Source organism: Bos mutus, chromosome 1 (genome assembly GCF_027580195.1).
Source record: "Bos mutus isolate GX-2022 chromosome 1, NWIPB_WYAK_1.1, whole genome shotgun sequence".
Classification (NCBI taxonomy): domain Eukaryota; kingdom Metazoa; phylum Chordata; class Mammalia; order Artiodactyla; family Bovidae; genus Bos; species Bos mutus.
Genome location: NC_091617.1, coordinates 34,846,951 through 34,919,039, shown reverse-complemented (window position 1 = coordinate 34,919,039; position 72,089 = coordinate 34,846,951). Strand labels below are relative to the sequence as shown.

The window sequence follows — 72,089 nt, the reverse complement described above, 5'->3', positions numbered from 1 at the left end:
CCATGATCTTAGCTTTCTGATTGTTGAGTATTAAGCCAACTTTTCACTCTCCTCTTTCACATCAAGAGGCTCTTTAGTTCCTCTTTGCTTTCTACCATAAGGGTGGTGGTCATCCGTATATCTGAGGTTAGTGTTATTTCTCCCAGTAAACTTGATTCCAGCCTGTGCTTCATCCATCCTGGCATTTCGCATGATGTAGTCTGGATATAAGTTAAATGAGCAGGGAGACAATATACAGCCTTGACGTACTCCTTTCCCAATTTGGAACCAGTCCGTTGTTCCATGTCCGGTTCTAACTGTTGCTTCTTGACCTGCATACAGGTTTCTCAGGAGGCAAGCAAGATGGTCTGATATTCCCATTTCTTTAAGAATGTTTGTTGTGACCCACACAGTCAAAGGCTTTGGCGTAGTCAATAAAACAAGAGTAGATGATTTTCTGGAATTCTCCTGCTTTTTCTATGTTCCAGTGGATGTTGGCAATTTGATGTCTGGTTCCCTTGCCTTTTCTAAATCAGCTTGAACATCTGGAAGTTGGCTTATGCACTGTTGAAGCCTAGCTTGGAGAATTTTGAGCACTGCTTTGCTACCGTGTGAGATGAGTGCAACTGTGCGATAGTTTGAACATTCTTTGGTATTGTCTTTCTTCGGGACTGGAATGAAAACTGACCTTTTCCAGTCCAGTGGCCACTGCTGAGTTTTCCAAATTTGCTGGCATATTGAGTGCAGCACTTTCACACCATCATCTTTTAGGATTTGAAACAGCTCAGCTGGAATTCCATCACCTCCATTAGCTTTGTTTGTAGTGATGCTTACTAAGGCCCACTTGACTTTATATTACAGGATGTCTGGCTCTCGGTGAGTGATCACACCATCATGGCCACCTGGGTCATGAAGATCTTTTTTGTATAGTCTTCTGTGTGTTTTTGCCACCTCTTCTTAGTATCTTCTGCTTCTGTTAGGTCCATACCATTTTTGTCCTTTATTGAGCCCATCTTTGCCTGAAATGGTCCTTTGGTATCTCTAATTTTCTTGATGAGATCTCTAGTCTTTCCTACTCTGCTGTTTTCCTTTATTTCTTTGCACTGATCAATGAGGAAGTCTTTCTTATCTCTCCTTGCTAGTCTTTGGAACTCTGCATTCAGATGGCTGTATCTTTCCTTTTCTCCTTTGCCTTTCACTTCTTTTCTCAGCTATTGTACAGCCCCCTCAGACAACCATTTAGGCTTTTTAAATTTCTTTTTCTTGGGATGGCTTTGATCACTGCCTCCTGCACAATGTCGTGAACCTCCATCCATAGTTCTTCAGGCACTCTGTCTGTCAGATCTAATCCCTTGAATGTGCTTGTCACTTTGACTGTATAATCGTTAAAGGATTTGATTTAGGTCATACCTGAATGCCCTGTGGTTTTCCTTTCTTTCTTCAATTTAAGTCTGAATTTTGCAATAAGGAGTTCATGATCTGAGCCACAGTCATCTCCTGGTCTTGTTTTTGCTGACTGTATAGAGCTTCTCTATCTTTGGCAGCAAAGAATATAATCACTCTTATTTCAGTATTGACCATCTGGTGATGTCCATGTGTAGAGTTGTCTCTTGTGTTGCTGGAAGAGGGTTGTTTGCTATGATCAGTGCGTTCTATTGGCAAAACTCTGTTAGCCTGCACACCAGGTTTCCCTGTCCTTCATCATCTTCCAGAGCTTGCTCAAACTCAGTCCATTGAGTTTGTGATGCTATCCAACCAGCTCATCCTCTGTCATCCCCTTCTCCTGCCCTCAAGCTTTCCCAGGATCAGGGTCTTTTCCAGTGAGTCAGCTCTTCACATCAGGTGGCCAAAGTATTGTAGCTTGAACTTCAGCAGCATGCATCCTTTCAATGAATATTCAGGGTTTATTTCCTTTAGGATTGACTGGTTTGATCTTCTTGCTATACAAGAGACTCTCAAGAGTTTTCTCCAGCACCACAGTTTGAAAGCATCAGTTCTTCAGCATTCAGTCTTCTTATGGTCCAATTCTCACATTCATACGTGACTACTGGAAAAACCATAGCTTTCACTACATGGACCTTTGTTGCCAAAGTGATGTCTCTGCTTTTTAATATACTGGCTAGATTTGTCATAGAAATCAGAATGTTTAATTTTGTTACATGGTCTTCTTGCTTGGCTTTTACAGTTCTTTACGTTGAGACACAGTGAGCATTTAAAAGCATGACTAGATAATTTTATTCTGCTCTTCAGAATTCAATGACTTTTCATCATACTTACAATAAATTTTTGGAGAAGGCAAAGGCACCCCACTCCAGCACTCTTGCCTGGAAAATCCCATGGACAGAGGAGCCTGGTAGGCTGCAGTCTATGGGGTCGCTAAGAGTCAGATAGTTTTGCTACTTCTTAAATTCAAACTCCCTTCTAAATTAGGGCCTTTGCACTGGCTGATCCCTTTGCTTGAAAGATTCTCTCCTAGAGAACTTGCTCTTGTTTTCATTAAAGTTTCAGACTCTATCATACTATTTTTCTTCATAGTATTTATCACTACTGGAAATTCTTATATTTCCTGCTTGTATGTGATGTTTCCCCCACTAGAATTTAAGGTTCATAAAGTAAGGATTTAGACTTTTTGACTCAATGTGGTAACTTCAGCACCAGGAACAATATCTAATATGTAAGTTTTCAATAAATACTTTGACATTTTATTGCATGCTTCCCAGGTGCCAGGCTGTATATCAGTAGCACAATATTAATTAAAAATTTAGTCTCTGCCTTTAAGAAACTTTCAGAGTATGAAAAACAAGAAAAAGAGCCAAATTTTCATAGTTGTAAGCATATAAGAGCAAAGTGTAAGAGCTTCTATGGGCTATACAGTAGGTCCTTGTTTACCTATTTTATATATAGTAATTTGTATATATCAATCCCAAACTTCATTACTTGTACTGTTTATAGGAGTTTTCAACATCAATAAATTATGTAGATAATCTGAAAGCAAACATCACAAAATAATAAAATGTATAGGAATTATTGTATTTGAAAGGTTTTCTAAGCCCTGTCAAATCAGAGTCATCATTTTATGAGTTTTAAAAAGCACTAACATAATCTAATTAATCAATAACTATTTTATTCTTAGTAACTAATGAAATTGGTTTTTTTTGCCATTTGGGTTGAGTCAGTTGAGTCATCAACTTAAAATTAAGGCATTTACCACTTTTTGTCAGATGTCACTTGTCAATACAATGATAAAATTACATTGCAAAAGATGTCCATGTGACAGACCATTATTTTTCTATCAAAGCTTAAGTTTAACATGCAGTAGAAATCAAACACCATATTTAGCAATCAATCTTCTCCTTTAGAAGGAAAGAGCTCACAAAAGTGGAAGAAAGATTGATTTAGGAGTTAATTATGCAACAGTTCTGATAACTGTCTTGGTGTTCTACTCTGTTTAGGAAAGGGAAAGACATAATATGAAGTCCCTAAAAGGTATTTTAGTAAAGAAGGTGTAAGGTCATCTGAGATGCAGAGGAACTAACAGGGCTTTAACCTGGGTAGGGAAAGACTTAAGTCATTAACCTTTTGGCACTAACTTTAATAACAACTCATGGACACATGGATATTCGTTGCTTTGATCTCTCCTGGCTAATTTTCTATTGCACAAGTCATCTAAAATAACTGTTTTGTCAGTATAGTCCTTGACATTTGTGTTAATTCTGTGCTTGTCATATCCTCAAAATGCTTGCTTTTCTTATATTACTCATAGGGAATGTTGCCACTTATTCTCCTAAAGATAGCATTATTATCTGGTATGCTTAGAATATGTCTATTGACTTTACTTTTAAGAAGGCAGCACATGATCAAAATGTGTTTTTATCTTATACAGAAGGTCCAGAATGAAATGGCAGCCTCTCCTAAGTCTTCCTTTGGTTTTATAAGATCCAGTTCAATCTTACCATTTTCACTCTCCTATGTAATGATTTGACATTACTCCTTTGGGCTGAAGTTCATTTTATATATATATATATATATATATATATATATATATATATATATATGAACAAATAAGTGAATAGTTCCAAAAATAATAGGAAATATCTATTAAACAGCTTTTGGAACATCTTTTTAAAGATCATATAATGTAGCATATTATTTGCATAGAAACAGATGCCACTAATTCAAAGAGTTCATGCAAATTCATGTTAACTGGAGTAATCTTAATTTATGAAGGACATGTCCATTTACTAAAAAAAAAAAAAAGAAAGAAATTGAAATAAGCCAGCTTAATGAAAGGGGACCATTAGTACAAGTGACTTTATTCCACATGAGGGCTACTCAGGGAAATGGAGAGCAATGTGGAAAGGAGATTCTCTTACTTTTTTTCCAGATTTAAGCAGTCTGTCACATCGGCATTTTTCTTTGCTCTTTCCTGTCTCTGCTTGCATGTCAACCAACATGAGATCCTGGCTACAGTTCTGGATAACCTTTTCATACAAGTCCTGCTTCACCCAGCAGTTAATGGACTCAGTATCTCCCTGCCCTATTGATAAATTCTGAGGACTTTGGATCAATTTCAGAGCAAGGTGTTTGGGTGACTAAGTTGCCAGAACTGGCACCAGATCCTTGCTGAAAATCCACTAATCCCCACCTCTATTGAAAGTGAAAATGAGCGTCACTCATTTGTGTCTGACTCTTTGCGACTCCATGGACTATAAGTTCAGTTCAGTTTACTCGCTCAGTCGTGTCCAACTCTTCGAGACCCCATGGACCATAGCATGCCAGGCCTCGCAGTCCATCACCAACTCCCAGCCTCTACTCAATCTCATCTCCATTGAGTCAATGATGCCATCTAACCATCTCATCCTCTGTTATCACCTTCTCCTCCCACCTTCAATCTTTCCCAGGATCAGGTCTTTTCAACTGAGTCGCGTCTTCCCATCAGGTGGCCAAAGTACTGGAGTTTCAGCTTTAGCATCGTTCCTTCCAAAGAACACCCAGGACTGATCTCCTTTAAGATGGATTGATTGGGTCTCCTTGCAGTCCAAGGGACTCTCAAGAGTCTTCTCCAACACCACAGTTCAAAAGCATCAATTCTTCAGCACTCAGCTTTCTTTATACTCCAACTGTATAGTCCAAACATGACTACTGAAAAAACGATAGCATTGACGAGACTGACCGTTGTTGGCAAAGTAATGTCTCTGCTTTTTAATACGCTGTCTAGGTGGGTCATACCTTTCCTCCCATGATTAAGCGTCTTTTAATTTCATGGCTGCAATCACCATCTGCAGTGATTTTGGAGCCCCCCAAAATAAAGTCAGCCACTGTTTTCAGTTTCCCTATCTATTTGCCATAAACTGATGGGACCAGATGCCATGATCTTAGTTTTCTGAATGTTGAGCCTTAAGCCAACTTTTTCCCTCTCCTCTTTCATTTTCATCGAGAGGCTCTTTAGTACTTCTTCACTTTCTGCTATAAGGGTGGTGTCATCTGCATATCTGAGATATTGATATTTCTCCCAGCAATCTTGATTGCAGCTTGTGCTTCAGCATTTCTCATGATGTACTCTGCATATAAGTTAAATAAGCAGGGTGACAATATACAGCCTTGACTTACTCCTTTTCCTATTTGGAACTGATCTCTTGTTCCATGTCCAGTTCTAACTGTTGCTTCTTGATCTGCATATAGATTTCTCAAGAATTATGTCAGATGGTCTGGTACTCCCATCTCTTGAAGAATTTTCCACAGTTTATTGATATCCACACAGTTAAAGGCTTTGGCATAGTCAATAAAGCAGAAATAGATGTTTTACTGGAACTCTCTTGCTTTTTGGATGATCCAGCAAATGTTGGCAATTTGATCTCTGGTTCTTCTGCCATTTCTAAAACCAGCTTGAGCATCTGGAAATTCATGGTTCACGTATTGCTGAAGCCTTGGTTGGAGAATATTGAGCATTACTTTACTAGCGTGTGAGATGAGTGCAATTGTGCAGTAGTTTGAGCATTCTTTGGCATTGCCTTTCTTTGGGATTGGAATGAAAACTGACCTTTTCCAGTCCTGTGGCCACTGCTGGGTTTTCCAAAATTGCTAGCATATTGAGTGAAGCACTTTCACAGCATCATCTTTCAGGATTTGAAATAGCTCAACTGGAATTCCATCACCTCCACTAGCTTTGTTCATAGTGATGCTTACTAAGGCCCACTTGACTTTATAGTCCAGGATGTCTGGCTCTAGGTGAGTAATCACACCATCACAATTACCTGGGTCGTGAAGATCTTTTTTGTACAGTGCTTCTGTGTATTCTTGCCACCTCTTATTAATATCTTCTGCTTCTGTTAGGTCCATACCATTTCAGTCCTTTATTGAGCTCATTTTTGCATGAAATGTTCCCTTGGTATCTCTAATTTTCTTGAAGAAATCTCTGGTCTTTCCCACTCTATTGTTTTCCTCTATTTCTTTGATCACTGAGGAAGCCTTTCTTACCTCTCCTTACTATTCTTTGGAGCTCTGCATTCAAATGGGTATATCTTTCCTTTTCTCCTTTGCTTTTCACTTCTCTTCTTTTCACAGCTATTTGTAAAGCCTCCTCAGACAGCCATTTTGCTTTTTTGCATTTCTTTTTCTTGGGGATGGTCTGACCCCTGTCTCTTGTACAAAGTCATGAACCTCCGTCCATAGTTCATCAGGCACTCTGTCTATCAGATCTAGTCCCTTAAATCTATTTCTCACTTCCACTGTATAATTGTAAGGGATTTGATTTGGGTCATATCTGAATGGGTGAGAGTTGGACTGTGAAGAAAGCTGAGCGCCAAAGAATTGATGCTTTTGAACTGTGGTGTTGGAGAAGACTCTTGAGAGTCCCTTGGACTGCAAGGAGATCCAACCAGTCCATTCTGAGGGAGATCACCCCTGGGTGTCCTTTGGAAGGAATGATGCTAAAGCTGAAACTCCAGTACTTTGGCCACCTCATGTGAAGAGTTGACTCATTGGAAAAGACTCTGATGCTGAGAGGGATTAGGGGCAGGAGGAGAAGGGGACAACAGAGGATGAGATGGCTGGATGGCATCACTGACTCGATGGACGTGAGTCTGAGTGAACTCCGGGAGTTGGTGATGGACAGGGAGGCCTTGCGTGCTGTTATTCATGGGGTCACAAAGAGTCGAACATGACTGAGCGACTGAACTGAACTGAACTGAATGGTCTAGTGGTTTTCCTTCCTTTCTTCAATTTAAGTCTGAAATAACCATGGACTACAGTGTATGGAATGCGGCCAGAATACTGGCGTGGGTAGTCGTTTGCTTCTCCGGGGGATCTTCCCAACTCAGGGTTTGAACCCATGTCTCCCGCATTGCAGGTGGATTCTTTACCAGCTGAGCCACCAGGGAAGCCCTCTATCAGGAGTTAACATAAATCTTTATCCTAGTCCCAAAGTCCAGAGATAAGAAGGGAAGACAGAGGAAGAGAAAAACGAAAGCCAGAGAGAACTACATGGAACTAAATTGGTGAAAAATATAACCTCCAAGAGACACAGGGTATCATTATTCACTGATTTTATCACATTAGTGCTTTAATGACATACCCACAGAAGTTATGACTGGAAGTCAAGGACCAAAAACGGGTAACAAGAGAGTGCCACCCCACTCCCTGGAAAGCCTTGGCCCTTCCCCAGTAGACTAAAGCCTATGTCTCCTATCTCCCTTTCATTAGCCCTATTCCTCCTCTCTCTGTCTTCACTCTTTTAAAATCAAATTCCTCTTGCTATGTGGGCCAGAAGTTAATGTGTGAACTAAGCTATGGCTTCTCCACTCTTTGGCCATTAAGTAAAGCTTGCACTGCACTGATCTCAGCTTTGATTTTGTTATTTGGCTACAGAAACCTTAAAGTAAAAACATCTTTTTCTTCTGAGGCGGTGGACCTTGGCTAAGGCTAGGGGCTGAGCCGAGGTCAATATAACATAGTCAATTAATCCTGAAGAATTATATATTACTCCATGTTAATGATATTTGCTGATATGTTTATGTCAGGATAAAGAAATGACATCAGAACTTTAGGAGTGACTTTGATCTGAGGTATACTCAGTTGAAGATGAGTGAATTGTGTATGTGTAAGAAGTATCAATATACTGCATTTTTATACTCTCATGAAAGTGAAAATTGTTAGTCACACAGTCGTGTCTAACTCTTCGTGACCCCATGAACTGTAGCCCCTCAGGCTCCTCCCTCCATGGAATTTTCCAGACAAGAATACTGGAGTGGGTTGCCATTTGCTTCTCCAAGGGTCTTCCTGACCCAGGGATCCAACCTGGTTCTCCCACATTGCAGGCAGATTCTTTACCATCTGAGCCATCAGGGAAGCCCTTTATACTCTAATAGTTGTGGACAATTTTATGGCATATTAATTCCTACTTGTTATTAGAAGATCCTTGAAAGAGACTGAATACCTGGGCATTCTTCTTAGGCAGGGTGAAAACTAGATTAGATGAGTGTACCTGATGGGTGTATTTTGGGCAAGTGGTACAGATGCTGCTCCAATCTTTTTGAAATGTAGTTAATTTTTCCTTTCTAGGTCACCTTGTATTTGTAGGACTGTATCAAGGCAGTTCCAGAGGAAATAACTCTAATTAAATGGCTTTTTTATAGTGCCTGGCGTTTTGCCTGCCCTTCCTCTTGCTCCTTTCAAAAAAATTAGTCTACTGATAAATCTTCAAGCAGAAGTGGGTAAGTTAGTAGAAGTTCTACTGTACAGTCTGTTTTAGGGGAAAAGAACCTCAAAGGGCTTGTGTGGGTTTTGGGGGGAAAGAAACTGGTTTGAGTTTTGGATCCTGCTGCAAAGAGGAAAAGGAAGGCCCAGAAACTGGCCTGGACTGGAGAAAGGTCATTTCACTAAGCAGAAGAAAGATGCATTTAATTCCTTAGTATTAATCTCTGGATGTTTAAGGAGCTTCTGGAAGTGAAAGTGTTAGTCACTCAGTCGTGTCCAAATCTTTGGGACCCCATGGACTGTAGCTCACCCAGGCTCCTCTGTCCAAGGAATTCTCCAGGCAAGAATACTGCAGTGGGTTGCCATTCCATTCTGCAGGGGATCTTCCCAACCCAGGGATTGAACCCAGGTCTCCTGCACTGCAGGCAGATTCTTTACCATCTGAGCCACTAGGGAAGCCCATACCAAGCCCATACATGAGCTCCTATCAAGTATGAAGTCCAGTGCTCTGGTCTATGAAAAGAACTAATTGCTTTCAAAGAGTTTACAACTCAGCTGGAATAAAACAGCACACATATTGCTAGATAGGTTTGGATAAGATAGACCATGAGTTTATATGGGATTAAGATCACAACAAACTGCAGAAAATGCTTAAAGAGATGGGAATACCAGATCACCTTACCTGCCTCCTGAGAAATCTGTATGCAGATCAAGAAGCAACCAGACATGGAACAATGGATTGATTCCAAATTGGGAAAGGAGTATGACAAGAACGTATATTGTCACCCAGCTTATTTAACTTATATACAGAGCACATCATGAGAAACCCTGGGCTGGGTGAAACACAAGCTGGAATTAAGACTGCTGGGAGAAATATCAATGACCTCAGATATGCAGATGACACCACCCTTATTGCAAAAAGCAAAGAGGAACTAAAGAGCCTCTTGATGAAAGTGAAAGAGGAGAGTGAAAAAGCGGACTTAAAACTCAACATTCAAAAAACTAAGATCATGGCATCCAGTCCCATCACTTCATGGTAAATAGATGAGGAAACAATGGAAACAGTGACAGACTTTATTTCCTTGGGCTCCAAAATCACTGGAGACGGTGACTGCAGCTATGAAATTAAAAGACACTTGCTCCTTGGAAGGAAAGGTATGACCCACCTAAACAGCATATTAAAAAGCAGACATTACTTTGCCAACAAAGGTTCATCTAGTCTAAGCTATGGTTTTTCCAGTAGTCATGTATGGATGTGAGAGTTGGACCATAAAGCAGAGTGCTGAAGAATTGATGTTTTTGAACTGTGAACTCTTGAGAGTCCCTTGGACAGCAAGGAGATCAAACCAGTCAATCCTAAAGGATATCAGTCCTGAATATTCATTGGAAGGACTGATGCTGAAGCTGAAGCTCCAATACTTTGGCTACCTGATGAGAAGAACTAACTCACTGGGAAAAGACACTGATGTTGGGAAAGACTAAAGGCAGGAGAAGAAGGGGACGACAGAGGATGAGATGGTTGGATGGCATCACAGACTCGATGGACATGAGTCTGAGCAAACTCCAGGGGTTGGTGAAGGATAGGGAAGCCTGGCGTGCTGCAGTTCTTAGGGTCACAAAGAGTTGAACACAACTGAGTGACTGAACAGAACTAAAGATCTCTGGTCCTGAGATGCAAGCATAGATACTTTCTCCTGAAACCTTTCAACATAATGGATTTTGAGGAGTCACAAGCCAGAAATTGTTACAAAACTGAAATACAAAATTACAGATTTTCTGTACAGGAACCGATGTTGCAGGTTAACACTTTAAGGCCAACAGACATATCAAGAGAGGCAGTTGCAAGGTTTGCACCTTACAGGTGAAAGGTGAGAGTGTTGTAGTGTCACAGTGGAGTATGATACACAACCAGTGGCTCATTGTTTTCCTCTCTGTAGGCTTCATTTTAAGGACAAATAAGATCTAGTGAGCTCATCTCTGGGTTTCTTAAGTTCATCATATTTAGGTAATTTGGAAGATCAGGACAATAGCCCAGAACCTCCTTCCTACCTAATATTCTTGTATATTATAAGAAGCTTTCCTAGAGACAGTCGTAGCAGAAACTTTTTCTATAATGTGATACTTTTCCATAAATGTAGTATAACTTTCTGACTATTGTCCGAGTGCAAAATTTATTGAGGAGTCACTGCATGTTAGTTCTATACACATTCCAAATGTTTGAAGCAAATTAAAACTTTCTTAACTGTGGTGGATTCTTCTTCTTTTTTTTTTTTAATGTCTGAGCCACCAGGGAAGCCTGCAAATTTGCCTTATCTATTAAATAATCAGGTATGAAAAATAAATCCAGAAAACAAGGATGTCTCAAAGGATAAGAAGACCAATAATTCACACTTGGTAGATTTATTTGGTTTGAAAGTTTAAATGTGTTACAACCTTTGCCAGTAGTAGTCTTACTACTATTTTTTCCTATTTGTTAAAAAGTTCAGTAAAATATCATTGTTTCAATCAGAGTATAAAATCACTGTTTTAATTAACTTTGAGGAAATTACTGAAAAGTACAAAGTAACATAATTTTTTGATCTATCAGGAATTTGTGAAGAAAGTAAAAAAAACAAACTGGTTTTTGGTGTTATTAAAGTGACTATTTATTGCATGCAATGTTAAACTGAAGTATTAAAGAGAGAATATTTGGTTTGATGGTGGAGTGAGCAGTTATCTGCATTTAAGAACTATCTGGAAGCAATCTAATTTTAATTATTTGTAAATGCTTGTTCCAAGTAAGAGCAAAGCAAAGTGTCACTTGTATTCTCTTTTTCTGTTTTTTTCCTCATTAGTTACATACTACAGAGATATAAATCTGAGAAGTATTGAATATAACGAAATAAGATGCCAATCAATGCAATTAACATAACTGTTTTTGAAAGAATCTGATTATTTCATATATTTAAATATGAAAGAAAAAATCTATTATGTTTGTAATGAATTAATTCATAATACAGATATTCATTTAGCTTACTTTATTTTTAGAAATAGCTCTCTGACAGTACAATTCTCCTACGTTGACTTAAGTATAATTAAGTTCATGCTTCCTCTTTGCATAAGAATTTCTCATTTGTCTTATCTTTAGTTTTATGATGAAGGAATGTTATATTTATCAAATAAAAGCTGTTTTGGAGTGTGTGAGTTAAAAAATCTGCATTTTAAAATAGCTTTTGTGGCTGTTTCTCACACTATCAATCTCTATTTCCCAAAGCAGTTTCTGCAAAATTTAATTAAATTTCCTTTTTTTCCATTTTATTCTCCTTAAATACTGCTGTCCTAAATACTTGCCAAACTAACAATTCTGAATTCCTATTCAGGTCTAGTCTGTATTATCTGTTTGCAAAAAATTGAAATTCTCTTTTTCATTGTGGTATGTCAGTATTTGAAAGCTAAAAAATGCTTTTCATCATTTGTAGTCTCTGTGTGCTTTGTTTGATGCTATTTAGATATTTAGCACATTTAGGTTGCCAGACAGACTTAACAAACAAGAAAGCAGAGAATATTCAGTTAAATTTGAATATTAAACAATGAATATTTTTAGTACATCTGGAATGCTTATATTGACAAAAATATTCATTGTTTACCTGAAATTCAAATTTAACTTGGTGTCTTTTACTTTATCTGGCAACCTTAACACACTTCATATTTCATAGGATTTGTGTAAACATTCAATTTCTTTTTAGATCCTATTTCTTCTCTTTTATACTATCTTCATTATTTCCCATTTTTCAGATTACAAAATGAGAAAGAGTGAATTCAGTTCCATAATTGTTGCATACAGAGAAGCTGTCTTGCTGGGTAAAATACTAAATACTATGCTTGTAGTCAATACATTAAAATTATTAGAAAAAAATCAAAAGCACAAGTTGTCATAACCCTGACCACATTTTCAACTCTAAATCTCTAGTCTAACTTTTCATTTCAGAATTTACTTTTAACCTCTCCCTCTCACCCCCACCTCCCATTTGCAAACACACACACAGCTTTTAGGCTTCCTCTCTTGATCAGATTTGGCTGGGATGGGCTCTCTTCCAATGACAAGGAGGGATACATTATTGACATTAGTTTTCTGGCTTTTGGCTAGTCATCAAAAAAACCATTCAACAGTATTCTCAGCTTTGCTCCTTAGAGCTGGCTCACTAAAACTATTAATGGGTGTCCCTATGGGGTTCAGTTCAGTTCAGTCGCTCAGTCGTGTCCAACTTTTTCCGACCCCATGAATCTCAGCACGCCAGGCCTCCATGTCCATCACCAACTCTCGGAGTTCACCCAAACTCATGTCCATCAAGTTGGTGATGCCATCTGGCCATCTCATCCTCTGTCGTCCCCTTCTCCTCCTGCCCCAATCCCTCCCAGCATCAGAGTCTTTTCCAATGAGTCAACTCTTCACATGAGGTGGCCAAAGTACTGGAGTTTCAGCTTTAGCATCGTTCCTTCCAAAGAACACCCAGGACTGATCTCCTTTAAGATGGATTGGTTGGGTCTCCTTGCAGTCCAAGGGACTCTCAAGAGTCTTCTCCAACACCACAGTTCAAAAGCATCAATTCTTCAGCGCTCAGCTTTCTTCACAGTCCAACTCTCACATCCATACATGACCACTGGAAAAACCATAGCCTTGACTAGATGGACCTCTGTTGGCAAAGTAATGTCTCTGCTTTTGAATATGCTATCTAGGTTGGTGGTCAAATAAAATTGGGACATTCTGGATTAAAGGCATATATCTACTGTAGAACTTCTCTGAAGCTTAAGTATGCTTCTTTTTACTACAAATCCGTAAGAGGAGGGCAGAGTGAGACAGGCTGGGACCTGGGACCATTTGCCGAGGTGCTTGCACTTGAACAAACATCTCCAGCAACAGAACACAAAGAAAAGATAAGGGACTAAAAATAACTTTATACATGAGAAGTGGGTCAAATTAGGAGCAAGATACAAAAAGAGCGAAAACCCAACTGCTGCTTCTGAGGTGTTGGGAGCAAAAGAAGGGTATCGTACATGCACCCTGCACATAGCACTACCTAGAGGGTGGGTAGACCACTTAAGCCACCCTTCCAGCCTGACACATGAACTTACCCTTAACCACTTAAGAAACCAGTTTGCACCCCCTCAGGGAGCAAACAAGGATTTGTTGTTGTTCCCTTGTGCTCTAGCATGAGTCCCAATAAAGCCTTGACTGAATTTCTCATCTGCTCTCTGATCAATTTCTATTGATTAGAGTCCAAGAAACCTAGTTTATAACAACAATACACTGATTTTCCCTATTTTTTTCATATAGTCAAAGTTATGGTTTTTCCAGTAGTCACCTATGGATGTGAGAATTGGATCATTAAGAAGGCTGAGCACTGAAGAATCGATGCTTTCCAACTGTGGTGCCAGAGAAGACTCTTGAGAGTCCCTTGGGCATGAGGAGATAAAACCAGTGAATCCTAAAGGAAATCAACCTTGAATACTCATTGAAATGACTAATGCTGAAAATGAAGGTCCAGTACCTTGGCCAACTTGATGCAAAGAGCTGACTCATTGGAAAAGACCCCGATGCTGGGAAAGACTGAGGGCAGGAGAAGGAGATGACAGAGGATGAGATAGTTGGATGACATTATCGAATGGATGGACATGAGTTTGAGCAAACTCTGGGAGATAGTGAAGGGCAGGGAGGCCTGGAGTGCTGCAGTCTATGGGGTCGCAAAGAGTCCAATATGACTGAGCAACTGAATGACAACAGACCTTTTTGTGTGTATGGCACTGCAAGTACTTTTTTGTGAGACACTGAGTTTTGGGAAACACAGTTTGAGAATTCTGAATACGGTTACAGCTCATTTTCATCTGACTTCAGTATCTCAGGGCTTCCCTTGTGGCTCAGTTGGTAAAGAATCCACCTGTAATTCAGGAGACCTGGGTTCAATCCCTGGTTGGGAAGATCCCCTCAAGAAGGGAAAGGATACCCACTCCAGTATTCTGGCCTGGAGAATTCCACAGAATGTATTGTCCATGGGGTTGAAAAGAGTCAAACATGACTGAGTGACTTTCACTCAATATCTGAGGTGGTTTGAGAACTAGAATAGTGTGACAATTCAGTCTGCTGCAGTATCAGTCAGGTTGCATCAACAGAGAAGATTTCAAATGGCCCACTCAGAGCATTGCTGGATTAATTTAAATTAAATAAACTCATATTAATAAAAAACAGGGACTAGGGAATCACTGATACAATGGACATGAACTTGGGCAAACTCCAGGTTAGGGACGCCTGATGTGCTGCAGGCCATGGGGTGGCAAAGACTAGGATACGACTGGGCAACTGAACAACAGGGAACAGGGAAGGTACAGAGATCAGAGTGAGGGAAACCTGGAAATAACCTTTGTTGAGCATCTACATAATCCTAGAAACTCAGTAAATGTGCTGCACTCAATATGCCAGCAAATTTGGAAAACTCAGCAGTGGCCACAGGACTGGAAAAGGGCAGTTTTCATTCCAATCCCAAAGAAAGGCAATGCCAAAGAATGCTCAAACTACTGCATAATTGCATTCATCTCACACGCTAGTAAAGTAATGCTCAAAATTCTCCAAGCCAGGCTTCAGCAATATGTGAACCATGAACTTCCATATGTTCAAGCTGGTTTTAGAAAAGGCAGAGGAACCAGACATCAAATTGCCAACATCCACTGGATCATAGAAAAAGCAAGAGAGTTCCAGAAAAACATCTATTTCTGCTTTATTGTGCGGGGAGCTGCCCGTGAGAACGGGGTCCTTTGTCCGAAGGACACAGCTCTGGGAGCTGCCTCAGTCCTTGAGGGTTTGCTTGCAAACATAGCTCTCTGTCCCGCCACCCCAGAGATTAGGCGCTTATTTACTGCAGGCACCTGGAGTTCTGTGCAAACTTCTCACGCACAGAGAAATGTTATCTGGTGTAAGAAATAATAACAGGGAGCCATTCCCATGCTCTCAAGATTTCTTGTGACTGTTTGTAAGATGTATAGGCTAACCAAGAAAAAATGTCAACTGTTTTGTCTCTCTCACGCTTTTCTGTATAAATATGAGATGTTGAATAAAGTTGGTGTCAGACTGCGTCCCTTCGTGGTGACGTGTCTGAACCTCTCGACCCCATCTTTGTAGTCTCTTGCTTTAGTTTCTTTCTTAGCCCCGCCGTGCACGTTCTCGGGACCTGATCGACTTTGCCGGCTGGCTCCGGCATTATTGACTATGCCAAAGCCTTTGACTGTGTGGGTCACAATAAACTATGGAAAATTCTGAAAGAGATGGGAATACCAGACTACCTGACCTGCCTGTTGAGAAATTTGTATACAGGTCAGGAAGCAACAGTTAGAACTGGACATGGAACAACAGACTGGTTCCAAATAGGAAAAGGAGTACGTCAAGGCTGTATATTGTCACTCAGCTTGTTTAACTTATATGCAGAGTACATCATGAGAAACGCTGGGCTGGAAGAAGCACAAGCTGGAATCAAGATTGCTGGGAGAAATATCAGTAACTTCAGATATGCAGATGACACCACCCTTATGGCAGAAAGTGAAGAGGAACTAAAAAGCCTGTTGATGAAAGTGAAAGAGGAGAGTGAAAAAGTTGGCTTAAAGCTCAACATTCAGAAAATTAAGATCATGGCATCTGGTCCCATCACTTTATGGGAAATAGATGGGGAAACAGTGGAAACAGTGTCAGACTTTATTTTTTAGGGCTCCAAAATCACTGCAGATGGTGATTACAGCCATGAAATCGGAAGAAAAGTTATGACAAACTTAGATAGCATATTAAAAAGCAGAGACATTACTTTGCCAACAAAGGTCCATCTAGTCAAGGCTATGGTTTTTCCAGTGGTCATGTATGGATGTGAGAGTTGGACTGTGAAGAAGGCTGAGCACCGAAGAATTTATATTTTCGAACTGTGGTACTGGAGAAGACTCTTGTGAATCCCCTGGAATGCAAGGAGATCCAAGCAGTCCATCCTAAAGGAGATCAGTCCTGGGTGTTCATTGGAAGGACTGATGCTGAGACTGAAACTCCAATACTTTGGCCACCTCATGCAAAGAGTTGACTCATTGGAAAAGACCCTGATGCTGGGAGGGATTAGGGACAGGAGGAGAAGGGGACAACAGAGGATGAGATGTCTGGATGGCATCATTGACTCGATGGACATGAGTTTGGGTGAACTCCGGGAGTTGGTGATGGACAGGGAAGCCTGGCATTCTGTGATTCATGGGGTTGCAGAGTTGGACATGACTGAGCAACTGTACTGAAAGTTCACTGAGCAAAAAAAACTATCAATAATTTCCTCTTAGACTTAAAATTGTAATAGTCGGAGAGGATGAATTTATTTTTATTAAAATTTTGTTAAAGAGAGAATTATTCTAATGTTCCCCATACAAGCAATTTATCTTATATCCCCAAGTCACCTTTTTTTCTGTACTTTATCTAACTTAATGACAATTTGAAAGCAAAATACATCTATTTTTAAGCAATATAGTTTTTTTCTTTCAAATTTTTTTTGGCTGCACTGCACAGTATGTTTCAAATTAGTTCCAAAGCAGAAATTGAACCCTTGCATTGGTAGCATTGAGTTTTAGCCACTGAACTGCCAGGGAAGTCCCAAGATACCTATTTTTAGCACAGTCCTTCCAGTAATGAAAATTTCAAATTACTCTGAATAACAAGAAGACAATATTGTTATAGCATTAATATTATTTTGGTAACAAAAGTAATTGTATTAAATAATACAACTGCTGATCTTAAAATACAAGTTTCAGCTCAATCTTAGCTGTACAAGTCACTGAATTTTTACATACGTTTAGTGGGTTACAGTCCATGGGGTTAAAAAAGAGTCAGACACGACTTACTTGGGGCTTCTCTGGTGGCTCAGTGGTAAAGAATCCGCCTACCAATGCAGGAGACACGAATTCAATTTCTGGGTCAGGAAGACACACTGGAGAAGAAAATGGCAACTCACTCCAGTATTCTTGCCTGGGAAATCCCATGGAGAGGAGGCTGGTGAGCTACAGTCCATGGGATCACAAAGAGTCAGACATGACTTAGCGACTAAACAAACAAAAAACCATATCTGTGTAACCACATCCCAGGCAAGATGTACATAGAAGACTCCAGCACCCTAGAAGTGTCCTTCTCAGTCCATAATTCCTTCAAGGATAACCACTGTTTTTTGAATTCTGTCACCATTATTTGACTTTGTTCTTGAACTTCATAAAAATGGAATTAAGCAGAATATACGCTTCTGTATGGTATCTATCACTTAGCATGTCTGTGAGACTCATCCATTCATTAGTGTATCAGTAATTCTTTTTTTAAATTGCTCTGTGGAGTCCATTATATACTGTATGACTAATTTACCCTTTTAAATGTTGAAGAACATTTGGGATATTCTAGATTTGGTTGTTGTAAATAAAGCTGTTACGAACATTCTGTCAGCTTCAATTGGCACTCTCCATCTAGTAATACCTTCAAGGATTAAATCATGCACTGCTGCACTGCTGGTTTTCAACACCCCTTGAAAAGAGTTCAGAGTGGAGAGCAGAAATGAAGCGCTTGGTGTTTTGGGCAAAAGCTGGCAGGACAGGTTTGAGACAGTTACATATTTTCAGGAGTTGATTTTATAAGCCCAATTCTTGTATCTCCTCCTATCTAGACAAGCACTAAAATTGTTCATGGTGACAGCTGTTTCTTATGACTAGCAGAAAGCTTCACCAGACTAGCAGAAATCTTCTGGAAAAATATGTGCTTGACTGCATGTAAATCACATATATACCGACCTCCCCCACTGCCTCTTTGGAGCAGTTCCTCAGAGTTATCTGAGGTGCTGTCTCCCAGGCTGCAGTCCTCATTTTGCCTCAAATAAAACTTAGCTTGCAACTTTCATGCTGTGCATTTTTTAAGTTAACAATTAAAAAAATTAGAATAAAAATAAAATACATATTTCATTTTAAAAGGGGTTTAAAGACACTCATTGAAAGAAATACTTGAAAAAAAGCCCAAAGATGTCCCCAGACATCCAAAATATCTATGACTTTTTAAATACAACCATTAAATTATAAAATTAATGAATCAGAATACTTTGGGACAGAATAATATTGTTTCTCTCCTTTTACTCTTTCTCTATGAGTATACATGTGAATATATGTATTTATATATATTCATACATACATATATATATATACATATATACATACATACATATATATATGTATGTATTTCTCTCCTTTTTACTCTTTCTCTTTATCAGTATACATGTGAATTATCTCTATCCTTTTATCCATATTTATCAGAAGCATTCAACTTTCAGTGTAAATAAGTAATTTTAGAAAAGTTAGAAAAATTGTATTCATTTTATTCTTTTCAAAAACAATCAACTACATACATTCAATTACTATAGTGTACAGACTCTCTTATTTGATTATATTTTTTCAATAGTTTTCAAAATCTTAGGATTTAAACTAAGAACAAAATAAATCAATGGACTAGGAAAAAGAAATTAAAGTGGGCCCTGCAGTTTTAGCTTCATCTCTCTCTCATTTTTTTTTTTACTTTCTGTATCTATGAAAGTGAAAAAGTTAAAGTGAAAGTCTCTCAGTCGTGTCCAACTCTTTGTGACCCCATGGACTACACAGCCCATGGGATTCTCCAGGCCAGAATACGGGAGTGGGTAGCCTTTCCCTTCTCCAGGGCATCTTCCCAACCCAGGGATCAAACCCAGGTCTCCCTCATTGCAGGTGTATTCTTTACCAGCTGAGCCACAAGGGAATACTGGAGTAGGTAGCCTATCCCTTCTCCAGGGGATCTTCCTGACCCAGGAATCAAAACAGAGTCTCCTGCATTGCAGGCGGATTCTTTACCAACTGAGCTATGAGGGAAGCCCTGTATCTACAGAAAAATACAATAATAATTGACTTTTACAATAACTTTGAGACATTTCCAAATTCTACATAGTCTGTTAGAACAGAGTATTTATTATGGAAGTTCAAGTAAAATCCTTTAAACCTACTGGTGCTAATGTTCAATATTTTCAAGTTCCATTTCTTTGCTTCTTGCTCAAATACTATGAAGAGGCCAATATTTACATAGTTTAAATGAATGAAAAAGATATGCCAGTGTTTCCCCAAATATGAATAAATTAAGATTTGTCAAATATGAATAAATTAAGATTCCATAAGTGTTTTTAACTTTGTGAATCACTTAATCATACTTCACATTTTTTAGAAGATTTTTTTCTGGTTATTAAAGACACATTACAAAAAGTATGAAAACTACATATTAGGATAAAGGAAGTGGGGCTTCCCTGGTAGCTCAGCTGGTAAAGAATGTGCCTGCAATGCAGGAGACCTCACTTTGATTTCTGGGTGGAGAAGATCCCTGGGAGAAGGGATAGGCTGCCCACTCCAGTATTCTTGGGCTTCCCTGGTGGCTCAGACTGTAAAGAATCTGCCCACAATGTGGGAGACCTGGGTTGGATCCCTGGGTTGGGAAGATTACCTGGAGGAGAGCATGGCAACCCACTCCAGTATTCTTGCCTGGAGAATCTCCACGGACAGAGGAGCCTGGCGGGCCACAGTCTGTGGGGTGGAAAAGAGTTGGCCATGACTGAGTGACAAAGCACTGCACAGGGGAAAGGAAAATTAAATGTCCCATAATCAATATTGATTTTCCACTATAGACTGTAATATTTACTTTTTTAAGGTAATTAAGTACATGACTTAAAAAATTTAGTAATTTTTCCTTCTTAAAACACTCTAGTTTAAGACTGACCATGGAATTGGGAGGCAAAATCTGATGATTTTAACCAAATGTTGCAGCAGAACTTCTGAAAGGCAGTAAGTTATAAAATATAAAACAAAAGATAGCTGGAGTGAACTTCGAAGCACAAAAAATACATAATTTAAAATTGATTTCATACATGAAATCATGGAACAGAAACAACTAAAAAATTTTTGCTTGGGGTTCATAGGCTCCAATGATCTTAATAGCAAACCTGCTTTACATGAGGATGTGTAAACATACAAATCTGTTTGATTAAGATGCTAATTTTATCTTGAAAATTCTCCATTGTGTAAAACTTGTCAGAGTATTAATACATTATTTAGAATGTGTGACAGACGGGGGAGATTGGCAAAAACTCACAAACCCTAAAGATGTGAGGAAAATGTTATTAAGCCTAAACTTCTCAAAGATATTAATTTCTTTGCCTAAATCGTTTAATTTGTAGCCATTAAATGAATATATAACATGGAGATATTTAATGAAACTCTCACAATTTTATAATTTTAGGACATTTTTTAACAAAACAAAATTAATGAAATACCAAAATGTTTTATTTCCATATTATTTCATAATTTCTAAATTTTAATTGGAGTACTTTTGGGAGAATATCTGGAAGCAAGCAGAACCCTCCAGTCCACCTCCCCCCAGTATAAAATGGATCAACTCATGATTACGACAGTAGAGTCACAGACTCAGTGTCTGATACACATTCCTGAGCTGTTTCACAGATACTGTAACTGCCACCAGAGTACATGACATAGGCTGTTCCATCTTGAGTAGTGGTAAATCTATAGCTAACACAATTCTAACACAATTCTAAGAACTGCCCTCAAGAGAATGGGATTAACATTACCACTCAGAATGATCTATATAACTTTCTGGGCATCAAAATAATTGCAGCTTGCTCTGTCCATATATGTAACTGGGCAACTAAAATTGTCAGCAAAGATATGCTACAGACCCATGTTGACATCTTCCACTCTGAGAGTATACACCGTATGTCAGCGTGAAGACATTATAGAAGATGGACCTTCAACTCCTAATCCCATAGAAACAGAACGAGATTTGACAGTGGGAAATTTAAAGCAGCTTTCTTGCCTCTTTCCTGTTTGCCCACTTCTGTCCCCTCTAACCTCAAAAGAACCTAATTAACCTCTTTCCTTTACAAAAAGAAGTAAGAATGAAGTAGTTAAAAAATGACTAGCTCTCTACCTCCAACACCTCCCTTAGCAATTCTGTATGTAGATCATGCAGGCAAATAACATATGAAGAGTCAGCCAGCCTGTATGTAGTGGAGAATGATGCAGAACCCAACCTCCTGCCTCAGTGAATGATTCACTGAGATTCTTCCCCACTTTTCTCCTTTAAAAACTGTCATGGTAGAGCAGAATCTTCAGGATTGGTCTCTGGGCATTAGTTTACCTTCCTTCCAGATTGAAAACTTTTCTGATTAGAGCACCTTTCCTTTCTACTGACACTCTCAAATAATTGGCTTTTGAGTGGTGAGTGGAAGAACCTGAGTTCAGTAACATATATAATCCAGTTTGAAATTTTCAACTTGTAAGTTTCCAATTTGGGAGTAGGCCTTATGACTGAATAAAGCAATTTGATTTAGTAAGAAAGCCTTAGTGAGTTCAGGAAGTTGTAGGAGCCTCACACTGGTAGAATTATTTAGCTGAAAACTGGGACAAGTTGCCTGCCCTCTTATCTTCTGGGAGAGGAAAGGGGATGAAAGTGAAAATGTGAAAGTGAAAGTCACTTAGTCATGTCCAGCTCTTTGAGACCCCAGGGACTATACAATCGATGGAATTCTCCAGGCCAGAATACTATAGTGCCTAGCCTTTCCCTTCTTCAGGGGATCTTCCCAACCCAGTGATCGAACCCAGGTCTCCTGCATTGTGGGCAGATTCTTTACCAGCTGAGCCACAAGAGAAGCCCAAGAATACTGGGCTGGGTAGCCTATCCCTTCTCCAGGGAATCTTCCTGACCCAGGAATCAAACCAGGGTATCTTGCATTGCAGGTGGATTCTTTACCAACTGAGCTATCAGGGAAGCCTTAAGAAGAAACGGAAGCCCTAAGGAGAACATCTCACTGACTTAAGAACAGTCAGTGAAATGCCAAGCTACCAAGAGATGGAGCCTGGTGGCAAGGAGCTGTGACATGAGTATGGAGGACATCAGGTGCTACCCACACTCCAGGTCTTTTTTCTTGATGGTTTTTGGCTCCTAGTCAGTATTCTTCACATTGCTGTGCTTTTTGTTTTTGTTTTGTATTTTAATTTGTGCTAGCTCTTCTAGTGTCATTCAACACAAGTGTTGATTTTTGTGGATACCAGAGATAATCACTCAAGACCCATATAATTAAACTCAAAATCTACCAGATGGTTTACAGACAAGCAGTCAATTTTAAGGTAGAATTATTAAGTGAAAGAACTTTTAATAAGTGATATTAATATAGTGCTTTTCAGTTTACAATGGTCTTTCATGTTATCTCATTTGAATTTCAGCAGAGTTCTAAAAATCCTTCTCATTTACAGAGGAATAAACTGAAGCTCAACAGAGGTAAATAAATTGCTGAGGGTATTAATTACAGTTAGTAGGAGCAACTTCCTCAGCCTGTAATGAGCATATAGTAAATAGTTGCCTAAATCTTAATAAAAGTGGGGAAATATTTCTGATATTTCTGACAAGATTTCTGATTCCAAATCTTTACTATTACATTTGGTTTCATTTTTAGAAAAATATTTACACTTCTTTAATTTCTAAGACTGAACTTTACTGTTGGTGCACCAATAAAACTTTCTAATTCTTGTGATAAGATAGTTTCTAAAATTTTATGCTCAGATGCAACCTTAATATTATCATCTGAAGATTACAGCTTATTTTGGATTTCAGATCAGTCTTTAAGGTCTGTAGAGGGCACACCTACCCAGTGTTCAGTAAGGATGAGCTCTCAGCAATTCAGATTAGCTGAATTGTCCAGAGACAGAACTATGCCCAGAGCTGGACCAATCAGACACTCTTCTCCGGGACCCTTGAATATTTGAAATGAGAGATACAGACACCAGAAAAGTTGGCGGCTGAGGCCTGTTGATGGCAGTGGTCTAGGGAGCAGATTCCTGAGGATCTCAGAGCTGCCTTAGTTTCTGATGTGGTCATTCTTTCTTGGTTTTTGTGAGATATCCCAGTATCCAAACATGCTTTCTGGCCAAATTGCTATAATTAATTTCTGTTGATTGAAACCCAAAGAATCTGAATCAACAGAATATGGTAGAAAGTGCATTGAGTGTGTAGGGTATCTGGGCTGAAGTATAGAATATCATTTCATATATGAAAGATGTTAAGAGTTGGGAAAGACTAACAAAATGGTCAGGCTTCAGCAATACGTGAATGGTGAACTTCCAGATGTTCAAGGCTGTATATTGTCACCCAGCTTGTTTAACTTATATGCAGAGTACATCATGAGAAACACTGGACTGAAAGAAGCACAAGCTGGAATCAAGATTGCCAGGAGAAATATCAATAACCTCAGATATGCAGATGACACCACCCTCATGGCAGAAAGTGAAGAGGAACTAAAAAGCCTCTTGATGAAAGTGAAAGTGGAGAGTCAAAAAGTTGGCTTAAAGCTCAACATATAGAAAACGAAGATCATGGCATCTGGTCCCATCACTTCATGGCAAATAGATGGGGAAACAGTGGAAACAGTGTCACACTTTATTTCTGGGGGCTCCAAAAAAGCTGCAGATGGTGATTGCAGCCATGAAATTAAAAGACGCTTATTCCTTGGAAGGAAAGTTATGACCAACCTAGATAGCATATTCAAAAGCAGAGACGTTACTTTGCCAACAAAGGTTCGTCTAGTCAAGGCTATGGTTTTTCCAGTAGTTATGTATGGATGTGAGAGTTGGACTGTGAAGACAGCTGAGCGCCCCAAAATTGATGCTTTTGAACTGTGGTGTTGGAGAAGACTCTTGAGAGTCCCTTGGACTGCAAGGAGATCCAACCAGTCCATTCTAAAGGAGATCAGTCCTGGGGGTTCTTTGGAAGGAACGATGCTAAAGCTGAAACTCCAGTACTTTGGCCACCTCATGCAAAGAGTTGACTCATTGCAAAAGACTCTGATGCTGGGAGGGATTGGGGACAGGAGGAGAAGGGGACGACAGAGGATGAAATGGCTGGATGGCATCACTGACTCTATGGACGTGAGTCTGAGTGAACACCGGGAGTTGGTGATGGACAGGGAGGCCTGGCATGCTGCAATTCATGGGGTCGCAAAGAGTCGGACACGACTGAGCGACTGAACTGAACTGAACAATAGGCAACCAGGGAGACTCTTCCCTGCCCTCTCTGACACCACGTTGTCATTGACACATCAAAGTCAGAAACGGGAAGTCGCTCTGCCCTGATGCAAGACCACTGCATTTTCTCTACCAGTAAAGTACCAGGTGCCACACACTTTCTGTTCATGGCCATTGTTTACTGTTGTACTCACCACAGCCACCAACACTGTATGAATGGGAACCACCTGAACCATTGAACCTGCTTCTAGACCATAGCTGATTCCTGTTAGACTTGAGTTCTCACTCATCAAATCTAAATCCATCATGCCTCACATCCCTGTTCATCCCCAGTTGACAAGGCAATATAAAAAGTTAAGATATTTAGTTTCTCTGAACTCACACACTGCATCTTGCCAATAAAAATGGATGTGTTATCACATTATCACCAATAGAGCTGCTCTGAGAAGCTGTTGGACTCAGTTCTTTTTCACTCATTGCTTTCTCAGCAACAGGATTACATGGAAACTGATATGTTGCTTCACACACAAAATATATACTTCCTCTTGCTCTTTACAAAGTGAAAGTGAAGTCGCTCAGTCGTGTCCAACTCTTTGCGACCCCATGGACTGTAGCCTACCAGACTTCTCCATCCATGGAATTTTCTAGGCAAGAGTACTGGAGTGGGTTGCCATTTCCTTCTCCAGGGGATCTTCCTAACCCAGGGATTGAACCTGGGTCTCCCGAATTGCAGGTAGATGCTTTACCATCTGAGCTACCAGGGAATCACTCGCTCTTTACAATTTAGTGTTATCTTTTTCTTCTCCTGTTGAGTAGTGGTCTTGCCTGGTTTATATGTTTATTATCTTTCAGGAGAGATGGTAAGCTGATAAAAGCCAAAGGGCATAGACAGAAGAATAAATGGACTCAAATGGAAACAGTGAGGAGAATCAAAACCTATGGAAAACAGTTCATTTTAACAATGCTTCTAGTCAGTAGTAAGATTACATATGCACCCTGGCAAACAGCAGGATTTGTTTCTTGTATATGGATTGACTCCATACAAGTGAGTGGTATTCCTACAAGTGAAAATATTACTTTAGGGATACAAAAAATTAGATTTAATCATGAAATGTAAAAAAGTATATGAACAAGTGATCTTAAATCACTTAAAGTGTTACTTAGAACTGCTGCTGCTGCTGCTAAGTCACTTCAGTCGTGTCCGACTCTGTGCGACCCCATAGACAGCAGCCCACCAGGCTCCCCCGTCCCTGGGATTCTCCAGGCAAGAACACTGGAGTGGGTTGCCATTTCCTTCTCCAATGCATGAAAGTGAAAAGTGAAAGTGAAGTCGCTCAGTCGTATTCGACTCTTAGCGACCCCATGGACTGCAGCCCACCAGGCTCCTCCGTTCATAGGATTTTCCCGGCAAGAGTGCTAGAACTGCTAGAGCCATTCAAATACAGCATATTCAATTCACAAATTTCATTATGTAGCCACCCTCCCACATATGTATAATTAATTAGAAGTAAATGAGGATTATATGAACTACTTATATATGTGCATGCTCAGTCAATCTGTCATGTCCGACTCTTTGTGACCCCTATGGACTGTAACCTGGCAAGCACCTCTGTCTGTGGGATTATCCAGGCAAGAATACTGGAGTGGGTTGCCATTTCCTCCTCCAGGGAACTACTGATATAAGTACTACTAATATAAACACAATTTGTGGCATAAAAAGTGATTTTACAAAATAATTTATTAAGAAACTAGTAGAGATTATATATTTCATGATTACCTTTGATTCAAAGTTTTTAAAACATGCTTTAAAATTAATGCAGTATAGAATGACCATCTGTAAAATTCTTTATATTAATGATATATTAACGTGCTGTCAGTTCACTGAAGACCTATTTGCTATTCACTGTTCCCTGTCTTAAATACTTGTGTATGCAGTATCTAGCACTGTGCTTTATACAGGGTAGGCATCAGTGAACTTCTGTTGCATAATAAATTAGCAAATACAGTAATCCAGTCAAAATGTTTGCAAATCCCAATTTGTATTTGTACAAATAGCACAAATGGTTGGAAAGGAGAAATCATAAAAAAAATTGCAGAAAAAAGGTTCATATTTGTTCTTGCCTTTTCTTATTTTTCTGGGCTCCAAAATCACTGCAGATGGTGACTGCAACCATGAAATTAAAAGACGCTTACTCCTTGGAAGGAAAGTTATGACCAACCTAGATAGCATGTTCAAAAGCAGAGACATTACTTTGCCAACAAAGGTCCGTCTAGTCAAGGCTATGGTTTTTCCTGTGGTCATGTATGGATGTGGGAGTTGGACTGTGAAGAAGGCTGAGCGCCAAAGGATTGATGCTTTTGAACTGTGGTGTTGGAGAAGACTCTTGAGAGTCCCTTGGACTGCAAGGAGATCCAAGCAGTCCATTCTGAAGGAGATCAGCCCTGGGATTTCTTTGGAAGGAATGATGCTAAAGCTGAAACTCCAGTACTTTGGCCACCTGATGCGAAGAGTTGACTCAATGGAAAAGACTCTGATGCTGGGAGGGATTGGGGGCAGGAGGAGAAGGGGACAACAGAGGATGAGATGGCTGGATGCCATCACTAACTCGATGGACGGGAGTCTGAGTGAACTCTGGGAGTTGGTGATGGACAGGGAGGCCTGGCATGCTGCGATTCATGGGGTCGCAAAGAGTCGGACACGACTGAACGACTGATCTGATCTGATACGATTCAAAGAACAATTACTTTTATAAAATGTGGCATTTGGGAGCCTGATTTTTCTATGAAACATTGTCTGGGTCTACTTTACATGCAATTCTTTTCACTGGTGACATTCAAAATATAAACTGCTAAGTGGATTTTTTAAATTTCAACAAACCATTTTCACAAGAGGAAGACGGATAAATATGTCCTGTAATAGATGAGAAGGATCTTGTGTTCCCTTTGTTTCATAGTCTTTTCTTACCCATACTAAGAAATTATTGTCTTTTTATCATTCAGCTGTATTTTAGGCACTTTTTTTAACTATTAATTTATTTCCTTTGCAGGCCCACCAGTGATAATTTGCTCTTTTAAGAGTTTTAAAATATACCCATGGTACCCATTTTCTGCTTGACAGGACAGAACCCTTGCATCTGGGTAAGACTTCTAACTGTCATTTTTCTCTTTTATCTTTTAGTAAAAGCAATGACCAAATCTACTATTGCCCTCCTGGCTGTCACTTCACCCAGTTGTTGAATTTAACTCTAGGCCATTTAAACTAGCTTGCTTCATAGTAGATCCTGCAGGAAAATAATTAACTGAGTAATCTTCAGAATAGGAGACAGTAGTGCTAGGAAAATACATCTCTGGGAATTCCTTGGTGGTACAGTTGTTAAACTCAGCACAGGGCCTGGGTTCAATGCAATGTGGCAAAAAAAAAAAAAAAAGAGGAAAAGTCTTTTGTTAGACAGCTATGGGTAATAACACTTTTCCTATGTGACACAAGATTTTTTTCCATTTCATAAAAGTGAGTAATATGAACCCCAAGTGAACATAGTCACAATGCATATTACTGGAGAGGTCAATGAATCTTCTCTATTTTAAAGATCTTTCACAGTATAAAATCAACTGGAAAATATGTGAGCAATATTTAAGTTGGGAGAATAAGAGAAAATAAATTAATGTTACCTCATTAATGACTTCCCTGGTGGCTCAGATGGTAAAGCGTCTGCCTACAATGCGGAAGACTGGGGTTCAATCCCTGGGTCTGGAAGATCTCCTGGAGAAGGAAATGGCAACCCACTCCAGTATTCTTGCCTGGAAAATTTCATGTATGGAGGAGTGTGGGAGGCTACAGTCCATGGGGTCCCAAAGAGTCAGACACGACTAAGCGACTTCAGTTCACCTTTAATAATATATGTTCCATAATCTCTTTGAAATGTAATATGTAATAGGTGTTGTTATTGTTGTTGTTTAGTTGCTAACTCATGTCTGACTTTTTGTGACTCCATGGACTATAGACTATGTGACTACCAGGCTCCTGTGTCTATAAGATTTCCCAGGCAAGAATACTGGAGTGGGCTGCCATTTCCTTCTCCAGGGGATCTTCTCGACCCAGGGATCAAACCCGCATCACCTCCATTGCAGGCAGATTCTTTACCACTGAGCCACCAGGGAAGCGGCAGTCTAAAATACAAGAGTTAATGAGAAATATTTTATGAAAGGAGGTCCATAGAATAGGGAACATGTAAATAAACTAATAATTAGAATGCTATCAGTGTTTTTCGATAAAGAGGAAAATAAAGGCTATTGCAGCATATAGGAGAGGCACCTACCTGAAGCTGTGCTGGTAAGTGTGAGGCAAGAAAAAGATATTGTTCTCTGAAAAGTTTCGCCTATATACATATCCTACTTTTATCTGCTGGCTGAGGTCAAGTATCTGGTTAATCTGAAGTTCCTGTTGAATTTGAGAGTCAGCAATGAGTTACCTATAGGGAGGACCTTTTAAGGGAATTGTGTACATACCATCCAGAGCTCAACTACACACAGAAGATCTATCAATGCCAATTTAATCCACTTAGATACTCTCATTTCAGTAATGTCAAAGGAGTATGAATATGAATATCTGAAAGACTGTATTGTTGTATAATGCACTCATAAAAGCTCATGACTTAAAATGTAAAATGAATGTATGTGGTTTTTGAGAAATCAAAGAATATGTATTTCAAGTTAAAATTTTCACAACCTTCTGGAACTCGCCTTGCATACAAATTACATAAATATTAGTTACACATATTGCATTTGCTTTGTGTCAAATTACCAGCAAAAACTCAATTCTTATGATAAATTATAATCTCTTTACATGAAAGAGTATAAGTTAAAACCAATCAATATATACTTAAACACTAGGTATTCTGTCATTTTCTATTTTGATAGCAGCTGTTAACATAACAAAAAGAATTATGTCCTGATATGTTATACCGACTTAAACCTAGCGTTAGATACCTTCTATTGGTAGGGCAATGGCACCCCACACCAGTACTCTTGCCTGGAAAATCCCATGGACGGAGGAGCCCGGTGGGCTGCAGTCCATGGGGTCGCTAAGAGTCGAATACGACTGAGCCACTTCACTTTCACTTTTCACTTTCATGCATTGGAGAAGGAAATGGCAACCCACTCCAGTGTTCTTGCCTGGAGAATCCCAGGGACGGGGGAGCCCAGTGGGCTGCTGTCTATGGGGTGGCACAGGGTCGGACACGACTGAAGTGACTTAGCAGCAGTAGCAGCAGCATGTCATACCGACTTAAACCTAGCATTAGATACCTTCTATTGGTGGGGTACCTTCAAACACGAAAGATAAACTTTTTTCAGAATAATAATGAAAAACTCAGTTGTGTACTTAATGCAAGATTTCCTCAAAGATCAAGTATTGAGCTATGGAAAATACTGTGTAAGATAGTAAATTAAAACCTAAGGAAATGTATAATCAGAAAACAAAGATGAGAAGCAGGAGGGAATGGTATCATTTCAATATGGAAGTGCCAAAAGGATTTGGAATCAAAAAAGGATCATTGAAGTATTGAGAAAAGAGAAAAATGTGTAACATTTAAGACAATAGTATTAATATGCATATGAAGGATGAGCAGGAATAGAAGTTAGATTTTAAGAAGTTAAAAATATTTATATAGAAAATTATTATAGCCAACATAGACTAGAATCTTTGGCAAGGAGTGTGGCACAGATCATAGTAGCCACAAAACATTCATCTCCCTCCTAATTCTACCTAAAAGATTGTACTTCCAGGCTGCATTTGCAGGTCAGTAAATTCACAGGACCAAGTTCTGGCCAATGAGATATAACAGTGTTGTGAGGGATTTCCTGGATAAACCATGAAGGCTGACTGAAGAAAGCTGGTTGGGCTTTCTTTTGTCATTTTTCCTTTTTCTCCAACTACAGGTCTGGGTGCCAGTGCAATGACTAAAGTTATAGTAGCTATCCTAGGCCAACATGGTGACCTTGAAGATAAAACCTTAAACTGAGAAAGGCAGAACAGAACAGACTCGAACCAGGATTCCTGAAGACACTATGAATCTTCCACACTGGACCTAGATTTCAAGCTCAGCTTTTTTACATAAAAAAATAAACTCCTCCATGCTTAGGGAAATCTTTTTTTTTTTTTTTTTAATTTCTGTTTCATGCAGCTGAACGTAACCCTTTTGACAGAGACTGATTCTGTATCTCCAGGGCTCTTGAATTTCCTTTTATTTTTACTTTAGAAAAAAAAAATTTTTGGTTATGCCATGTAACATATAGGATCTTAATTTCCTGACCAGAGATTGGGAAATCCCCAGAGATCTTGAATTTCTATAGTGTCTACCACTAGTAGGCTTCTACAGGGAAAAAGAAAAGGAAAATATAATTTGATGCAATGAATCCTTTAAATATATCATATCAGTAAACTGTTCCACTTTTAAGTCAAGCAGATGAAGCATATCATGAATACCAATCTACTTGTTTTTTTTCCCCCTGTTAGTGAATGTACACATGGTCTTGAAGAAAGTTCCTATATCTACAGACTGACCAGTAGTATTTTGAAGCAAACAAGCTAGGTTGCACTGTGGCTATGCATAAATGACAAAATTCCCATGTCTTAAAATAAAATTTATTGCTCTCTGTACATGGCTCATGTACAGGTTCATGATGGGCCCTTTTCCATGTAGTCACTCTACACTATATGAAAAGTTTGGTTTTTTGCAAGAAGCAAAGAATGAGTTGGATAGTTGGGCACCAGTATTTACTGCTGATGATACACATCTCCCTTCATATTTAATTGGTCAGAACTAGTTATATGACCATGATTAATTTCAAAGGTAGGGAAGTATAGACTTCCTCAAATCTAGAAACAGAAGAGAACCAAATATTGGGAAACATGAATGGTATTTAATACGCTACTAAAATGTAAAAGAATCTATGTGAAAACTTTTAATGCACAATAATAATGTTTTTACCTTTTGGTCCAAAATTTCACTATAATTAATTCAATTTCTTTAGAAAGATTTTCCACCAGAAAGAAAAAATAAAAGAGTTTCAGATGATAATGTCTATAAGACTAATCTCTCTTTGGCAGGTGTGAGGCAATTTGACTGGGATACAATTCTCTTTGCTTGAGAAGATGAGACTAAATCTTAAAGATTAGCAAACACCCACATGTTCATTCATCCATTTATTTAACAGACACAGATGGAGCATCTGTTAAGCACATTTCAGATAAAACCTTCTAAAATGAGGGCATAGTGAGAAAAGTTTGAGAAGGGAAATGGGCATGATTCTAAATATTTTTAGAATTCTCTCTCAAAATATAATTTTTTTAGGAATATAGCAACTACATTATAGCCTCCAAATACTTTTAAGTTTTCAGATACCTCTTGGAAATTTATTATATCATCATGATTAAAATACTTCTGTGACATTTATTCCAACTGGGGAATTTTAAAAAAGAATACATCTGAGTAAACAAATAAGATTTTTCCACGGATAAACTCTGAAGAAGACTTTCCTGACCAGCTGACACTAGCTAGCTGCATAAACATTTTGAAATAATATAATTATGTGGCTATTTTTCACCAGATTCAAGCATTTTAATTCGAATCATCAAATTTATTTCCTTAAAATGGTATATATTGAGCTGCTCTAAATATTACTGAACCAGAATCTCTTATAAAATTTCATAGCAATATAAGGCAACATTTTTAAATAACTTGAGAAAAAAATCTATGATGGGAAGTATCTCAATAAGGAAGTTGCCAATTACGCGTTTTTGTTCTCAATGTGTTGGTGCAACATTTTTGGATTTATTTTAAAAAGCATTTTCCCAAATTCTGGTTATTTATTTAGGATAGATGGCCCAAAATAAAAATATTAGTTCAAAATGTATAAACACAAATTTAAAAGAGTAAATTCAACATAGTTTCAAGCTGCTTCCAGAAACATACTAATTTACACTCCAATATACCACCAGTATATTAATAGCTCTCATTTTAGTTTTAAAATCTTATAAAAATTATTCTATTTCTTTGTTATTTTCCCACTGCTTTTATGCTGAAAAACTCTCTCTTCAGAAATCACAGTATTTATTTATATTATATTCTAGTGATTATAATTTTGTTTTACTCTATTACTTTTCATCTATTAATAATTTACTATTTACTTTATCCATTCCTTCTTTCCTGCACAGCTTTAAATCTAGAATAGACCTTTCTCACAGTAGATATGATATAAATGTTTCTATTATAAATGATCAATACATTTGTTTTTACCTTTAAACATGAATGTGGTATGGCTTAACAGGATCTTCCAAATCAATTTTGTTTTAGACAACTGATTATTTTTTATTATAAAGCACAGTTACATTTTTTTATTTGTGTTCAAACCATTTGATTAAGAATGTCATTAACTCTTCATCCTACTAATTAAAACTGTTAACAGTCCAGTTTGTCAAGTAATATTATCAGTAGACTGTCAACAGAAAAACATTTTTATTTCAAAACTGAATGTGAGAAAACAACTTTAGCATAGCATTCCTACAATGACTTGTTCAATAGCTATTATTTCTAGTTCCTGGAAAGTAGTTGCTTTTTAGAAAGCATACAGTTTGATATCAATACAGACACCAAAGGTCAGGTAAGTTTCATAAGACCCTATAAATAGACAGTTTCAATGAATGCTAGTGCTACCAAAAAAAATGCTTTTATGCAAAGGCCCATTTTATACTGTGCTTCCCTTCTCTTTCAATGAAGTGTTGGTCCCAGACCCAGTTCTTGGATGTCTTTTCTCTATGTGTGTATTCATCCCTTGGTGATTCATTTTGTGTCTTTTTTTTTTCACCCTGCATGTATATGTCCTGATGACTTAAGTTTTTATCTCCAGATTTTTTCCTCAGGATTTCATACTTATACATAATTATTCACTCAATATCTCTCTGTGGATGTCTGATATACATCTCAAATTTAACATGTCCAAGTTCAAATTCCTATTTTTCTTTCTCCCCAAACTTGCTTGTCTTGTTGTCTTCTGTGTCTTAGTTAGTGGCAACTCTGTCCTTCTAGCTGCTCTAGATAAAACCCTAAGGCTCTCCTCAGCTCCTTGTGCTTTGTACTTACTACATCAGCAAATTCTATCGGTTCTAACTTTAAGATACATTCAGAAATGAACCCTCACTACATCCTCCATAACCTCTCCAGTCCACACCTCCATTATCTCCTGACCAGGTCAATGTTATAGTCTCATTGCTTTCCTTGCTTCAGCCCTTGTCACACTCATCAATCCAGGAGAGTGAGCCTGCTGCAACGTAAGTCCATCATCCCCCAATGATGCCCCTCCATCATTGCACCCTCCAATGACTCTCTACCTTAAGCAAAAGCTGAAGCCAGAACAATGTCAAAAAACCTGTCTATGTAGCCTAGTCTCTGACAACTCTCCCCACTCTCACCTACTTGGCACAAGCTACATGGGCCCCTTTGCTATTTTCTGGGCAGAGACAGGGAATACACCGCTTGCTTGCCCTGCCTTTAAGAATCCTTTCCCATACGTCTGCATAACTTAATTTCCATTGCCTCCTTCCAGTTTTGTTCAGATGGCATCCTCTAGGTGAGGCATTCCCTGACTCTGCTAAACTTAGGCTACTCCCCATCTTCCTTCTTTTTTTCTTTATACCATTTTTATCACCACTAAAATACTACACAATGAAGTTATTTATTTTGCTTTATACATGCCTTTTTTGCATGCACATGTAAGACAGATGTGGACAGGAATTTTCATTTATTTGATTCAACAATGGATTCCACGCATCTATCTATAAATGACATGTGTGTGTGCTTGTGCCAAGTTGCTTCAGTCACGTCTGACTCTTTGTGATCCTTTGGACTGTAGCCCACCAGGCTTGTCTGTTCAGGGGATTCTCCAGGCAAGAATATTGGAGTGGTTGGCCATGTACTCTCTTCAAGGCGACCTTCCCCACCCAGGGATGGAACCCATGTCTCTTATGTCTCCTGCATTGGCAGGCAGGTTCTTTACCACTAGTGTCGCCTGGGAAATTCATAAATGGTATACTAATTCTTAATCCAAATATTTGTATTAGGCTATTTAAACTGTTTAAAAATTATAAAACAATTTACTTTTTCTCTATGAGCTTTCATTTTTATAAACAGTCAACCAAGTCCTTTGTAAATTAATAGGTAGTCAGCTGGTTTCCATTTTATTACAAGTAAAATAAAAACTAAGAAACTGGCTACCAACAACAGATAAGTGTAAACATTTTTTAAAAGCTGTGTTAATAAAAGAATTTTGGTAGTATTTGTAGTGATCAAAGAAAAGTACACCTAAAATATACCATGGTATATTAATGATATTGATGACATAAGAACTTGGGGCATTTCCTCCTTTATATCTGAGACTAGAAAATAAATTGTTTTGATTTTCTTAGTACATTACTTGGCTTGGCTAGCACTGTTAAATGGCAATGTTTACTTGTGATATTTATTAATTTTGATGAATGAAAAATTTATAAGGTTAAAGAGGACCATTCTGTCACAGAAAACTTAATGTCAGTACTTACTTTGGGGCATATTAAGTATATTCCATGTCTTGTTTCTTACAGCAAATCTTTTTACAATTTCAGATCAAGGGGCATAGTTCTCTTGTAAGAGACTGACCAGTTACCTTAGTAGGTAAAACAATGCAGAGTAAGCAAATATCTTGTCTGAGAAATAGCTGTTAAATCAAGCTTTCAAATATCCAAAGTTCATTTTTAAAAGTATAATTTGAATTTCCCTGAGTTATTAGTAAGCAACATTACTTATATGAATAACTTCAACAGGCAAATAATTATAACTCAGAAGAATGAATAAAAATATTTATTTATATAAATCAAAAGCACTTTTAAAAAAGGTAAATGGAAATAGTCTTCAAGAAAAAAAGAAGGTGATAAGCTATCATATCTTAGTAGTAATACCAGCCAGCCTAGCACATGATAGGTAGTGATTTCATATTTTTAAATTAAAAATAAATTCATCTTCCTTATTAGATTAATTTTTTTCTAGTAAAAACTAAAGGAGTAGGAAATGGTTACCCACTCCAGTATTCTTGCCTCGAGAATTCCATGGACAGAGAAGTCTAGCAGGCTACAGTCCATGGGGCTGCAAAGAGTCGGACATGACTGAGTGACTAACACCTTCACTTTCTTCAGCGAAAACGGAAGTGTTACCCAAGAAATGAACCGTGCTGCAATAACGTACTACCTTAATCTTACTACTAATTATTAGTAAACTAGTGATTTAGCTTTATGACATGTGCCAATTTATTCCTACCCATTCTCTCTGTGTCTATAGGAAAAGCATCAGTATGAGTTAAAACCTCCAAAGGCTAAGCGACTTACCCAAGGCCTCAAGAGATTTCATATATCTGGGCCTCATTTTCTATATTTTAAAATGACAGTCTAGGACGAGAAGACGTAAGATGAATTTCAGGCTTCACCATTCCACAATTCTAACAGTCGACAATTATCCCATCTGATAAAGATCTGTATTCATCTTTCTCGGAGTTCTTTTTGCACTGTATTGTAATTTGGATTCTTTCACTTATATTATTTTTAGCTCATCTTGTTTTAATTTACTTTGTCTGAATTCTCCTTGTGACTGTGAGCACCTGGAAGTTAAGCACCATACCTGATGTGTTTATGTCCCCAGTGCTTGACACCTTACCTAGTACATGAGAGGTGTTAGTCAATGATCCACACTTGTAGAAAAGTGTGTTGGTTATGCTCTTACATTCTTTATGCTTTTTTTTTTCTGATCTTAAGTATACAAAATTCCATTAGAAAATTCTATTTTACTAGACATTTTAAGGAAGATGTCATCACTGCCCTAACACTCAGAGTAATAAAAGGAGTATGCTAAATGCAAGGCTCTTGATATTTTAAGTCTCTGGATTGGCTAAAGATCATTACTAATTCTAAAAACCCAAGTATCCCATTAAGGAGAATGTAAGGAATATTCACCAATAATAATAATAACATAATATAATACAGTGATAACATAGTGGAAAATTTAAGTACTAGGCACACAAATATGTTGTCTTTAATTCTAGTAAATATACAAAACAATTAATTTAACACATAATAATGATGCATATAATAATTTTTTTCATGAATGATACTTATACACAAGTATAAACAGTTCATATGACTATAATAATTTTTTCTTCTTTAAAAATTTTTTTCCAGTGCATAAAATCAGTATCAGTGTTGATCATTTCTCTGATATTAAATATTTGGCTATGATGGATATTTCTGCATATTCCTCTCATTTAGAGAGCATAATCTTTGGTTTTACTTTAGAATAAACAGAGTTCCTTTTTCTCCAAGAGTCCCACTCTGTCTTGCTTACACCCATTCAACTATGCATCCAGTCTATATTCATCAACTTTTTTCATCCATCTATTCTACCACTCATCATTCATACACTGATCTATCCATTCATTCATTCATTCATCAGCTAATTGTAGAGCACTTAATCTGTGCAGGGCTTACAATTGTGAGGGGGACAGACATTTAATCCAATTGTAACATACCAGGTAAGTATAATAAACAGTTTGCAAAAAAGTATATGCATCAGAAAGTTGATTTGGAATAGACAGCAAAAATTTCCAGGAAAAGGTACTAATAAGAGTTTTGGGATGGTGTGGGAAGATAGATTGGAAGAGAAGAAATGAGATGTGCAGGAGTTTAAAAGAATATGAAGACTGCATAAAGCAAACTTGCTTCTGCAAGAGGCTGTAAGTATGTATTTGGTGCTGAGGTGCTGGGGGTGGGGGCAAGAAACAGGAGGTAACAGGAATTGAGGCTTGAAAAATGGGCACCATCAGATCACGAGGGGTTCCATAGGCCATATTAAGTACTACTGAGTTAAGGTATCTTCACAGGGCTGGTAAGAGTGAATGAGCTCAAAAAGACTAATATTTTCATGTGGTCACTATATCCACTAAGAAATTAAAAATTGTTTTTGGTTTTTACTTTCAAACAAAACTGAATCAGCATTTCTATCTGACAACTGAACAGATATGTGATCTCTTAATTGAAAAAGTTATTTAAAATGATGTGATCTCTTAATTGAAAAAGTTATTTAAAACGGAAGAGCTATAAAAAAAGTTATCCTCAAATAGTTCACATATTAAATGAAGGGATTTAACTAGTAAAAATAAATCACCTAAACACAAAGCCAGTAAGACTGATTAACAATGGTTATTTGTCTGGAGGTGGATTATAGAGGACTTCTGTATTCTTGTTTATACATCCCATGGCTTCCTTGATGGCCCAGTGGTAAAGAATCCATCTGCCAACACAGCAGATGTGAGTTTGATTCCTGGGTCAGGAAGATCCCGTGGAGAAGGAAATGGCAACCCACTCCAGTATTCTTGCCTGGGAAATCCTATAGACAGAGGAGCCTGGTGGGCTACAGTCCACATGGTTGCAAACGGTTGGACACAACTTAGTGCCTAAACAACAACAACAGTATTCATAACTTTATGTCAATAATAGTACATTCATTTATTTAATCAGAAAAAGCAAAATTGTTTTCAATTTGAGGAAAAGTTTGAAAAAAATATTAATGACTTATAAAAATAAAATATTAAATTTTTAAAAGTTGAAACTTCAGCTTAATTAAATTTTAGAGAATTTAAATTTTCTTTATTGGACAAAAACATGTAGCCTTCCTTCATCAATTTCAGCAGCACTGCAAACACAAGGTCTCCTCTTATAGCTGAGCTATGATGCACTTAAACAGTTTTAATTAAATTTCACCTTAGCAACCATTCAATATTATTTGCTATAGAAATAAGAACTCAGAAATTTAAAGACACAAAATAAATCCTTTGCTTAATTAAAATGGTAGTAAACATTCACAAATAATATGAACCGGTGCAGACAAACTAATTTAGACATAACTCTTATTAATTGGATCAATCAAAACTACTGTTAAGATTCCTTTCAGATGAAGACACTGTTTTTACAACATCTTTTCTAAAATAAATGTATAACAGACTGGAGAACAGATCAAATTTTAAAATTATAATTTTTATGCCAAAAATATTTTTAATGTCATTTATAGAGTCTTAAAATCAAAGTTAGGTAGATGCAGTTTTAAATTTAAATCATTTAGTGTTCTTTCAGCTAAGGACTGAATAAAAACACAAAGAATGGCCTATCTTGGGTAATTTAACATAGTGATGTCTAGAACTGTGCCTGGCACATAAAAGGCAACCAGACAAAATGGTAGATGGCTGGTAAACCCCTTCCCTGAAGCCTGATTAGGTTCCAGTTCCCTTCCCATGCTTCACAAGGATTTCCAGGCTGCTGCTATGACTACTAGCATAGGTATTATAGTTAATGGCTCTGGGGTGAAATACACTGGCGGGTAAAGACAGGTCGTAGTTTAGTAGCACTGGCAGAAAGCATTCAGAGACCAAGAGGCCATCTGGTGTTCTCTAGCAATGTCCCAAAGTAGAGAAAATTAAAGATTTACAACAGTTTCTCTTTCCCATTTTAATTTAAGTATTTATTATTTAGCAACACAGGTGACATTTAAACAACTCTTCTAGTATATACATCTTTTGGAAGACATTCAATTCATCACGACTATAAATCATTACTCATCACACCACCTCCCAGTGTTTCTCTCCCCCCACCTCTCTTTTTTGGTGTCAGTGCTATTAACCCATATCTTATCTGTACCACATTTTATGAACTGTTAGAAATTTTTAAAAATTATCAATGTCTCAAAATCATTCTAAGGAATTTTTTAAAATGATGAGTGAGTGAGTGAAAGTCACCGAGTCGTGTCCAACTCTTTGTGACCCCATGGACTATACAGTCCATGAAATTCTCCAGGCCAGAATACTGGAATAGGCAGCCATTCCCCTCTCCAGGGGAATCTTCCCAACCCAGGGATCAAACCCAGGTCTCCCACACTACAGGGAGATTCTTTATCAGCTGAGCCACAAGAGAAGCCCTTAAAATGATGAATGTTCACTAAATAAAACTTTTTATCTATAAGCACAATATGATATATTCACTCACTTAATCTGGAAAATAACAGGCAATTTGAAGATGATAGTTGAAAACTACAAAAAGAAGAAAACACATACTGGACTTTAATTCCATTTCTCCTATAAGCTGAATTTGTTATTAAGTTGATAAAATTCAAAGATGTATTTTGTATGGTAGGGAAATCAGTGCCAACAGTCAAAAAATGTTTTAACAGGAAAGGGTAGGAAATGACATTGTTGAAGTACCTACTCTCTGCTAGAGAAACAAACCTTGTTGCTTCTGTTTTATATATAGTAGTGTGTATATATTATTTCCAACCTCCTCTTGCTGGTAAGTCCCTTCAGTCATGTCCGACTCTGTGTGACCCCAGAGACAGCAGCCCACCAGGCTCCCCGGTCCCTGGGATTCTCCAGGCAAGAACACTGGAGTGGGTTGCCATTTCCTTCTCCAGTGCATGAAAGTGAAAAGTGAAAGTGAAGTCGCTCAGTGGTATTCGACTCGTATCAACCCCATGGACTGTAGCCTACCAGGCTCCTCCGTCCATAGGATTTTCCAGGCAGGAGTACTGGAGTGGGGTGCCATTGCCTTCTCCGAATCTCCTCTTGCTGCTGCTGCTAAGTCACGTCAGTTGTGCCCGACTCTGGGGCGACCCCATAGACGGCAGCCAACCAGGCTCCCCCGTCCCTGGGATTCTCCAGGCAAGAACACTGGAGTGGGTTGCCATTTCCTTCTCCAATGCATGAAAGTGAAAAGTGAAAGTGAAATCACTCAGTCGTGTCCGACTCTTAGCCACCCCATGGACTGTAGCCTACCAGGCTCCTCCATCCATGGGATTCTCCAGGCAAGAGTACTGGAGTGAGGTGCCATTGCCTTCTCCTCTTGCTGCTGCTACTGCTCCTAAGTCGCTTCAGTCCTGTCCGACTCTGTGCGACCCCACAGATGGCAGCCCACCAGGCTTCCCCGTCCCTGGGATTCTCCAGGCAAGAACACTGGAGTGGGTTGCCATTTCCTTCTCCAATACATGAAAGTGAAAAGTGAAAGTGAAGTCGCTCAGTCGTGTCCGACTCTAGCGACCCCATGGACTGCAGCCTACCAGACTCCTCGGTCCATGGGATTTTCCAGGCAAGAGTACTGGAGTGGGTTGCCATTTCCTTCTCCAGCCTTCTCCTCTTACTCAACCATAAAAAAAGAAATAATGGCATCTGTATAAACATGGATGGACCTAAACATTATCATACTAAGTGAAGTAAGCAAAACATAGAAAGACAAATATTATATGATATCACATATATGTGAAATCTAAGAAATGATATAAATAAACTTATTTACAAAATGAAAACAGACTCACAGTTAGAGGAAACAAACTTATGGTTACCAGAGGGGATAATGGGGGTGGGAGAGGGTGAAAAGAGAGATAGTTTAGATGTTTTTAACTTCTGGTTACCTATAAAGAAATCATTGCTAGCAAAGCCAAACCCCATATCTATTTAATATTGAGTCTGTGCCCTTTTCACCACTGCTGCGTCCAAGCAGACAATCCCTTAGACTAAATACCTAATTCATCATTTTAAATCCATAGTAGTGAATAACGTATTAGTTCTATTAATTGATCCTTAATTATGAGCCATGAACCAGGCAACATGCTAACAGGTGCTATTCACACTCTTCTATTCTCTTCTCTCAAAAATTCATAGTTGTTGTTGTCCAACTCTCTGCACCAACCATGAACACGTGTGTAGCCCTTCTAATGTGTTCCTGACTATTCTCAGCACTTCACACATATTCATCCAATCCCAGGTGGCAGTGATTACTTTATCCTCATTTTAGGGTTGAGTAAACTGAGGCAGAGGAGATTAAATTTCTTGGTAAACATAACCCAGCTAGCAAATGCAGAGAAGACACTCACAATCCAGAAAGTCTGATTTCAAAGTCTTTTCTCTTTATTTTCTTATGTTGAAGATGAGCAAACAACTCAGAAAAGTTAAGTAACCAGAAGATTATTCAGGGGTAAGTGGTCAAGGAAGGCCTGTAAGATAATGTATATATGAGACTATGATTTCAAGGAACTTTACAAACCTTTGTTTATCCAACTTCATAATGAAATTAATGAGACAACTTGTAATCATTTAGAATGAATACAATCTTTGTCTTGTTAGATACTATGCAGAGCATAATGTTCTCTAAATAATGTCCTGAAATGACTCAGAATGAGTGTCTTGAAAGTGTACTGGTTACTATCATGTACTGCAAAGCACTGATCCTAAAGGGTCATTGCAAGTGTCAGTTTTTGTATTAACATACAATTTGTGTTAATAGGCTAAATGGTTCCAGGTCACTGTACTTGATAACTTCTTCCTGGTATAAAGTATTTTATGAGCCTCTGTGTGCTGTGCTGTGCTTAGTCGCACAGTTGTGTCCGACTCTTTGAACCCCAAGGACTGTAGCCCGCCAGGCTTCTCTATGCATGTAATCCTCCACATAAGAATATGGAAGAGGACAGCCATTCCCTTCTCCAAGAGATCTTGACACCGCACTTAAACCTAGCAGTCTTCTAATTTCGTATGCTGGAGTGAAGGGTCAAAAAATAGACAATTGGTTGGCATTTCTCAAAGCTACAAAACTCTGGTGTCTAAGGATGTATTAGGATTCTTTGAGGATTTTTTTTTTTAAAGGAGATCTGATGGTGTGATCAATCACTGAGAGCCAGACATCCTGGAATGTGAAATCAAGTCAGCCTTAGGAATCATCACTATGAACAAAGCTAGTGGAGGTAATGGGATTCGAGTTGAGCTATTTCAAATCCTAAAAGATGATGCTGTATAAGTGCTGCACTCAATATGTCAGCAAATGGAAAACTCAGCAGTGGCTGTAGGACTGTAAAAGGTAAGTTTTCATCCCAGTCCCAAGAAAGACAATGCCAAAGAATGTTCAAACTATTGCACAATTGCACTCATTTCACACGCTACCAAAGTAATTCTCAAAATCCTTAAAGATATGCTTCAACAGTATGTGAACCGAGAACTTCCAGATGCTCAAGCTGGATTTAGACAAGACAGAGGAATCAGAAATCAAATTACCAACAACCACTGGATTATAGAAAAACCAAGAGAATTGCAGAAAAACATCTATTTCTGCCTCATTTACTATGTTAAAGCCTTTGTGTGGATCACAGCAAACTGTGGAAAATTCTTCAAGAGATGGGAATACCAAACCATGTTACCTGTCTCCTGAGAAATCTGTATGCAGGTCAAGAACCAACAGTTAGAACCAGACATGGAACAATGGACTGGTTCCAAATTGGGAAAGGAGTAAGTCAAGGCTGTATATATGTCACCCTGCTTATATGCAAAGTACATCATGTGAAATGCTGGGCTGGAAGAAGCACAAGCTGGAATCAAGACTGCCAGGAGAAATATCAATAACCTCAGATATGCAGATGACACCACCTGTATGGTAAAAAGCGAAGAGGAACCAAAGAGCCTCTTGATGAGGATGAAATAGAGTGAAAAAGCCGGCTTAAAACTCAACATTCAGAAAACTAAGATCATGCCATCCAGTTCCATCACTTCATGACAAACATGCTGAAACAATGAAAACAGTGACAGACTATTTTGGGGGCTCCAAAATCTCTGCAGATGGTGACTGCAGCCATGAAATTAAAAGATACTTGCTCCTTGGAAGGAAAGCTATGAGCAACCTAGACAGTGGATTAAAAAGCAGAGACATTACTTTGCCAACAAAGGTCCATCTAGTCAAAGCTATGGTTTTTCCAGTAGTCATGTATGCACGTGAGAGCTGGACTATAAAGAAAGCTGAGCACCAAAGACTTGATGCTTTTGAACTGTGGTGTTGGAGAAGATTTCTGAGAGTCCCTTGGACAGCAAGGAGACCAAATCAGTCAATTGTAAAGAAAATCAACTCTGAATATTCATTGGAAGGACTGATGCTAAAGCTGAAGCTCCAATATTTGGCTGCCTGATGCAAAGACTTATGTTTGGAAAAGACCGTGATGCTGGGAAAGATTGAAGGCAAGAGGAGAAGAGGATGACAGAGATGGTTGGATGGCATCACCGACTCAATGGACATCAGTTTGAGCAAGTTCTGGGAGTTGGGTGATGGACAGGGAAGCCTGGCGTGCTGCATTCGATGGGATCACAAAGAATCGGACATGACCGAGCAACTGAACTGACTGAACTGAACTAAGCAACTGAAAAACAACAACAAAATGAATTGCTCAAATTTATGCACTATGATTTCTGGGTATTATTATACATGAAATCTTTTTTTGAATGTGAACAGATACATGCATATACTAGAGTTAATGCTTGTGCTTCCTTGGTACCAACAATTTTGATTGTTTAGAAGTCTTTTTATCTTTCAATTATGCTTGGTAGGTTTTGGGTTCCAAATAAGTGACTTCCAGGCAAAAACATTATTAATGTTATACTGATAAATACATCACGGACTCCCTAGGTACATTGTTACTGGACTAGAAATAAAAGAGCATCTGGACCAAATCCTTTTATATTTTCAGCACTGTCTTTTACCAGTTAAGAAAATTTATCAGCTGTTTTTACAAATGTTTTTAATTCATACCATAAATATTCTTCTATATTTATAATCAATCATACTTAATATGGTCAAGAATTTCCAAGTTCATCAATGCTCCTGAATGTCTGGCATTGCCTAAATATGTTTTATAAATAATCTTAGTCAACCTGCTCAATTTATTTTTATACATTTTGATGACTTACTAGAATGTTATATAAAAGAGATTTAGATAATAATCTATTCAAATATATGGACTTTTCCTAGGTGGCATAGTAAAGAATCCACCTGCCAATGCAGGGATGCAAGTAGATGTGGGTTCAATCCCTGGGTTGGGAAGATCCCCTGGAGTAGGAAATGGCAACTGACTTCAGCATTCTTATCTGGAAAATTCCATGGATAGAGGAGCCTGGTAGACTATATAGTCCAGGGGGCCACAGCGTCAGACATGACTGAGCCCACAGCAGACACTGCTGCTGCTAAGTCGCTTCAATCATGTCCGACTCTGTGTGACCCCATAGACAGCAGCCCACCAGGCTCCTCCGTCCCTGGGATTCTCCAGGCAAGAACACTGGAGTGGGTTGCCATTTCCTTCTCCAATGCATGAAAGTGAAAGTGAAGTCGCTCAGTCGTGTCCAACTCGCAGCGACCCCATGGACTGCAGCCCACCAGGCTCCTCCGTCCATGGGATTTTCCAGGCAAGAGTACTGGAGTGGGGTGCCATTACCTTCTCCAACAGCAGACACACACACATTCAAATATGCAATGCCTGGACTGAAAATGTTTTTAATATTTAGTCCTATGCCATAAAATTTTTATATCACTGACACTGATCAACTAAAGGTTAGATTACTGTTTAGACAATATGTTAGTCACAAGTTTATACAAGCAAGATGTCAATAAAACTATGTACCTCTACATTCAAGTGAAAAGAGTAAACTATTTTAAAAAGTTTTACAACTCTTTTATCAATTCTTTTTGCTTCAGTTCAGTTCAGTTCAGTCGCTCAGTCGTGTCCAACTCTTTGTGACCCCATGAATTGCAGCACGCCAGGCCTCCCTGTCCATCACCAACTCCCGGTGTTCACTCAAACTCACGTCCATCGAGTCGGTGATGCCATCCAGCCATCTCATCCTCTGTCGTCCCCTTTTCCTCCTGCCCCCAATCCCTCCCAGCATCAGAGTCTTTTCCAATGAGTCAACTCTTTGCATGAGGTGGCCAAAGTACTGGGGTTTCAGCTTTAGCATCGTTCCTTCCAAAGAACACCCAGGACTGATCTCCTTCAGAATGGACTGGTTGGATCTCCTTGCAGTCCAAGGGACTCTCAAGAGGTCCAGATGAGTACTAACTGCTCTTCATTGGAGGGCAAATGAAAACCAAATAAAGTCCCCAAAATGTGCACAATAATACAATTTTGCTTTATTTTTAAAATGTTACATTTGAGTATGTGTTGAGATGGTAGCTCAACAGGAAGATGATGTTGATTTAAAATGTCTGTTTTCCCCACCTCCTGGCATTCTACAGTAGCCAAAAAAGATGAATAACAAACAATGCTAATTGTAGTGTTGATAACTGAGTTTAAAATTCCCCAAAATAATTATGTCTTGATGAACAGAACAAAGAACTTGAGACACATGGCATAATGATTAATTGGAGTCTGGAACAGGTAATTTTATGGGCATTCCTCCATGGAAAAAAAAGCTAAATGGGTGACATATATTGAGAAGCAGCAATGGATTAGTAAAAATGACCTTAAGTGATGATGAGTCTGACTGGTAAGCAAGTAAAACATATAGAGGGTTCAGAAATCAACCAGGTAACAAGCAGATTATTTTCAGTTTGCATAGGGATACCAAGTCTCAACTCTTTTAGACATTGAAATGCTATGTTTTTATAAGAAAGGACCATTATTAAAAATATGCTAACTAAATCATCCTGAAAGATGAACCCAGATTCCCATATGCTGGTATCTTTGCTTACTAACATCATAAATCCAGCCTGTTTTGCATTCTTCCCTGTAGTCAGCAAATGACTCTCTATGTCATTCATAGCAGTAGAAATGTTACATATTATTGAGAAAATAAGGAAGTAAGACATGTATTTATGTTAAATTTAGGAATAGGTTTTATAATCTGCATGGTAACTTGTGTGTGTTTTGTTCATTAACTGTGTAAATGTTGAAGATAATTGAACATTAGAGAATCTGTCATGTTGAATTTGTCATCTTAATGTAAATGTTTAAGAAAATGTGATTGATATTAAACTTATGGGTTTTAATTTGGGATTTTCAGGATTATTTATTTGGTATTAGAATTTTGATTTTAAGATGAAATAATAAAAGGTACACATTTTGTTCTTATGATTTTAAATTCATAACTGTAAGATAAGTTGTTTGTATACAATATATGTTTAACTATTTGATAGTTTAATATTCTAGAAATTTAGACTTCTTCTGTTAGTTGAACTGTTAGTTGCTTAGTCGTGTTCAACTCTTGCGACCCGATGAACTGTAACCCACCAAGCTCCTCTATCCATGGGATTGTTCAGGCAAGAATACTTGAGTGAGTCACCATTTCCTTCTCCAGGGGATCTTCCCAACCCAGGAATCGAACACACAACTCTTCTGTCTCCTGCAATGGCAGGCGGGTTCATTACCACGAGTGCCGCCTGGGAAGCCCTCTTACATTTAAAGTGGTTAAATGTTAAATGTTTTAAAGATTCATAAACCTTTCTTGTTAGGTGTTTGAAATGATGGAGGGATTTGGATGAGTTAAAATTTGTAATAACAATCTAAAATGTCTAAGGAAACTGAATTAATCAGATTTATAAGTGATGCCAAATATTTAGGGGAAATTAATCTGTCAAACTTACAAGTCAATTGAGCATTGATTAAAGAATAAGGAAAAATTGCATGTTTTTCATTTTAACAAAAATATTAGAATTATAAGTGCGTTTATCAGAATTTCTCTTTGCAGATTTAAGACCTGATTTAAACTGTAATTTTAATAAGTTGAATGCAAATTAAAATATGAAGAACTACAACCATTTTTTCTCTGCGTGAAGACACTCAGTCATGTTTGACTCCTTGTGAGCCTATGGCCTGTAGCCCGCCAGGCTCCTCTGCCCATTGGGATTCTCCAGACAAGAATACTGGAATGGGTTGTCACTTCTTCTCCAGGGGATTTTCCCACTGAGAGATCAAACCCGGGTCTCCCACATTGGAGGCAGACTCCTTACCCCTCTGAACTACCAGGGAAGCCCCAGTGTATGTATGCACACATATTTTTCCTGGGCATTAAGAAATAATTGCGTTGAGGTATAGTGGGGGGAATACTTTCAGTAGGAACTCAGCTTAGTCCTAACACCGGCATTAGTACGTGAGAACTTTTTTTTTTAAAAAAAGTTCATTTTGGAGTAATTAGAAATAGTGAGAAGTGCTCTTCTCATCCCATATCATGTATTCATCTTTTCAGAGGATATATGATATCTATTATGGTTTTTCTAGTAGTAATGTATGGATGTGAGAGTTGGACCATGAAGAAGGCTTAGCATCAAAGCATTGATGCTTTCAAACTGCTGTGTTGGAGAAGACTCTTGAGAGTCCCTTGGACTGCAAGGAGATCAAACCAGTCAATCCTAAAGGAAATCAATCCTGAATATTCATTGGAAAGACTGATGCTGAAGCTGAAGCTCCAATACTTTGGCCACCTGATACCAAGAGCCAACTCATTAGAAAATACCCTGATGCTGGGAAAGATTGAAGGCAGGAGGAGAAGGGGACGACAAAGGACAAGATGGTTGGATGGCATCACCAATTCAATGGACATGAGTTTGGGCAGTCTCCAGGAGATAGTGAGGGACAAGGAGACCTGGCATGCTGTGGTCCATGGTGTCACCAAGAGTCGGACACATCTGAGCGACTAAACAACATCAAATGATATTTCTGGTAATATTAATTTTAATCACTAAGTTAAATAGTCTTTCTAAGTATGTCCACTGTGAAGTTACTATTTTTCCCTTTTGATATTGTATTCTAAATCCAGCCCTCACTCAACAGAAAGGGTGGCGACTAAGCTTCACCTCCTAGATTGAGTAGTTATCTACATATACAATTTGGAATCCTATAAAGATTTGTCTCTTCTCTTGCAGTTACTTATTAACTTCCGGAAAACTGCAACCTCCAAAATTATCTATACTTGTTCCTTTAAAGGATTGCTAAGAAGACTTACAAGACCTTTTAGAACTAACATCCCCAAAAGATGTCCTTTTCATTATAGGGGACTGGAATGCAAAAGTAGGAAGTCAAGAAACACCTGCAGTAACAGGCAAATTTGGCCTTGGAGTACAGAACGAAGCAAGTCAAAGGCTAATAGAGTTTTGCCAAGAGAATGCACTGGTCATAGCAAACACCCGCTTCCAAAAACATAAGAGAAGACTCTACACATGGACATAACCAGATGGCCAACACCAAAATCAGACTGATTATATTCTTTGCAGCCAAAGATGGAGAAGCTCTATACAGTCAGCAAAAACGAGACTGGGAGCGGACTGTGGCTCAGATCATAAACTCCTTATTGCCAAATTCAGACTTAAATTGAAGAAAGTAGGGAAAACCACTAGACCACTCAGGTATGACCTAAATCAAATCCCTCACGATTATACAGTGGAAGTGAGAAACAGATTTAAGGGACTAGATCTGATAGACAGAGTGCCTGATGAACTATGGACAGAGGTTCATGACATTGTACAGGAGACAGTGATCAAGACCATCCCCAAGAAAAAGAAATGCAAAAAGGCAAAACAGCTGTCTGAGGAGGCCTTACAAATACCTGAGAAAAGAAGAGAAGTGAAATGCAAAGGAGAAAAGGAAATTATACCCATTTGAATGCAGAGTTCCCAAGAATAGCAAGGAGAGATAAGAAAGCGTTCCTTAGTGATCAGTGCAAAGAAATAGAGGAAAAAAAACAGAATGGGAAAGACTAGAGATCTCTTCAAGAAAATTAGAGATACCAAGGGAATATTTAATGGAAAGATGGGCTCAATAAAGGACAAAAATGGTATGGACCAAACAGAAGCAGAAGATATTAAGAAGAGGTGGCAAGAACACACAGAAGAACTGTACAGAAAAGATCTTCACGACCCAGATAATCACGATGGTGTGATCACTCACCTAGAGCCAGACATCCTGGAATATGAAGTCAAGTGGGCTTTAGGAAGCATCACTACATACAAAGCTAGTGGAGGTGATGGAATTCCAGTTGAGCTATTTCAAATCTTAAAAGATGATGCTGTGAAAGTGTTGCACTCAATATGCCAGAAAATTTGGAAAACTCGGCAGTGGCCACAGGACTGGAAACGGTCAGTTTTCATTCCAATCCCAAAGAAAGGCAATGCCAAAGAATGCTCAAACTACCACACAATTGCCCTCATCTCACACGCCAGTAAAGTAATGCTCAAAATTCTCCAAGCCAGGCTTCAGCAATACATGAACCGTGAACTTCCAGTTGTTCAAGCTGGTTTTAGAAAAAGCAGAGGAACCAGAGATCAAATTGCCAACATCTGCTGGATCATCAAGAAAGCAAGAGAGTTCTAGAAAAACATCTATTTCTGCTTTATTGACTATGTTAAAGCCTTCGACTGTGTGGATCACAACAAACTGTGGAAAATTCTTCAGGAGAGGGGAATACCAGACCACCTGCCTGCCTCCTGATAAATCTGTATTCAGGTCAGGAAGCAACAGTTAGAACTGGACATGGAACAATAGACTGGTTCCAAATAGGAAAAGGAGTACGTCAAGGCTGTATATTCTCACCCTGCTTATTTAACTTATATGCAGTGTACATCATGAGAAACGCATAAGCTGGAATCAAGATTGCCAGGAGAAATATCAGTAACCTCAGATATGCAGATGACATCATCCTTATGGCAGAAAATGAAAAATAACTAACAGCTTCTTGATGAAAGTGAAAGAGGAGAGTGAAAAAGTTGGCTTAAAGCTCAACATTCAGAAAACTTAGATAATGGCATCTGGTCGTATCACTTCATGGCAAATAGATGGGGAAACAGTAGAAACAGTGACAGACTTTATTTTAGGGGGCTCCAAAATCACTGCAGATGGTGACTGCAGCCATGAAATTAAAAGACGCTTACTCCTTGGAAGGAAAGTTATGACCAACCTAGATAGCATATTAAAAAGCAGAGACATTACTTTGCCAACAAAGGTCCGTCTTGTCAAGGCTATGGTTTTTCCAGTAGTCATGTATGGATGTGAGAGGTGGACTATGAAGAAAGCTGATCGCTGAATAATTGATGCTTTTGAACTGTGGTGTTGGAGAAGACTCTTGAGAGTCCCTTGGACTGCAAAGAGATCCATCCAATCCATCCTAAAGGAGATCAGTCCTGGGTGTTCATTGGAAGGACTTATGTTGAAGTTGAAACTCCAATACTTTGGCCACCTGATGTGAAGAACTGACTCATTTGAAAAGACCCTGATGCTGGGAAAGATTGAAGGTAGGAGGAGAAGGGGACCACAGAGGGTGAGATGGTTGGATGGCATCACCGACTCAATGGACATGAGTTTGAATAAACTCCGGGAGTTGGTGATGGACAGGGAGCCCTGGCGTGTTGCGGTCCATGGAGTCGCAAAGAGTCAGACAGGACTGAGCAACTGAACTGAACTGAAGAGTATCCAAAATGGATATAAGTAGTAATGAGTTTTATGAAGATTGAAAATTTTAATCAATTATTTGCCCTCAGGTATGTTTGAGGTTGTTTTAAAGTATATATTTAAAATTAGGAATAAATCTTATTTAACTGTCTTAATATACTAAGTACCATCTTTAATTATTTTTGCTTCTGAGATGTCACAGAGACCAAACTCCTCATCAACTAAGACAGGATTTGCCTTATTGATTGGATAACACAAACTCTTTAAAAGGAGCATACTGGGTGTTATTTATGATTACATTATATTACCTGGGTCTCTGCCTGACAGTTCAGGATATAGGGTTCATAAAATGTAAGAACTACATATTCTTTTTTTTTTTTTTAATGGAGGAGAAAGAAAGAGTGGTTTTATTACTTTGCCTGGTAAAGGGGGAACACAGGAGGCTAGACACTCAAGAACTGTGCACCGCCCCTGGCAGTGAATAGGGAGAGGTTACATAGTCAGGCAGGTTTGTGTGATAAGGATCAAAGCAGTAACAATCTTCATTCCTTCTGCAAAGTTTCAAAAGGGTGGGGTTGCCAACAAGATTAAGGTGTGTACAGAGTCTTAGGTGGTCCTCTCCTAAACTTGAGACTACATATATTCTAAATCTACCATTAAAATCACAAGATCATCTTTGCCATAATTGTCTTTTGATAATTTGATACAAGGAAATGTTAAGGAGACTTTAAACTATTTTATTATTTCAATGAAATCCAAGTTCTGTTTTTAACAGAGGTCCCTGGTATAAGACATGTGATCTAAATTCAAAGCTTATAATGTCTAAATCACAGTTAAATTATTAATCTCATTTTCATATCAGAAATTCACTTATCAGACTCAGCAGGCTGGCAATTACTCAGCACAATAGGTTTCCATTTATTAAATAATCAAATGGTAATTGTCAAACATCAAACATGGGCTCATTTAAAGGAAATAACCAATTTTGCTGTAGTATGGATTATTAAACAGGATAGCCTCATTTTTGAAGAACTTTTCAACTAACATTTTCCTTGTAGCATCTCAAGCCCAGATATATTTGATTTTTTTCACCTTCTACTCAATAAAAACTTGAACTACTTTGGAGGAAAAAAGACAATTTTCTCTACTTAAAATGATAACATTATATCTTTTATGTTTTAGAAATGCCAAAGTCTTTTTGGAACAACCTAAAATCTAAAAATGAAATAGTCTTCCATTACAATTGGGGAATAACATATTTTAGGATGAAAAATATGAATTTTTTTATACTGTAAATTTAGTCATTCTATCTCCTTTAGTTCCTTCTAAAATAATAGTAACTGTAGATGCTAATATTTCCTGAGTGCTTATTTTGTACTAAGTACTGTGTTAAACACTTTAAGCTCATTATCTCATTTAATCTTTAAAACATCCCTGAAGATTAACTACTTTTATTCTCCCATTTTATGTATGAAGACACTGAGTTTTAAGGAATTTAAGAAACCAAGAAGGAACAGACTGCAGAGTCTATGCTCATAGCTGGATAATGGCCTCTCAAGGATGTCCATATCCCAATCTTTGGAAACTATGAATATGTTTAAGTTATATGACAAAAGGGAACTAAGGTACCATACAGAAGTAAAGTTGCTAGTCATCTGACCTTAAAAAAGGAAAATTTTTCTGGATTATATGGATGGGTCCAATGTAGTCACAGGGTCCCAAAATGCAGAAGAAGGAACCAGTAGAGTCAGTTTCAGATGATGCATTATGAGAAGGACTAGACCAGCCATGGCTGGCTTTGAAAACAGAAATGGGCCATGAGCCAAAGAAAATCAGATTGGTTTCAAGATAATAAGAAAAAAGAAAAAAAAAGATGGGGTTGCTTGTATATTTTTGAGATTAATTCTTTGTCAGGCACAGGGATGAACCTGAGGGATGGGATGGTGAGGGAGGTGGGAGGGAAGTTCAGGATGGGGAACACATGTACACCCATGGCTGATTCATGTGAATGTATGGCAAAAACCACCAAAATATTGTAAAGTAATTAGCATCCAATTAAAATAAATAAATAAATAAATAAAAAGATGGGGGAGGGGGCTCCAGAAAGGAATGCAGTTTTGCTAACACCTCTGTTTTATGTCACTGAGAACCATTTCGGACTTCTGATGTCCAGAACTGTAAGACAAATGTGCATTGTTTAGCTCACTAGGCTTGTAGTCATGTTTTATACAAGGCATAGAAATCTAATATAGATTTTGGTACTGGAAGTATAGTGGTGCTGTAATAAATCCTTAAAATGTAGAAGTGACCTTGGATTTGGGCAATGGATTAAGCCTGGAAAAATTTTCAGGAAATGTCTAGATTACCTTGACAGCTGGTTAGTAAAAATATGGATGTTAATCACCTTGCTAAGACTCAGAAGGAAATAAGCAACATGTTATTGGAAACTGGAAAAAAAAGGGGATTACAGTGGCAGAAAACGTAAGTAGAATTGTGTTCTACAGTTATATAGAGAATAGAACTTGTAAATAATGAATTCAAATATTGAGTTGAGAAGATTTCCAGTCAAATGACCAAAGCTGTGGCCTGATTTCTTTTTGCTTCTTAGAGTAAAATGTGAGAGAACAGAGACACAACAATGACAAACTGTCATACAACAAGGATCAGGATTTGACGACTTGGGATATTCTCCATCCATCCAGATTGCAACAGACACCAAAATTAAGACATTCACTGTCAGGAAAATGTGTTCTAGTAAAAAGAAAACAAGTGAGAGTGTAGCTAGACAATCTTTTGCTAATGCTTCCAGAAAGATTTAAAGGTCATGGAATTCATTCATGTAAAAGGTTCTTTAAAGAGATTGTGTATGATTCAGATCCTTTCAGCCCCTCATGCACGTGTGCATGCTTAATCATGTCCAACTCTTTGAGATCCCACCGACTGTAGCCCGTCAGGCTTCTCTGTCTGTGGGATTTTTTTCAGGAAGAATACTGGAGTGGGTTGCCATTTTCTCCTCCCGGGGATCTTCCTGACCCAGGGATTGAACCCATGTCCCTTGTCTCCTGCACTGGCAAGCAGATTCTTTACCACTGAGTCACTTGGGAATCCCTTTAGCCATCTCAGCAGAAGATAAAGTTAGAGGAAGATGACATGTAGAGAAGTCAGAAAAAACTGACATATTATGTATGAAAGAGTAACTTTCAATGATTCAGTTTACATCACAGATAATGAAAGCAAGAAGACAGTAGATCACCTTTGAAGTGATGGTTTCTAGGTAAGATATGTGGAGGAGCCTCTTGTCTTATGCAGTAAATTTGTGTGACACATAGGAGATCCATATGCACGCTAAGTTGCTTCAGTCATGTCCTTCTCTTTAGTGACCCTATGGAATCTAGCCCACCAGGTTCCTTTGTCCATGCGATTCTCCAGGCAAGAATACTGGAGTGGGTTGCCATGCCCTCCTCCAGGGAATCTTCCCCACCCAGGGATCCAATCTGTGTCTCTTAAGTCTCCTCCTGCAGGAGGGTTCTTTACCAATAGCGCCAACCATAACGTCCTTGGAAATTTTATAACAGCAGAAACACTAGCAGTTTGAATTTTAAAACAACAGAGAGAGTACAAAATGTAAAAAATAAAGGAAGGCTATTGGACTTCCAAAACTCTATAGGCAAGATACAGGATGATAACACTACTCAGTTGCAAATACATACCTTTACAAAAGGAAGGATTACTCAGAGGATGGCACATTGATTCCAAAGGGTGCTGCTCTGTATCACAAAGGACCATCCCCCAGCATTGAAAACAAACAGAGCTTGCTTGTTTGGATTTCAAAATTGCCTGTGACTGGTGGTGTGCAGACCAAGAATGTTTTATCTATTGAAAATATTCTTAAAGAACAAAGTCAAGTTAAAGACATTTTCAGATAAAAGAAAACCAATAAAATTCATTGTAAGTAAACATGTACTACAGAAAAATGCTATAGGACATTCTTCTGGCAAATGGTAAAGTGAAGTCGCTCAGTCATGTCCGACTCTTTGTTGACCCCATGGACTGTAGCCTACCAGGCTCCTCCATCCATGGGATTTTCCAGACAAGAATACTTGAGTGGGTTGCCATTTCCTTCTCTAGAGGATCTTCCCCACCCAGGGATTGAACTTGGGTCTCCTGCATTTTAGGCAGACGCTTCACCTCCTGAGCCACCAAGGCAGTCTTAATGATACTTTTATCCTCTAGAAGGAATAAGGCATATCAGAAATGGTAAATTTGCTGGTAAATATAAAAAGCTTGCCCTTCCCTTCCTAATTTATTTAAAATATACAATAGTTGATTAAAAGAAATTATAGCAATGAATTGTGGCAATGAATTATAGCAATGAATTTATAGCATATATAAATGTAATACATATGAAACACATAAAGGATGGAGGAGTAAATGAACCAACATGGTTATATGGCTTTGATGTTTTATGTTCAAAGATACTACATTAACTCCAAGAAGTATGTGAAAAGTTAAGGATGTAATTCCTAGAGCATTCATCTAAAAATAATTCAGAGGAAAAAAAAGTCAAAGTGTGCCTAAAAATACAGCAGATAAAAATGAAAATCAACAAAGGAAAACACAAATTTATTTAACTGGAAGAGCTATGGAAAGGAATTCACCATCTAATTTTCACAGTGCAATAGCAAAGAGTTATTTTTGTGTTTTCTAAAATATTTATTAGCTCTATGGCCTTAAACTTTAGCAAGAGAAATTTAAACCTGGTATAATAAAGACTGTAAGGCATGTTGAATATTGTTACCCTATATAAGGGCAGAAAATGGTTTGTGTACCTATACAGGTTAAAGTTAGTAATGGCTGCTGCTGCCGCTGCTGCTGCTAAGTTGCTTCAGTCATGTCCGACTCTGTGTGACCCCATAGACGGCAGCCCACCAGGCTCCTGCGTCCATGGGATTCTCCAGGCAAGAGTACTGGAGTGGGTTGCCATTGGCTATTGCTATATTAATGGAAAGTTAGCCCTTTATAAAGGAAATGATTTTTCTTTTTTCTTCTAACTGGTCCTAACTTTTTGAGCTTTACTTTAAAATGTAATTATTTGGGCTTCATTCAAAATAGATATAGTATGCACAGTGATAAGAGTGAAAAATGTTCTTAATAAACCAAATTCCTAGTAAAACAAGTGAAGATATGTTCTCAATGTTTTGCCTACAAGCAAAAGCCAAAATTTTATACTTTCTTAGGTACAATGGGTTCCAAATTGATGATACAATTTTACATGTAAGTCAAAGTAGTCACTCTGGCATTCTCGTCTGCAGTTATTTATTCAACTTCTCACATTTTTATGAGTCTAGAGGTTTCTGAGCACAACACTGAAATATTCCAATTATTATGCCATGTCCTTACTCAAGGAAACAACTGCTGAACTCTGATAGAGATAAATTCAATATTCTTCTCTGATTCTAAGCCTGGATCTTAACAAAACTGAAAAAAATACATGGGACAATTTGCTGTGTGTATTTATGACGACAGTGATGCTGAGAGGGGAAAGGTTAACATAAAATTCATTTAATAGGTTAGTTTATCAAAGTAACCAAGAATGACTTTGGATTCAGGAAATAAAAACTGATGGGGGTGGGGAGTGAATGCCAAAGAAGGAGGCATGTCTGAATACAGATGTGGCCTGATGTCAGAGTTTCATAGAGAAAGGACAGTGAAAGAATTCCTAGTGTTCTCCCAAAATTACAATTCAATGTATGTTATGCCTCAATTAAATAACAAAAACTGCCACCCAGTATTTCAGTGGCACTCATATATTTACACACTACGGAAGTACCCTGTACTTATTAACTGGTATAGTAAGATAAAAGCTATAGTTATTGGTTTCAATCTAGACAGTTGACTTCACAACTACCTACAATTCATAAATTTTTTTCCATTTTCACTTTAAAAAAATCATGTTACCTAAAAACATTATTTATGCAAAATTACATATTCAGATTAATTATGATACAGATTTCTAAGCAAAATTCCATATCTATGCAGTGCATTTTGAAATTTTCTAAGTTGTGTTTCACGTCAAGTATAACTTTGTATAAGTGGTCATGTCTGAAAGATTGCATCCTTAAGAACCATGTTTTTAGTAAAGATTATATGTTCAGACCTTTCTGTTTTTGTTATTGTTTTGTTATTTTTGTATTGTTTTGTTATTGTATTGTTATTTGTTGGGTTTGGAGTCTACGGCTTTCTAATGGATTATTAATGGGCCAAGGAATTAAAAATATTCATGATTTTGGTCTCTAGATAATAAAACACACATCAAGGTATCTATTTTTTCTCAGTTATATTGAGGACTAGACTTGGAATTAAAAAAATGAAAATTGAGTATATATAATTCAGCATTTGTTGCTTTCACCAGAATAAGGCCTAGGCTGACTGCAATAAGCTAAAGCTTGGTGGTATGGGCCTACATAAATGCAACAAAAGAGAGGCAGAGTCATGGCAGGTTTCAAACATGCTCTAGTTTCTAGAAACCCTGTGCTTCTCATGTGCTTGTATATGGGATATCACATCTTCAGCGGCTTTTTAGTTCATCAAGCACTGCTGAGCCATTCTCAGGTTTCTCCAAGGACATAAAAGCAATATAAATGCATTTCCTGAGATCATTATACTTTTGTTAATATGCTTTCACTGTGTGATTAGAAATCAAATTCTAAAATTTGATTTGGTAAATATTAAGTGCCTTATTATGGGCAAATCATGCAGGGTTGTTCAAAGATAAAGTGATATAATCTATCTCCTAGCAGCTTATCATACCAATGAGAACTGTTAAACAAGGTAGTAATATTAAGCCACTAGTTATAAAAGAATTTTAAAATCAGGATAATCAGAATTTTAAAATCAGGGAGATCTGGGTTCAACCTGGGTTGGGAAGATCCCCTGGAGAAGGGAAAGGCTACCCACTCCAGTATTCTGGCCCAGAGAATTCCATGAACTGTATAGTCCATGCGGTCACAAAGAGTTGGACACAACTGAGTGACTTTGACTTTGACTTCCTTTCCCTTTCTTTCCCATCTGTAGCTCAGATGGCAAAGAATCTGCCTGCAATGCAGAAGACCTGGGTTCAATCCCTGGGTCAGAAAGATCCCCTGGAGAAGGGAATGGCAACCCACTCCAGCATTCTTGCCTGGAGAATTCCATGGACAGTGAAGCCTGATGGGCTATAGTCCATGAGGTCTGCAAAGAGTCTGGACAGGACTAACACTTCCATGTTCACTTTTCTTTACCACTAGCTCCACCTAGTAAGCCATATATGGCAGCCATGTCTATTATATGTACTAATCAATCTAATCAAATAAATAAATATATATATATATATATATGATGCTACTTTATGTACTACCAGCACATACCAATGAAATCAGTACAAACAATAGAACAGCATATAATTTACTTGCAAAATTAACCGTGCAGAAAACAATCACAGGAGTTAGAGAAAGAGGGGAGTCCTTCATGTTAAAGCACTCATTGATTTGGATAGCAGTTAAACAAATACAAAGTGAAGAAAGGACTGGTTTCTCTGATAGAACTACACACATGGTAGAACTACTTTCAAGAGTACTGCTTGTTAAGTTTCCTGGAGATCTTGTTATAATTCAGATTCTGATTTAGCAGGCCTGGGCTGGGGGCTAAGGTTCTACCTGTCTATCAACTTTCCAGGTAATGCCAATGGTGTTGGGCCCACCAGAGCAATTTACTTTAGAGCATACACTTCAGAGTAATTTACATCCCAGTCTATCTCTAGTCTACCTTAACCACAGAACAGATTCATGTAACTGTTTCACATATTAACAATGACATTCTTGAAGGCAGGAACATACCCTTTAGGAGTAAACATAAGAGTAATAAATGCAGTTATATTACAAATTAAGTTGTTATATGTAAGCCTCACGGTAAGTGAAAAGCTAAAATCTATGGTCAGTTCAGTTCAGTTCAGTGGCTTAGTCATGTCCAACTCTTTGAGACCCCATGGACTGCAGTATGCCAGGCTTCCCTGTCTATCACCAACTCCCGGAGCTTGCTCAAACTCACGTCCATTGAGTTGGTGATGTCATCCAACCATCTCATCCTCTGTTGTTCCCTTCTCTTCCCACCTTCAATATTCCCAGCATCAGGGTCTTTTCCAATCAGTCAGTTCTTTGCATCAGGTGCCCAAGCTGAAGTTTCAGCTTCAGCATCAGTCCTTCTAATGAATATTCAGGATTGATTTCCTTTAGCATGAACTGGTTGAATCTCCTTGCTGTCCAAGGGACTCTCAAGAGTCTTCTCCAACACCACAGTTCAAAAGCATCAATTCTTCAGCGTTCAGCTTTCTTTATAGTCCAGCTCTCACATCTATACATGACTGGAAAAACCATAGCTTTAACTAGACAGACCTATGTTGGCAAAGTAATGTCTCTGCTTTTTAATATGCTGTCTAGGTTAGCCATAGCTTTGCTTCCAGGGAGCAAGTGTCTTTTAATTTCATGGCTGCAGTCACCATCTGCAGTGATTTTGGAGCCCCCCAAAATAAAGTCTCTCACTCTTTCCATTGTTTCTCCATCTATTTGCCATGAAGTGATGGGACCAGATGCCATGATCTTAGTTTTCTGAATGTTGAATTTTAAGACAACTTTTTCACTCTCCTCTTTCACTTCCATCAAGAGGCTCTTTAGTTCTTCTTCACTTTCTGCCATAAGGGTGGAGTCATCTGCATATCTAAGATTATTGACATTTCTCTCGGCAATCTTGATTTCAGCTTGTGCTTCATCCAGTCCAGCATTTCTCATGATGTACTCTGCATATGAGTTAAATAAGTAGGGTAACAACATACAGCCTCGATGTACTCCTTTCCCAATTTGGAACCAGTTTGTTGTTCCATGTCCAGTGTTCTTGACCTGCATACGGATTTCTCAGGAGGCAGGTTAGGTGGTCTGGTATTCCTATATCTTGAAGAATTTTCCACAGTTTGTTGTGATCCACAAAGTCAAAGACTTTGACATAGTCAATAAACCAGAAGTAGATGTTTTTCTGGAACTCTCTTGTTTTTTCGATGATCCAACAGATGTTGGCAATTTGATCTCTGGTTCCTCTGCCTTTTCTAAATCCAGCTTGAACATCAGTAAGTTGGTTCATATACTGTTGAAGCCTGGCTTGGAGAATTTTGAACATTACTTTACTAGCATGTGAGATGAGTGCAATTGTGTAGTAGTTTGAGCATTCTTTGGCATTGCCTTTCTTTGGGATTGGAATGAAAACTGACCTTTTCCAGTCCTGTGGCCACTGTCACACAAAAGGTAATGAGAAAGGATCTAAGCGTACCACTAAAGAAAGTCATCAAACCACAAAGGAAGAGAGCAAGCAAAGAAAGGAATTAGGGATCTACAAAAAGAGCCAGAAAACATCAAACAGCAATAAGTACTACCTATCAATAATTACTTTAAATGTAAATGGACTAATTTCTTCAATCAGAAGAATGGCTGAATGAATTTAACAAGGGCCACTGTATGCTGCCTACAACAAATTCATTTCAGGTGAGAGGACTCAAAATGGATTAAAGACCTGAAACCATAAAACTCTTAGAAGAATTGTCAGTAAGCTCCTGCATGGACTTCCCTGGTGGTTCAGATGGTAAAGAATCTGCCTGCAATGCAGGAGACCTGGGTTTGATTCTGGGTTTGAGCAGATCCCCTGGAGAACGAAATGCTACCCACTCCAGTATTCTTGCCTGGAAAATCCCATGGGCAGAGGAGCCTGGCAGGCTACGATTCATGGAGTCACAAAGAATCAGACATGACTGAAGTGACTGACACTTGCACTGGGCGAAGCTCCTTTATGTGAATTCTGGTGATGATTTTTTTGGATTTGACACCACAAGCAATGACAACAACAACAGTAGAAATTAATATGTGGGACTACATCAAACTAAAGCTTCTACACAGCAAAAGAAACCATCAACAAAATGAAAACACAATCTACTGAATGGGAGAAAATACTTGCAAAGTATTTATTTGATATGGTTCAAAATTGGGAAAGGAGTACATCAAGGCTGTATGTTGTCACCCTGCTTATTTAACTTGTATGCAGAGTACATCATGTGAAATGCTGGGCTGGATGAGTTACAAGCTGGAATCAAGATTGCCAGGAGAAATACCAGCAACCTTAGATATGCAGATGATAACACCCTAATGGTAGAAAGTGAAGAGGAACTAAAGAGCCTCTTGATGAAAGTGGAAAAGGAGAGTGAAAGAGCTGGCTTAAAATCCCACATTCAAAAAAAACTAAGATCATGGCATCCGATTCATCAATTTATGGCAAATAGATGGGGAAAAAGTGGAGAATGACAGGTTTTATTTTCTTTGGCTTCAAAATCACTGTGGACAGTGACTGCAGCCACGAATTTAAAGACTCTTGCTCCTTGGAAGAAAATCTATGACAAACCTAGACAGCGTATTAAAAAGTAGAGATATCACTTTGCTAACAAAGGTCTATGTAGTCAAAGCTATGGGTTTTCCATTAGTCATGTATGGATGTGAGAGTTGGACCATAAAGAAGGCTCAGTGCCGAAGAATTGATGCTTTCAAATGGAGAAACCCTTGAGAGTCCCGAGGAGATCAAACCAGTCAATTCTAAAGGAATCAATCCTGAATATTCGCTGGAAGGACTGATGCTGAAGCTTCAGTACTTTGGCCACTTGATACGCAGAGCCGACTCACTGGAAAAGACCCTGATCCTGGGAAAGGTGGAGGGCAGAAAGAGAAGGGGACAGCAGAGGATGAGATGGTTAGGTAGCATCACTGACTCAATGCACATGAATTTGAGCAAACTCCTGGAGATAGGGAAGGATATGATAGGGAAGGAGATAGGGAAGAGAAGCCTGGCATGCTGCAGTCCACGGGATCACAAAGAGTCAGACACAACTTAGCTACTGAAAAACGACAACAATCCCATATATGTTTAAAAACTCATACAAATCAATAGTAAAAAACTAAACAATCCAATTTAAAAAGTGGTCAGAGGATATGGATATACATTTTCCAAAGAAGACATACAGATGGCCAAAACGGATATGAAAAGATGTTCACATCACTACCACTAGAGAAATGCATGTCAAAACCACAGTATCACCTATACATGTTATATGTATCACCTAATACATGTTAGAGTGGCTAGTATAAAAAAAAGAAATAATAAGTGTTGAAGGATATAGAGAAAAGAGAAGCCTTGTGCACTCTTGGGATTGTAAACTGGTGTAACCATTATAGAAAACAGTGTAAGTTTCCTCCACAATTAAAAAACAGGCCTGCCATATTATTCAGCAACTCTACTTCTAAGTATTTATCCAAACATAAAGTATACTAATCTGAAAACACACACATATCCCATGTTCACTTACCTCAGATTTGTGATTTTTGCAGCCTGGATATCCAAAGGAACTGGAATTGGTCTGACCCATTATAAACTGCTGACTTTTGTGGTAAAGCATCTCTCTATCATTCTCACTAAACATATCACACTTGGTTTTAGTAGGAGAAAGTCTACATACAATGTCCCATTGCTGTATAAAATAGAATATTCATCCTTCCCAGATAAAATTAATTTTACAGGTGATTGCAGGTATTTGAAAGAACTGAAACTTCATCCAAGAGTATGGTATTTCAGGGTTCCAAAATACAAAGAATAACATTCAATAAAGTAAAATACATCTATAAGAAGTATGGATAGGCAAAGAGGTGAATTGACATGCAGCTGTTTCATGTTGGTAGAAAGAGAGGACTTAGAGGGAGCAAAACACAAAGGATACAGTTGTCTTCCTAGGCTAATCAAGGCAACATGCTGGCCTAGGGTGAAGTTTTTAGATCCATTCACAAGGTGAAGTTTTTAGATCCAGTCACAATACAGACAGGTCAGACTGAGCGCATGTTCATAACAGATCACAAGCCGCAATGAGCTGGGCCTATTCAGGCTTGGGTACAGCTTGAGGAACACACATTTTTACGGCGCTCTGTACATGATCCCAAGTGAAAGTTGTAAACTCACATTCTATATGTTATCAAGACTTTTATTAAGCCTTGGACTCCTTTATCCACAAAAAGCATTTTGAAAAATACTGAAAGTAATTAGACAAGGGACTGAGTTTGAGTTGGGAGAATAGAGAATGTTATGATACTTTTTCTCTTTTTACTACTGCATTCCTAACCAAAGGGGAAACTGAATAATGGCACACTTTACCATCTTTCTTTCCTCTTTTATTTACTTTATGACATTAGAAAATTTTAGTTTGATAATAAAACAATAGTGATATCATCATGTCTTATGGCAGGCAAAATAATAATCCTTAAAGATGTCCATGCTCTAATCCCCAGATCCTGCAAATATGTTACCTTATATGATACCAACAGCCTCTACAGATATGATTAAGAGTATAGATCTTAAGATGGGAATAGTATCCTGGATTATCTGACTGAACCCAGTTTAATAATATGATAAATATTCCCAACTGGGTCAGAAAGAAAAGACAGAAAAAGAAGGAGAATGTTGAAATGTGAGAAGGACTCAGGCTGCTGTTGCTAGCTCTGAAGACAGAGGAAGAGGAGCATGTGCCAAGGAATGTGGCTGGGCTCTAGAAGCTGGAAAAGACTAGAAAATATCTTCTTCCCCAAAGTCTTCAGCTGGAATAGAGCTCTGCCAACACTCCTTTTAGCCTAGTGTGGCTTGTATTGGACTTCTCTCTTGCCAAACTGTAAAATGACTGATTTGTATTATTTAGACTGCTACATTTGTGGTAATTTATTACAGCAGAGGGGCTTCCCTGGTGGCTCAGTGGTGAAGAATCTGCCTGCCAATGCAGGAGATGCAGATTCAACCCATGGGTCAGGAAGATCCCCTAGAAAATGAATGGCAACCCATTCTAGTATTCTCACCTGGAGAATCCCATGGACAGAGGAATCTGGCGGGCTACACTTTATGGGGTCCCAAAAGAGTCAGACATGACTGAAGTGACTAGGCACGTAAGCATGATACATCAACAGCATAGAATATTAGGCTGCCGCTAAGAAGAGGGAAAAGCTCAGTTTTCATCCCAATTCCAAAGAAGGGCAGTGCTAAAGAATGTTCAAATTACCAGACAATTGTGCTCATTTCCCATGCTAGTAAGATTATGCTCAAAATCCTTCAAGCTAAGCTTTAGCAGTACTTGAATCGAGAAATTCCAGATGTTCAAGCTGAGTTTATAAAAGGCAGAGGAACCAGAGATCAAACTGCCAACATTTGTTGGATCATAGTGAAAGCAAGGGAATTATAGAAAAACATCTACTTTTGTTTCATTGACTATGTGAAAGCCTTTGACTATGTGGATCACAACAAACTGTGGAAAATTCTTAAACAGATGTAAATACCAGACCATCACACCTGAGAAACCTATATTTGGGTCAAGAGGCAACAGTTAGAACCTTACATGGAATAACTTACTGGTTCAAAATTGAGAAAAGAGTACAACAAGGCTGTATATTGTCACCTTGTTTATTTAACTTACATGCTGAGTACATCATGTGAAATGCTAGCCAGATGAGTTACAAGCTGGAATCAAGATTGCAGGGAGAAATATTAACAACCTCAGACATGCAGATGATATCATGCTAATGGTAGAAAGGAAAGAGGAACTAAAGAACCTCTTGATGAGTGAAAAAGCTGGCTTAAAACTCAACATTCAAAAAAATAAGATCATGGCATCCAGTCACATCACTTCATGGCAAATAGAAGGGGAAAAAGTCAAAGCAGTGACAGATTTTCCCTTCCTGTGCTCCAAAATCACTGCAGATGGTGACTGCGGCCATGAAATTAGGAGATACTTGCTTCTTGGAAGGAAGGCTATGATAAATCTAAAGAGCGTATTAAAAAGCAAAGACATCACTTTGCCAACAAAGGTCTGTACAGTCAAAACTATGGTCTTTCCAGTAGTCATGTATGGATGTGAGAGCTGGACCATAAAGAAAGCTTAGGGCTGAAGAATTGATGCTTTTGCAATGTGGTACTGGAGAAGACTCTTGAGAGTTGCTTGGACAGCAAGGCGATCAAACCAGTCAATCCTAAGGGAAATCAATCCTGAATACTCATTAGAAGGACTGATGCTGAAGATCCAATACTTTGTGCAAAAAGACCCTGATGCTGGGAAAGATTGAAGGCAAAAGGAGGAGGTGGCAAAGGATGAGATGGTTAAATAGCACCACTGATTCAATGGACATGAATCTGGGCGAACTTCAGGAGGTAGTGAGTGATGGGGGAGGCCTGGTATGTCACAGTCTATGGGTCACAAAGAGTCGGACACAACTTAGCAACTGAATAACAACAAGAGTGAATTAGCATGGTTGATTTTAAGACCCCACTGAAACAGTATTAAGCAATAATAGTTGCTGCTAAGTCGCTTCAGTGATGTCCGACTCTGTGCGACCCCAGAGACGGCAGCCCACCAGGCTCCCCCGTCCCTGGGATTCTCCAGGCAAGAACACTGCAGTGGCTTGCCATTTCCTTCTCCAATGCATGAAAGTGAAAAATGAAAGTGAAATCACTCAGGTTGTCTACTTGAAAGTTATACAGTTGTGTTCGACTCCCAGCGACCCCATGGACTGCAGTCTACCAGGCTCCTCTGTCCATGGGATTTTCCACGCAAGAGTACTGGAGTGGGGTGCCATTGCCTTCTCCGATTAAGCAATAATAGTAAGATGCAAATAAGTGTATACGATATTGTATTTTTAAAAAGCAAATATTGATAAATCCCAAACATGTGGGTAATTACATAAGTAAATTTTGACAGATTACTATCTCTGAATGAAAATGAATGCCTTGAAAATTACAGGATCAAGAGAAAGTTAATAAAGATAGCAATAAAAAACTGTATGGCATGCTTTCATCTCAGTCAAATCATACCTATGTAAATGATACATACATAAAAAAATCTGAACAGTAGACCTATCTGCTTGTCAGATGATCATGATACATTAACGGAAAAAGATCTGCAAAATGGTGGATGTAATAGTTTTGTTTTGTAAAACAGAAATTAAAAAACAAATATTTTTAAATGTTCAGTTTATATCAGCTATGAGAAAAATGTGGAAAGATGTACATTGGTAGGCAGGTAGAAATGGTTCACTTTGCATTTAAACATAACTTTTGCTTTTATTAATAGTTTTATTTTTGAGATTGCTCTTCAGTAACTGTAAATTACAACTACTTGTAGAAACTTCTGGCTTAATATTATCACACAATCTAATCAATTTCTGAGTTTTAGGAGAGGGAATTAAAAATGACCATAAATGAGGCACAAGCAGTAGTTCTTGGGAAAATTTCAAAAGTATGAGATTTATTTTAATTTTTTTAAGTTTTTATGTTTCACAGGAATCTATAATTTCAAATAGTATTTATCAACCTCCCTTTTACCCTTATATATTTGCTATCATAATTAGTGGTATAATGGATTAAAATTTTCTTTCATGCCTTTTCAACTATATAATGCAATTTTAAATAAAGAAGAGTTTTCATTGCCAGTTACTATCAAAATGATTGATTAATGAAGGGAATTTCAGAGATAAAGGCAAACCCTAGAGCAATATTTATAAGCTCACTTTGCCATTCAAAATGCTTTTAAAACTTATGCAAGACATGGCTTTAACTTCAGTTTATTCAATGTGAGGTTTCTTCTAGCCTCAAGGTGGATGTCATTGTGTAATGGTTAAGAGCACAGGCTTGCAATATTAAAAATTCTATAATCCTTAACACCTGTGTGACCTTGGAGACCTCACTTAACCTCCCTGATTCTCAGTTTCCTTATAGGGATGACAATGGTACCTAATCTACTATACTAATAATAACAGTACACAGGGATGATTTTAGTACCTTCTTTATGTGAAACTGTGAGGATAATAATAATCCATTGTTTATGCAAAATTTCAAAAAATTAACAACATGACTCTTACACAAATATAAAATAAACATGTCAAAGATTTTATTCAACTAGTTGATTAATGACTAAATCAGTCAGATGACAAGGCTAATTCACCAGGATTTTGAGAAGCTGGGTATTTATAAGCATTTTGAAACATTATTAGTACAAGATTTTTAGGTAGGATAAAAAAACTCATCAATGTCCTATGGGATAATAAATCCATAACAGTTGGATTTATTTTTCTCCTGGACAGAAATTATTTCTATGTGTGTTAGAAAATAAATCTACAAGTTAATATGTAACTTTACTAAATCTTGACTTTTCATCAATAACAGTGAATTTAACAAAGCACATCTCTATTAAATAATTTAGAATTGGTCTGTTTAGATATTAAAAGCACTCACTCTTGCCTTACTCACATATCTAAAATAACTTTCTTAATACCATTTAATGGATAAGGACACTATGAAAATTAGTTATGTTTTTATCACTATTATGCATTTTACAGGTCAAAATGTTTTGTCATCCAATTAGGTTATCGTTTTTCTGTATCACAATGCTTGTCCACCATGTTAGCAAATTCCTTTCATATATATATATATATATATACTCTTTAGATGGTCTTTTATATATATATATATATAAAAGACCATCTAAAGAGTATTTTGGAGGTCACGTACTGTTCTTACTACTTGCAGGAACCAGAAGGATAACTACAGATTTATAACAAATATTGATTAAGTAACTGTTTCATTCATTCACTAGCATTTGAATGTGACTCTGAGGATACTACACTGAATAAAGACACAGTACTTTTCATGGAACTGTAGCTAATATTTATTTATATGTAATGTTTATTTAAAACTCATTTCGACTTCAAATCTCAATAAATATGCCATTAGCATTGACTCAAAAAGGAGCCTACAGCAAAGTACTTTTGTCAAGTCATATCACCTTTCACCGAGGAACTTCAATTATCTGGAGCAAGTTTATATAGTAACAGCTCTTCTAGTTCCACACATTTTTTTTTTAAACATTCAAAATATTTTTCTGTCTTTAAATAACCAAAATTTAGTGAGATGTCACTAAATGCTCATTAAGCAGATCTTATTAAATCTATTTTGCAGCTAATTTCAAGTTATTTAATAACTTTTTCAATAAAAGAATTTTTCTATAAAGTAAATATATCAGACATTAATAGATTTATGATGAAAAACCAGAGCATATATAATAAAATTATATCATTAAAATATATATCATTTATGTTATGGCCAAGAATATTCCTTTTCTGACAATACATCTATGTGCATATGCTGATAGACTCACTGGTATTCTTCACACTGCACTTCACTGAGTATAGGTATTTGTCATTATCTAAAAACATATATATATATAGGTGAATTTACACACAATGAAGGGATTTTACTTTATGCTATGGTTCTGAAGAAATCCATTGTACTTTTTCTCCCAACATTATATAAACAAAGTCATGTATGTTTTTGCGTATAATTTCAAGGGGCTCACAGACTCTCTAGGATTATATTTTAGTGCAACAAATATACTACAGAAGACTATGTCCATGTTAAAATCTGAATGCCCAGAGAGAATATAGTTTTTTATTCTCTGCCAAACTATTTTCAAGATTAAAAATTCATTTCCAAATTTAATGATGGTACTCAATTTATTTTGTAAATAAGACTAAAGATAAGTTTGCTTAAATTAGAGGCATACAATTAGATATGTGAGGTTAAAGGTTGTTTTTGGTTAAAAATTTTAAACAAGGAATAGTGGTTAGTTATTTCACTGAGATCATATTTACACTTCTATGGCTGATATTAATAATAGGTTTTAACTGAGGTTATCAGTAATCTCTGAAGTATTTATGAATTGCATACACCTTGATTAAATAGTGAGGTCCAATCATTATTTTTACAATTTAAATAAGTGATGATTTCTCCACAGGAGGACTTGTGTATTACCGCCATGAGAATGACAGTGTATTCTGTGAGGCTGGTTTACTTGAAGCAACAGTGTAGTAATTACATGCTTCGCTAAGAGAAGGTAAGTGTGCAAACCTAGATGCAGCACTGCTCGGCCCCACTCAAACCAGTGTGGAAGTGGGGATGTCATCAAGAGATCCCTAGGGAAACAGGAAATCCTAAGAGAATAACTGTAACAGGTCCAATTATGAAGGCATATCCTCCTTCTCAGGAATGGAGGATTTTGTCCTGTGCTAACTTTGGAGGATTAGGATTTTAATTTATTAGGAAAGGTGACGATTTTTTTTGGCACATCCAACAGCCACATTTCAGATTCTTCATGGTATGTAAAAATACAGAACATTATTTATCCTCTAAAAATTAGAAGTGAAAAATGAATATCCTTTTGCAAATAATTTTCACCCAACCAAAACATCAGCATTTGGAAACAAAATTTAAGCTTTATAATAGGCAGAAGGAAGTGTTGTTGAGGCTGTAAGGATGCTTCCTGCTGAACTGGCAGGCTGAGTGGTGAGCCTTTGCAAAGGGAGAGGCAAAACCAAAGAGAGCAACAGGGCAGATCTTCCTGACTTTTTAGTATTTTTTTTGGAATGTTGATTTTGCACAACAAATAAATATTACTTGTCTACCTTTGAAACAAGACCACATCTGCAAATGGTTTTCTGTTGATAAGCCACATTTGAAAAATCCAGAATGGAAGCAAAGTGGTTTTTTTGTTTGCTTTTGTTGCTGTTGTTGCTTGGGAAGAAATAAAGTTGATAAACTATGAAATAATTATTTGTATTGTTTGATCCAGAAAGTGGAATCAAAGTACTAACCTATATTTTCAACGACAACTCACACACTCAAAATGTTTTGTATTTAGCTCTTAGAAAGTCTATTTCTATTACAAATCCAAAATGAAGATTTAATTCATTTTAAATTTCAGGTATTAATATGAATCGTGTGGCTGATTCAAGTCCTTCGGTCTCTGACTTCACTCTGTTTCCCTTGCTCTGTACTTAGTGTCTAATTTATTATTGATCAATCCCTCCTCCATGGGGAAGGTGTCAAATAAAAAAAGAATCTACACAAATTAATTCTAAGCTCATAGCAATATTAAGAAGCTTAGTGGGAACAAAGGTTTTTTTGTGCTCCTTTAAAATAAAATTTTGGATTATCTGTAGATTTCAATTTTCCATTACCATTGTTACAGATAATTGAGTTGTATTTATACTGAAACTGAATTTGTTACAAAATTCTTCTTAAAGTAATGGAAAAGGCCTAAAAATATTCTTATCTTTCCCTAAGTATGAGATTAATATTTTTTAATAGTTAACTAATCAAACTTAAATGACACTCTCAGTTCATGCTATGTCAGAGAGTACAAGTTCCCTACTTTATCAGCTACTTTACAAAGTAGGTTTTTAAAATTTGCATGTACACACTGAAGAATGTAGAGACATATGACAGCCTACTGGATTTCTTAAGGAATGAGCTGGAAATTACAGAAGGACCTGAAAATAAAGTAAATACTATCAGATCAGATCAGTTCAGTTCAGTCGCTCAGTCCTGTCCGACTCTTTGTGATCCCATGAATCGCAGCACGCCAGGCCTCCCTGTCCATCACCAACTCCCGGAGTTCACTCAGACTCACGTCCATCGAGTCAGTGATGCCATCCAGCCATCTCATCCTCTGTCATCCTCTTCTCCTCTTGCCCCCAAACCCTCCCAGCATCAGAGTCTTTTCCAATGAGTCAACTCTTCGCATGAGGTGGCCAAAGTACTGGAGTTTCAGCTTTAGCATCATTCCTGCCAAAGAAATCCAGGGCTGATCTCCTTCAGAGTGGACTGGTTGGATCTCCTTGCAGTCCAAGGGACTCTCAAGAGTCTTCTCCAATACCACAGTTCAAAAGCATCAATTCTTCGGCACTCAGCCTTCTTCACAGTCCAACTCTCACATCCATACATGACCACAGGAAAAACCATAGCCTTGACTAGACGAACCTTTGTTGGCAAAGTAATGTCTGTGCTTTTGAATATGATATCTAGGTTGGTCATAACTTTCCTTCCAAGGAGTAAGCGTCTTTTAATTCTATGGCTGCAGTCACCATCTACAGTGATTTTGGAGCCCCTCAAAACAAAGTCAGCCACTGTTTCCACTGTTTCTCCATCTATTTGCCGTGAAGTGATGGGACCAGATGCCATGATCTTAGTTTTCTGAATGTTGAGCTTTAAGCCAACTTTTTCACTCTTCTTTTGCACTTTCACCAAGAGGCTCTTTAGTTCTTTGTTTTCTGCCATAAGGGTGGTGTCATCGGCATATGAGGTTATTGATATTTCTCCCAGCAATCTTGATTCCACCTTGTACTTCACCAGCCCAGCGTTTCTCATGATGTACTCTGCATATAAGTTAAATGAGCACAGTGACAATATACAGCCTTGACATACTTCTTTTCCTATCTGGAACCAGTCTGTTGTTCCATGTCCAGTTCTAACTATTGCTTCCTGACCTGCATACACATTTCTCAAGAGGCAGTTCAGGTGGTCTGGTATTCCCATCTCTTTCAGAATTTTCCACAGTTTATTGTGATCCACACTGTCAAAGGCTTTGGCATAGTCAATAAAGAGTAGACTTAACTGCTAGATATTTAAATGTTCTATCTCTGACCTTTACACTGTATTGATTAAGATCCGGTGCAGGAAACTGCAGGAGTTCATTAAGCTACCTTAGGAGAGAAGGAGACAGACCCTGGGACCTGGGAACATGTGATCCCTTTTGGCCTGGCTGTCTTGAGGTTAAATATTATATAATAACTAGATGCCAATTATTCCTACATCTCTTCATCCTTCTCAAAGTAAGGTGCTTATCTCAGGGCTATCATGGTAGGGATGTATTGGTTTGGCCACAAAGTTTGTTCAGGTCTTTCGTAATATCATATGGAAAAACCCAAATGAAATTTTTAGCCAACCCAATTATTTCTTGGCACCAAAAAGCAATACGAAAGAACACTGGGAATAAAAGGTGAGTTTACTTTGAAGGCTGTTGAA

General features: G+C 38.0%; 1 long non-coding RNA gene across 1 annotated transcript; it reads left to right on the top strand.

Annotated features, from left to right (window-relative positions):
- The first annotated feature begins 22,514 nt into the window (after positions 1-22,514).
- Positions 22,515-47,281, top strand: LOC138987640 (uncharacterized). The gene is made up of 3 exons (XR_011464032.1): positions 22,515-22,687; positions 27,837-27,927; positions 45,407-47,281. It is a non-coding gene; the product is annotated as an uncharacterized lncRNA (long non-coding RNA).
- The last annotated feature ends 24,808 nt before the right edge of the window (positions 47,282-72,089 follow it).